The 66233-nt window shown below is 42.7% G+C and overlaps 1 protein-coding gene, 1 long non-coding RNA gene and 1 other non-coding gene across 3 annotated transcripts; 1 reads left to right on the top strand and 2 right to left on the bottom strand.

Annotated features, from left to right (window-relative positions):
* Positions 1–37038: 37038 nt before the first annotated feature.
* Positions 37039–37125, bottom strand: LOC122660620. The gene has a single exon (XR_006332731.1). It is a non-coding gene; the product is annotated as a small nucleolar RNA snoR128 (small nucleolar RNA).
* Positions 37126–37575: 450 nt separating this feature from the next.
* LOC122657542 (glutaredoxin-C4-like) lies at positions 37576–65998 on the top strand. Its single transcript, XM_043852277.1, has 4 exons — positions 37576–37782; positions 41762–41835; positions 65691–65789; positions 65927–65998. Exons 1-4 carry the CDS (start codon positions 37628–37630, stop codon positions 65995–65997), a joined length of 399 nt encoding a protein of 132 aa, XP_043708212.1. The 5' UTR covers positions 37576–37627; the 3' UTR covers position 65998.
* LOC122657543 lies at positions 55880–61764 on the bottom strand. Its single transcript, XR_006332321.1, has 3 exons — positions 61576–61764; positions 58188–58192; positions 55880–55895 (listed from the first exon to the last, which is right to left on the bottom strand). It is a non-coding gene; the product is annotated as an uncharacterized LOC122657543 (long non-coding RNA).
* Positions 65999–66233: the final 235 nt, after the last annotated feature.

Below are 66233 nucleotides of genomic sequence, written 5' to 3'. Positions count from 1 at the left end.
TTCGCATCAAGGCTCATCACGTCGCGACCACTCGCCATCACGTCAAAACTCATGGTAGGAGGAAACATCAAGGAGGGGTCGAGAGCGAGTTCGCGGTGAATGTGCAACCAGGCGTGACGGACAGTCACTAGAGGAGGAGCTAGATAAAAGACTCCGAGAATTGGAAGAGAAGTTGGAAGGGCTGAAGAAGCAGGCGAAAGGCGAAACACACTCCATACCAGGCCAACATCCATTCTCGGCAGAAATTATGGGCGCATCTCTCCCCTTCAGATTCAGGTTACCTACCTTTGAGCTTTATAGCAGTACCACAGATTTCAATGACCACATCAACTACTTCAAGGGGATGATGACCCTATATGGGGGATCGGACGTGGTCTTCTGTCAAGCATTCCCAGCATCCCTCAAGGGTGCAGCCACCTCGTGGTTCTCGATGCTTAGGCCTCAATCGATAAGTTCATTCGCGGAACTCTGCTAGCAGTTTGTCACCTGCTTCCAAAGCAGCGTCAAGCAGAAGAAGACTACGGTCAATTTGTTGAACATGGTACAGAACCTTGGGGAATCCCTCAAGGAATATGTCACTAGGTTCACGAAGGAGTCCCTGAAGGTTCGAGACCTAGACGACCAGACCTAGCACACAGCCCTGGCTGGGGGCATCAGAGACCTAGACTTGATCAAGGACCTAGCACGACATGAGACCAAGACGATGAAGGAGCGTCTGGAGAGATGCAATGAGTTTGCCAACATGGCCGAGGTACTACAAGCTCGAAAGAAGGTGATCGAGGCCAAACCTCAGGACAACAAGAGATCGGCACAGGATGATCGTAAAGAGACCAAAAGATTGAGGACCGAGGGTCGAACGGGAAAAAGGTGACCGCCAGCCAGAGAAGATTGAGTGCCGCCAGAGAGAACTGATCGAGCTGGAAGCCCCAACTACACTCCCCTGAATACCACAAGGTCACAGATCCTCATGCAGATCCAAGATCCAGGCTTGCTCAACTGGTTACAACCCATGCTTGCAAGACTTGAGAAGCGGAATCCAAACAAGTACTGCCTCTTCCACAACGACACAATACATGACACAGAAGACTGCATATAATTGAAGAGGGAGATAGAACAACTTGTAAAGGCAGGGAGCCTAAACAGATTTGTGAGAGGAAGATGAGAGGGTCGTTCAGGCCAAGGAGGTAAGGACCATAACCAAGAACGAGAGGAGCCACGGCGCGAAGAAAGGGGAACAGATTGGGGTCGAGAGAGAGAGAGAGAGAGAGAGACCGCTCAAAGGAAAGGAAGGACGGAGTGGGACCAAGCAACTCCAGAGGAAACCCGATCCTTACCATACTGGGAGGACCAGGGCAGGAGTCCACAAGAAAGGCCAAAGCCCATGCTAGTTTTGTGGGAGTAGCAGAGATGCTGACCAAAGTAGCCAAGATTGAGACGGTCATCTCCTTCTCGGATGCTGACCTAGAAGGATTGAGCCTGCCACATGAAGATGCCCTAGTAGTGCAGGTGGACATAGCAAATCCAGTTGTGTACAGGATGCTGGTGGACACTAGAGCATCTGTGGACGTGCTCTCACTGGAAGCTTACAGGCAGTTCGGATTTAGGGACAACCAACTCAAGCCAGAACTAACCCATCTCCACGGGTTCTCAGGCGCCACCGCCTCCATCAGAGGGATAATGGAATTACCCATCACCATCGAAGAGCACCTTCGGTAAACCATGATCATGGTTAAGTTCATGGTTGTGGGGTCCATAGTGTCCTTCAATGGCATTCTAGGATGACCATCCCTAACCGCTCTCAATGGAATAGTCTCGCCAATCCACCTGAAGGTGAAGTTCCCAACAGAGAATGGAGTAGGCAAGATCAGAGGAGACCAGAAGAAGGCCAGGGAGTGCTATGCGATATTCGCCAAAAAGAACAATGGCAACGCTCGGGGGGATGGCATTGTGTGTAGAAAACCTCATCAACGATCAGAGAGATGAGCTAACGGAATAAAGAGGAAGGCCGGTGGAGGACCTCGTCCCGTATCCTCTTAGCGAGGATGACCCCACCAAGGTAGTATAGGTTGGATCGTTGGTAGGTGAAGAACCAAAAAACAACATTGGGTGATTCCTCAAGGAGAACTCAGATGTCTTTGCATGGTCAGTCTCGGACACGCCAGGCATACCTCAACATATAGCCGAACACAGATTGCACATGGACGCAACCAGGAAGCCGGTACAATAACAGCAGAGGAATTTTGCCCTTGACCGACAAGCTGCAATCAAAGAAGAAGTCAAGAAGTTGAGCATCTCAGGGTTCATCAGAGAGGAGAAGTTCCTGACCTGGCTCGCTAATATGGTAATGGTACCAAAGCCAAATGGAAAATGGAGGATGTGCGTCAACGACACTAATCTGAACAAAGCATGCCCAAAAGATGAATATCCCCTGCCAAGGATCAACTTGTTGATCGATGCCACCACATGCCATGAGATGCTGAGCTTCATGGACGCGTACTCCAGCTACAACCAGATCCTCATGAATAAGGAAGATGAGTCCTACACCGTATTCTGGACGGACAAGGAGAACTACTGTTATCGAGTCATGCCATTTTTGGCTAAAGAACGTAAGGGTGACCTATCAAAGAATGGTCAACAGGATGTTCAAGGAACAAATCGGGCACAATATGGAGGTGTACGTGGATGACATGCTCGTGAAAAGTGTCAAGGCTGAGCAGCACCTAGCTGACCTAGAGGAAGTGTTCGGGGTATTGAGGAAGAACCAGATGAGGCTAAACCCCACCAAGTGCGCCTTTGGCATGATGTCTAGGAAGTTCCTAGGCTTCATGGTCTCAGTACGTGGGATAGAGGCCAATCTGTTAAAGATCAGGGCCATCCAGGAGATGGCGCCACCCCGAACGGTCAGGGAGGTACAGAGGCTGAATGGAAGGATCATGGCCCTATCAAGGTTCATATCGCGGACTGGGGACAAGTGTCTATCGTTCTTCAAGACATTGAAGAACCTTCGGAATCCTAAAGACTTCACGTGGATGGAGGAGTGTCGAAGAGCCTTCAAGGAACTGAAAAGGTATCTGGAGAGTCCACCACTGCTGGGATGACCGGAACCTAACGAGGAGCTATAAATCTACTTGGCCGCCACCCCAGTTACGGTAAGCACAATGTTACTGAAGAAGGAAGGTAAACAGCAGAGACCTATCTACTACGTCAGTCACGTCTTGATCGATGCAGAAACCAGGTACATTCGGATTGAAAAGCTAGCCTACGCACTCGTGATCGCAGCAAGGAAGCTGAGGCCATACTTTCAGGCCCATACAGTTGTGGTGCTCACGGACCTACCACTAAAGAAGGTGTTGCATAAACCAAATATATCAGGACGATTGATCACCTGGGCGATGGAGTTAAGTGAGCATGACATCAAGTTCCAACCCCGAATGACCATCAAAGGTCAGGCCCTAGCAGACTTTGTCACCGAGTGCAACCTCTAGGAGGTCAAGCCAGAAGAAGCGGAACCTGATGAGCATGATCGAAGATCGTGGGAGATGTTCGTGGACGGTTTGAGTAACGCGGCAGGAAGCAGGGCTGGGTTCATACTCGCCAGCCCCAAAGGTTTTCGGATCCAGTACGCCCTCTGATTCACCTTCCAGGCCTCCAACAATGAGGCAGAGTACGAGGCACTAATTGCCAAACTGCGAGTGGCTAAGGCCATCCAGGTCATTCACCTAGCCATCAGAAGCGACTCCCAACTCGTCGTAAACCAGGTGAACGGGGAGTATGAGGCGAAAGATGAACATATGGCAACCTACTTAGCACGTGCTCGAGAGTTGATCGTGGAGTTCATAAAGTTTGAGATGGTTCGAGTCCCGAGGATCAAGAACGCTGCAGCAGACGCCTTATCAAGGCTAGCAAATGATGAGCTTCGAAACTTGGCTAGTGCCGTGTACATTGAAATACTTCATGAGCCAACATACCAGGAGAAATAAGTCAATGAGATCGAGGAGGGGCCAAGCTGGATGGACCCAATAGCCAACTACCTGCAGAATGACATACTACCAGAAGAAAAGGTCAAGGCCAGGAAAGTAGGGATGCGGGCAGCAAAGTACACAGTCATCGATGGAGTGCTATACAAGAGAGCGGTTACAGCCCCACTACTCAGGTGTCTAGGACCCAAGGGCGCCAAATATGCCTTGGCAGAAGTTCACGAAGGAATATGCGAAAGTCACATGGGTGGGCGAGCTCTAGCCTATAAGGTCCTCCGCCAAGGGTTATATTGACCCCGGATGTAGGAGGAGGCCATAGAGTATGTCAGAGCCTGTGAGCAATGTCAGTTGTTTGCCTCAGTGCCACGCCAGCCAGCCACCAAATTGACCTCCATCCTCAACCCCATCCCGTTCGCCATGTGGGGCATGGACATCCTTGGCGACTTCACCCTGGCGTCCGGGAACAGAAAGTACTTGGTGATCACCATCGATTACTTCACCAAGTGGGCTGAGGCTGAGCCGTTAGCAAAAATAACGGAAAAAGAAATGCAAAATTTTGTTCGAGATAAGGTAATCTACAGGTTCGGGGTGCCCAAGATCGTCGTCATGGATAATGGGAAATAGTTCAATAATCCCAAGTTCAAGGCTTTCTGTCAGTCATCCAACATTGACTATCGGCCTATCTCTGTGGCTTACCCATAGGCCAATGGTTAGGTGGAGGTGACAAATGGAACACTGCTCGAGGGAATCAAGAAAAGGTTAGAGCGAGCAAAAGGAAAGTGGGTCGAGGAGCTTCCTAGCGTCCTGTGGGCATATCGAACAACAGTGAGGACCCCCACAGGGGAGAGCCTATTCCGGCTTGCATATGGTAATGAGGCCCTGGCACCAGTAGAAGTCCTAGCCATGTCCCATAGGGTCTTGCACTTCAACGAACGCACATATGATGATGGACTCCGGGCGAACTTGGACCTTTTGAACGAGGTAATGTGGCATACCAGTAGCGAACGGCCAAGTACTACAATGCAAGGGTCAAGGAGAGGCTATTCCACCAGGGAGACCTAGTCCTAAGGAGGGCTCAAGCGTCACAAGCCAGGAAAGAAGGAAAGCTATCCGTAAATTGGGAAGGACCCTACATAATTTCCAAGCAGATACGACGAGGGACATACCGTTTGAAAACTCTAGGGGGCAAGAAGATAGATCGAGCATGGAACTCAGAGCACCTAAAGAAGTACTACCAGTAGGACATATGGCTTTCAGCCGCAGGCAGTTATAGTTACAGTAGTCGTTTAACGTTCTTTTTAGGATTCAAAGTACCGTTTTTTAAGTTTTAAAGATTTCAAGGTAATAGAAGTTGTTCTTGGCTACATCTATGTGTCTCTCCGGTCGAGCTTCCTCAAACACCAAGGCCGTCGACCACTAGGCTATATGCCACCAAGGCCATCGGCCACAAGGCAAAATGCCACCAAGGCCATCGGCCATGAGGCAGAATGCCAACCAAGGCCATCGGCCACAAGGCAGAATGCCAACCAAGGCCATTGGCCATGAGGCAGAATGCCAACCAAGGTCACCGGCCATGAGGTGGAATGCCACCAAGGCCTATTGGCCACTAGACAACGAAGAGCAACATACAAAGGGGCGAGGATCCAACCACCGAAATTTAAAAAAGAAGGAGATAATATAGAAGAGGCGAGCAATAATAGTAGTATGGGTTATGAGTTCAATATCCAAAAAACACCAAAGAAGTAAAAGAGTACGACTCAAAAGGTCAAGCGGGAACCATGCCCTCCTCAGGGGGAGCCACAGGGGAAGGAGCCACATCCTCCTTTGAGAGAACAACCCCCTCCTCAGGAGGAGCCACGACCTCCTCTGGAGGAGCGACAACAACCTCGTCCACAGTGATCGGCAGCGCATAGCTCAAAAACTTAGAGAAGTCATAACCAGGAAACTCCTTAAGGAAATACATCACGGTGTCGTTTATGCCCATATCATAAACCTTGTCGTTATACTCATAAAATAGGTCCAACATGGCTCAAGACTTTCGAAACTCCGCCACGGCCTGCTCACGAGCCTGGACTAGGTCAGCCTCGTGCTCCTGCCTCAAAACAAGCATCTCCTCCTCAAGTCCCTAGACCTTAGCCACTAAGTCCAAGCTCTGGGTCTCCAGCGCCACCCCTAGAGAAGATAAGGTAGCTATCTCCTCCGACATCCTCCTCTCTTGAACAGTGCTCTCATCACAGGAGACCTTCCGCTCCAATAGGTCCCTATCCAAACCCTGCAGCTGCCGGCCGTGTTGAACCCTTTGGAAGGTGTACTTCTCAAAGCGAAGCATCACCTCAGTAGCACGGTACTGGACCTGTGAATTGGATCACAATCAGCAAAACTCCAATAGGCAAACACAAAAATGAAATTAATTACTATGCAGAGAGGCATAGACTCACAGAAGCAATATCGTATAAAGGGACCTCAATAGGTCTGAGTCGGTCATGACTTGTAGATCCTTATGATCCATGGGAAATCGGCCCTTATCCAACCACTCTCGGGCGATGTTGGAACCAATTATAATTGAAGCACCCTCCTGGAGATCCTAAGGAAGGACCAAGGGAGACGAGGTAGGCGGATCGGCATCAACACCTGAAGAGGAGACCGCCCCCTTACCCTTCGAGGAGGGCGGAACAGAAGCAATAGGGACATTTGGCGGAGGAGGAGCAGTAAGAGTCGGCCGAGAAAGCTTGAAGACCACGGACCCCCTCCCGTCGCTAGAGGGACCAAGGTCCCCCTTCCTCTTGGTGCCCAAGGCCAAAACTTGAGGAGGAGGAAGTGGGGGTGACTCAGCGTCTCCTACCCTAGCAGTAGTGGTATCCAGACCCGAACACACCGCCTGGGCAGCCGTAATTCAAGCCGCTCCCCTTCTAGTGGCGAAGGCGCAAAAGCACGCAGGATCAGGTTGTAGGTCCACTGACATCAACAGACAAAGGAGAAGATCAAGTCAACAAAAGGGAAATCCAAAGTACAAGCACAGATATAAGGATAAGAGTGAGGAGCATACCAGGACTCAACTTCCAAAGAAATAGGAAGGCCTCCGAGTCCAACTGGAGAACATCAAACCTGCTGCCTCCTAGACACCGAGCTAAAGACTCACTCTCGAAGTCATTCAGCTCAAGAGAATGGTTCACACCCTTTAGGTCAATGGCCTCCCAGTGGGTCCATAGTAGGCATTGGGGGACCTTGGCAAAGAAGAACTAATCCCTCCAACGCTTCACCGAATTGGTGAGCCCCTCAAAGAAGTAAAAATCAGCAAAGGAACCCTTGAGAGGGCGACGATGAAAGTGGTACCACTCATCATCTCCCTTCCTCAACGTGTAGAAATGCAAAAATAGAGGAACGGTGGCAGCCCGACCCAGCCGAGCGAAGTATACATAAAAGCCTAAGATAACCCTCCAAGAATTGGGTAGCACCTGCCTAGGGGTGAGGTGCCAATGGTCTAAGACCAACTCGATAAATGGGAGGATGGGAAAGCGAAGACCATAAGAAAAAGAAATCTCGTAAAAGCACACTTCATCCGCTAAGTGGGAGAAGGTGCGATCCCCTCCCGGGGACACAGAGGATAACCTCGAAAGGTACGTGGTACGACCGACGGAAGGTCGCCAAGTTCGAAGTAGTCAGATACTCGAATACTGTCCCATCCTACTGTTAGGGTCCGTGACCAGGGGTGCCACCCCAGGACCATCCCTATCGGGCCGACCAGCTGGACCAGGGCTATCGGTGGCTTCCTCCCCATCACTAAGGATAGGCCAAGGAGAAGGCAATGGAGGGGGAGAATCCGTGTCCGATGCGGATGACAACGAGCTCGAAGTCAGCCCACCAACATCATTGCCCTCATGTATAGTATTAGGCTCTAAATCACTCGACATAATCACGAAAAAAAAGTACTTACTTGGATGACGCCCCTCGACTCCAAGCAAAGCACTTCGACAATAAAACTGAAAACATTCAGCCAGGAAAGAATTTTTAGAGCCTAATTAAAAAGGTGCGCACAGCTGACAACAACAACAAAATAAGAGAAACGTACCAAGAAGGTCGAGGTCCGAGGTCGAAGTCCACGACGGATTGAGATCGAGGCTCAGCATGAAGATGTGCCTGTAACAGAAGACTAATTTGAGTCAAAAAAAAAAAAAAAAGAGAAAATGGCCACGGCCAAGGGGCCATGGGCGACTGGCCGCGGGCGACAGGCCACGGGCGAGTAAGAAAGAAAAAAGAAAAAAGAAAAAATTGCCACGTCTGAGGGGCCATGGGCGACCTACCACGGGCGAGTAAAAAAAAAGGGCCATGACCAAGGGACCATGGGTGACTGGCCACGGGCGACAGGGCACGGGCGAGTAAGAAAAAAAAAATAGAAAAAGGGCCACGGCCAAGGGCGAGTAAGAAAAAAGAAAAATGGCCACGACCAAGGGGCCATGGACGATTAGCCACGGGCGACAGGCCACGGGCGAGTAAGAAAAAAAAAATGGAAAACTGCCACCGCCGAGGGGCCATGGGTGACTGCCGCGGGCGACAGGCCATAGGCAAGTAAAAAAAAAAAATAAGGGTCCATGGCCAAGGGGCCATTGGCGACGAGGCCATGGACGACAGGATACAAAAAAAAAATTATTGTACCTGAGCGGCACATGGGCGACTCAAGAGACATGAGCAAATGGGCGATGGCGACCATGGGCAACCGGGCGACGGATGATGCAAGACCGTGGGAGACGGACTACGCGAGAGGACGAGTGAACGCGAGCGAGCACAGATCGAGTGATCAAGGTCGAGTGATCGAGGCAGGGCGAACCGACACAAGTGTGACCACTTTGCTCACTAAAACCCAAACGAAAACACTTGAGGGGCAAGTGAAAGGGAGTGAGCTCAAAAGAAGAGAGAGACAAGGGAAAGAAAAGAGTGTGAAATGAGAAATGAGTAGAGAAGGAGAGAGATAAAGAAGAGAAATAGAAAACTCAAAAGAAAAAAAATGTAGTAGGGCGGGCTTGAACCCTTCACCTCCCCCACTCACTAGGAAAAAAACAAGGAATCTACCATGAAGACCAAGACCCATCAGATGGTCAAGAAATACTTATCATGGAGCTCCCCTAAGGAAGACTTATTCACCAACTAAGAAGCTACTCTCTTGAATACTTCGTTCCAAGAGAGTGGGGGGCATGTGATAAACCATAAATACTCGCGAGCCAACCCCGATCCGCCATGTGGCATGGCATGAAGGAGGGGTAACCCAGACCCGGCTACATCAAGATTCATCCTTGGCCTAAGAGGAAGAGACCCAGTAGGTCACTTAAGGACCAAGATCACTACACAGGTCAGCATGACGTCACCACAATGATCTACACCATCCTATCGGCAAAGGAACCTTATCCCAAAGTAGGTGAACCTCACCCACGCACGACCCTCAAGGATCTTATCCAACACACGAGGGAAACACATGTCCATCTACTAGGGAACACCTTCCCTATCCGGACTCTACCTCCCAAGAGGAGGTGATCTACTACGTGATGGACTCTACTACTAAGGAGACCTATCACTGACTACTTGGACTCTCCACACCGCCATACCTAGGTATTCTACTCCATTAAATCATCTTGAATTCCAATTATTCATCTGTTGCTCAAAGGGATCTAACTTAGGCATCAGAGAGTCCTAGGCCGGAGCCACACCGATTCTCCCTTGTCCCTGACGTCCTTTTGTAAGTTACAGCACCCAAAGGACCCACCGGCGATTTCTTAACACAACAAGACCAAATTGAAACTCAGCGTTCCGCTTCATCTTCAAATCCCTCTCTACAATATCGCCTGTGTTGGAAGAAGATCGTGGTTCTTCATCTTCAATATCCCTCTGCAATATCGTTAGTGCTGGAAGAAAAGCATGGTTCTTCATCTTCAACCTCCCTCTGCAATATCTCGTTGGAGATTTCTAGGGTTTGGAAATCAGATAGTCAGATCTATCGCTCTCTCTCTCTCTCTCTCTCTCTCTCTCTCTCTCTCTCTCTCTCTTTCTCTCTCTCTCGCTCTTTCTCTCTCTCTCTTTATAAGAGTGTGGAGCAGTGTAAGAATGAGGTGGATAATTTGAAGAAGAGGTATAAGGTTGAGCAGCATCGAATGATTACTGGTGGTATGACGGTTAGTCAGTGGCCTTGGTTTAAGAAGATGGAGCAGATTGTTGGGAATTCTTCCTCGTTTAGGGCTCTGTCCGATGAAGACAAATCTATGGGGGCCTCTTATAGTATGCTTCGACAGAACAAAGGTATTTGTTCTTTTCAATTGGAAAATTTCCCTTGAGGTTGGATTTTCCAGTGGCATTATTTTGTTTTGATATGCAACTTATGGGTAGTTGCATTTTTTTTTTGACTAATTTCCTGTAAGTTTATGGGGAAATTGGTTCTAGCTCTATATTCTATTCCTGATTGACTAATTTGTTTTCCGTACTCTCTCTATACTATTGGTGTTTCTAATTGAATTAGCTCCAAAATGAGTTAGGTTGTGTTAATTGCACCAACTCCTTCAACCTTATTGAGTTTAGGTCACATAGTCATCTTCTTGTTCCTAGTTTACTAATGGTGTTCTATACAATTATTTTGGTGGTGGCCCTATTGGTAAAGAAAATATACGAATTAACAAGGTTGTGTGAGTCCTATCAGGTGGTTTACCTAAAGAGGAAGGAAAAGACTTAGTGATGTTGATTTACAATACATGAACTTTCTTCTCTACTGTCTTTTTGATCCAGCAATTGCCCACTTCTACTATCTTTTGATAATTATTGGAGATGGATCTTGGCTTAGTTTCTTTTAGTTTTAGCATTATTGTATGTAGGTGATAAGCCCAAAATCCTACAACCAGCGTGGTGTGGCTGGAATGGAGCAAGACACCCTGCTCAGTCATGGTGGTTTAGGGTTCTACTCGTGCCCTGGTACTTTGAGGACTTCTCAAAGATAGCAGACAGACAAATGAAATTGACAATGGACTAGAATTGCACTTTAGATTACTTTTTGTGAACGATCTATAGTGCAAATCATAAGGGTGTATAAAGAGAAAACAAGAAAAACCTTCAGTTCATACCATCATGAAAGGAAAAGAAAACAGTACAAGGAAAATATAGATAAGTAAAATGCAGGTTTGTTGTGTGATTGATTGATGCCTTTTCCTTGCTCCTCCTGCTTATTTATATGGTAAGGATAACCGTAAGAAACGGTTTACTTGATTATCGGCCATAACCACACCATGTTCAGGCTAACACACCTTCCCAGCCCAAACTGCTAAAAACCACCGATGGAAATAACCATCCACTGTCTTGGCCGATGAATCCTCCTTTAATCGAAAGGCGCCATGATGTCTCGGTCAACCCACTTGGTCGGGGTGCCCTGTGGCCGAGTGCCTTCTCTTGACCGTGAGGTAGTGGAGCGAAATCTGGGTGTACACAATGCCCCTCACGAGTCGGGAGGTCAATTTAAGGAGCCTTCGAGACTCGTGCTTGTCCCAATTTTGCTGAAAATATCTTCTGTTGCGTCGTAGTCAGAGGTGACTATAACTGTCAAAAAAACCGATAATGCGGACACGTGGCTCAATCGCGTTCTAGCGCTCGCGCCTTTTGGGTTATGCTCGCCGTTTCCCAAGGGGATCATTATTCCTCCTTTGAGTTTCAAAAAGAAACGAAACCCTTCTTAAACCCCTCGGCATTCCTGGTTGCGCAACACCCTTCATCTTTCCTCTCATCCTCTCCACATCCTTAGACCATCACGCTTTCCAGCCTAATCCTTTGCAGCTTGTGGGAAGATGGCTCCGGAGGAAGACACCGACTACGCCCAAACAGCTGCTGACAAGCTTCAAGCTAAATGTGCCAGCCTACACCCTGCTGTGAACCTGGAAGTGCTCATTCCGCATTTTGACCACTTTATGCTGGGTCCAATCTTCGAAGATCCCTCAGCCACTCAGTTCCTAAAGAATTTCCCTTCTCACCCAAATGAACGCCTTCTATTCCGTCAGGGTATCCCGACCACCCTGAAATACAAACCTGCCGCCGTGAAACGACATTGGAATGGCAGGTACACCGAATGGAACGATTGGGTAAAAAGAATGTCTTCCATTCATTTTCCCTGCGACGCTGATTTTCTCCATGCTGCTCTCCACTTTTGGTCCCATTCGACCAATTGCTTCTATTTCAGTTTCGGGATGATGGGCCCAACTCTTCTAGACGTGGGGGCACTCTTGGGCCTGAAATCTACCAGAGAAGAAATGAACAGCAGTTCTGATTGCTCCAGCGTAGACTGGTATTTGAACCTCACGAAGAATGCCAGCTACACTACCTTTCTCACTCAGTTCCAGAAGTAAAGCGGCCCAGTGAAGAAACAAGAGTATGTTATCTTTTTGCTGTCATGGATCTGTCGCTGCCTCTGTACTCGGGCCGATAAGATCACCAAGGCTTACCTCGGCCTAGTAAATACCCTGGCCGCTGGCCGACTTGTAAATCTTGCTACGTTTGTTCTCTCCTCTCTATATAGAGGATGTAATGACCTTATTGAGTCTGGCTTTGTGCACGGCGGAGGCCCTCTTTGGGTCCTGCAGTTGTGGCTAAGTGCCTATTTCCCAGAGTTCAGCCCTACCCCGCTGGCCAATGAGTCTCCGGCCGTTGGTTTTAACTTACTCTGTCCGTCGCTGTTGCATTCTCCCACAGAGTGCTTTCATCTCTTCTTTCATCTCAAAGAGACTCACCCTTCATCCTCTTTTACCCCATTTCACTCATCTAAGAGTTTACCTAACTAGCTTGGTGAAGCCATTGCTGACCCAACCGCTCACGGGGATCTTTGGGGCTCCTATCTGACATGTTGAGACCTCCATTACGGGGTGTTCCTCGAGCATAACAAGAACAACATGTGTATCATGGAGCCATACAATCCTCAGTTTCTAGCTCGTCAATTCGATCTTACACAAGCCATTCCAGTCCCCTGTTACTTAGTTTCTGAAGGTGGCCCTGACTAGCATCTCTTAAAGGATTATGATAGCATCGTAGATGTGACCCTCCTGAGCGGCATGGCCCTTTCCGATTTTTGGCCATGCTATTTCTCTTCTTTGCCTGCTACTATCGAAAGTTTTGATGCCTGGTGGACCCAGTACTACTTCCGGTCCAGCGATGATGAGGTCGATGCTTGGGAGGACCGCCAATCTTCCACCTCTAGCCAAGTTGATTCCAAGAGTTCAGGACTCCGTCGAAGTTGAAGAAACGGCCGGCAATAAGTGAAGGTAGCGCCCCAAGCTATTTCAATATGAATCCTTTCCTTTTCTAACTATCTAAACCTCTGTCGAGTGGTCTCTTCTTGCAAATGTAATGACTGTGACCATGGACTCCGAAGGTGAAGAAGAGGTGGATAAAAAAGGAAAAGGAAAAGTAAATGAAAAGAAGCAGCTGGCCCCCAAATGGCTTCACCAGGAAATGTCCAAAACCAAGAAGGCTGACAGTGAAGAAGTCGTTGACAGTGAGGACCAAGTCCCACTGATGATTGTGATGACACGTCGCTCGCTACTCAGGCTTGACCCTCGGCCGAGTCAGACGAATGTGAAAAAATTGCAAGATGAAGAGGCCGACAAAGCCATCTTATCCAAGCTCTCTCGGTCGAGTTCAAGCAAGTCTACTTCCTCAACCCTCAAGTCTGGTACGCAGAAGGATCCTCTTGTGCCAGTTGCCCCACTCTCACCTCCAGTCAAGCAGAGCTCCAGCACTGCCTCCCCTGTGAAGTCTGTTGGGGAGAAAAGTCCGCTTGCCCCTAGAGAGCTTTCTTTGCCAGCCGCTTCTCACTCCTCTCCAATCAGGATAGATCTTGGGTCTTCGGGCGGATAGTTCTTACCCGACAGATCTATCATGGGTCTTTGGGCAGACAATTCTTATCTGGTAGATCCGTCATAGGTCTTCGGGCAAATAGTTCTCACCCTTCGACCCTCTTAGCTGTCCCTCCTGGTGCCACATGTCATGGATCTATTGGGTGGCCATTATATGGTATAACAGAACCCAACTTTTATGATATCCATTCTGATCTCCAATACCCATTTCTTTGCATTACTTAACCTTAGGGTACCTCCATGGTACCTCATCTTTATTTATGCTCCCCTACATCCTTCGTATGGCCTTCTGGAATTCACTAGAATCTTTCCTCTCCTCCTTGAATATATGTACCTTATAATGGGAGATTTTAATGGGATATTATCCCCTACAGAAAAGTTTGGGGGAACTCCTTTCCTGAACCACACCTATTCCAACTTCTATCTTCTCTTTTTTGTTCCCAATCTCATGAGGCTATTAAGATCCAAGGCTCCTCCTTTACATGGTCCAATAAATAAAAACCTCCCAAACTTATCATGGAATGCCTTGACTGAATTATTGCCTCTCGCTCTTGGCACAATTTTTTTTTCTGAAAGCATCTCTTCAAAAGCTTCCTTCGATTGGTTCTTACTACAATCCAATCTACGTCAATACTAACCCAACTAGGAAGACATTCAAAAAACTTTTCCACTTTCAATATGTAAGGACCCATCATCCGAACTTTAACTCATTTGGTTCGTCCGAATGGAAAGGACTGGATCCTGGGAATCTCCAAACCAAACTGGAGACTTTGGGAGATCCCTCTCTCATTGGAATAAATCAGTATTTGGCCATGTTCGATCCCTAAGGTTAAGGGTGTCAATCAGGCTGTTCAGTTCGATTTTTCAGTTTCGGTGTGAGTTTTAGGTAAACCAAAACCGAACCAATAAGGACTTTTATGTTTCAGCTCAATTTCGATTCGGTTCGGGTTAGACTCTGGTTCGGTTCAGTTTGTGATATCAGTTTCAATTTGATTCAGTTCGATTTGAAACCCGGGTATAGGCTAGTTTTGGATGCGGATTGGTTAGAGTTTGTTTGGGAGTTGATTTTAGTGTTCGGTTATGTTCGATTCGGTTTGGCTTCAAAAATCCAGACAAGCCTACATCAAAGATGGAGACATGAATACAAGGTATTATCATTCTATGGCCAGGACAAATTGGAGGAAACGTTCCATACCACTCGACCCTCTTGGGATCAGAATCTCGGACCCCCAGAGGATGGCTAGTATATTCTCAAACCATATGGCCCAGACTTTTAAGACTTCCCACCCCTTGGACTCAAGTTTCATTGAATGTCTTTTTGAAAATAGCTTGAATACCCATATGGCGGACTACCTTTCCTCTATCCCCTCAGAGGAGGAAATTAAGAATGCAACCTTTTCTATCGGTGCATTTAAAGCCCCGGATTCTGATGGTTTTCCAGCTTGTTTCTACCATAAATACTGGAATGTGATTAATTCTGACATTGTGAGTATGGTCCAACATTTATTTGAATCCTTTTTCATTATCCCATGGTTGCAACCATACCCTTATGATAATCCCAGGTGCACTGAGAGGGGGGTGAATCAGTGCCTTAAAAAATTCTTCCAAACTCAATCTCGTAGCTATAACAATCACACACAAAGATTGGCCGGAGCAATCCCATAATTACCAATCACACATGCACGTCCACCTCGCAACCATTGTGTGGCCAGGTCTATCAGACAATGCACCACCACTCTGCAGTAAACACACTCCAAGAATATGAAAACAAATATAACAAGCACACAGTACACCAAATATACGTGGTTCGGCCGAGCTGCCTACATCCACGGAGGAATACCCGTAAGGGTTTCGAATTTCCTCAAATACACAACTCGAATTTGACTACTACAATAGCCCAGGTGCTACAACACCTACTTTTGACTCCGTAACAACGAAATCTAGGATTATAACCCCAATCCAATCAAGCCCCAACTTGAATGGAAATACAATATGAATATAAAAATTCAATTACAAGTCCCTCCCAATAACATGAACAAAAAATTAGGATTCTTTCAACATGAATCAAACCCTAAATATCAAAGAGGACTTGTGAAACAAAATATTACCTCTCCCTGAGTAATCCCCTGACTAACCCACTACTTGAAGCCTTCCTAATGTCGTGCACGTTCTCCAATGTTCAAAGCAACATCTTCGATTGTTCAATCAAGGTTTCTCTCAGTTTTTGACATTTCTAACATTTTTCTGCAGTTTCTCACATTTCCACTATGTTCTCCTTGAAAAATTATGCAATTTAAAAAAAAGCGGAGACTAATTTGGACTCCGGATGAGAGAGATATTGCCTTCCAAAGTTAGATGATCCAAAATGGCAAGTGGAGGGTGGAAATGTAATATTTAAAGATATTTGTGACAATCGACAATGCACGACTTGTGTATCAAGATTTGCCAAGAAATTACTTTCCAAAAAGTATGAGAGTTCTCCGAGCATGGACATCTCAAACTCTTTCTTCATGCACTCTGCAAACTGTTTACACACTTCATCATTGTGCTCTCTAAAAATGATATCATCTACATATACTACCACAATCAATTGACTACTACTTTCTGTCATCACATACAGGTTGTTAGCAACCATACCCTTTCGCAGTCCCAAATGATGCAAATAAGTATCAAGTCTGGAGTACCAAGCTCTTGGAGCTTGCTTCAATCCATAAAGAGCTTTCTTTAGTCTACAAACCATCTATGGATCCTCCCCAAGCTGAAAACCATCTGGTTGCTCTATATATACTTCCTCTTCAAGATTACCATTCAAGAAAGCTGACTTCACGTCCATTTGATATACCTTGAATCCCTTGTATACCTCCAAAGCTAGGAACATCCGAATGGATTTCATCCTTGCTACCAGTGCAAAAGTCTCATCAAAATCTATTCCTTCCACCTGAGCATAGCCCTTGCACACAAGTCTGGCTTTGTTTCTCATCACTTGGCCATCTTCATTTAACTTGTTCCTGAAGACCCACTTGGTGCCAATAATGTTCTTGTCTACTGGTCTGGGAACTAACTCCCATGTGTTGTTCTTCTCAATCTGATCCAGCTCTTCATTCATGGCTTTAACCTAATGTTCACCTTTGCTTGCTTCATAAACGGACTTGGGTTCCACCTATGACAATAGAGAATATGTAATGGCCTTCATCTTTCTTGTCTGCATACCCGCTTTAGGATCTCCGATGACTTGATTTGGGGGATGCACTTTTTGTCACTTTTCAAAACTAGGTCTTCCATCTCTCTCTGTCCATGGTGACGTGTTCCCATTTCCATTCCGAAATTGGAAGTGATTGTAAAAGTCCATAGGGTCGATGTCTCTCCGCCTTAACCTTCTGACAGGTGAGACACTTTGACACAAACATCGCCATGTCGGCCTTCATTCCTATCCACCAAAAATGTAATTTCAAATCCTTGTACATCTTGGTGCTGCTAGGATGTACAGAATACGGAGAACAATGGGCTTCGTTCAAAATTTCTTTCCTCAACCGCTCATCATTGGGTATACACAACCTACCTCTGAATCGAAGTGTACCATCCCTAGACAAGGTAAAATCTGATTCCTCTTGCATCTCTCCCTGAATGCCATCTATCAGCTTCTGTAGTTCCACATCGGTGGGTTGAGCTTCCTTGATTATCTCCACCAATGAGGACTGTACTAACAAGGCGGCTAGTGACATAGTGGTACTTTCAACTAATAATTCCAACTCCATCCTTCTGGCTTCCTCTATAAGCCGCTCGTTAACTCTCAACACTGCCAGAGCAAAGGTTTATGATTTCCTACTGAGTGCGTCAGCTACCACATTCGCCTTTGCTGGGTGGTACTGGATGGTACAGTCATAGTCCTTCATCAGCTCTAACCATCGCCTCTGCCTCATATTCAACTCCTTTTGAGTGAAGAAATACTTTAAGTTCTTGTGGTCACTAAAGATCTCGCTCTTCTCGGCATACAAGTAGTGACGCCAAATTTTCAAAGCAAATACCACAACCGCCAACTCCAAGTCATGGGTAGGGTAGTTCTTCTCGTAGTCCTTCAGTTGTCTCGAAGCATAAGCAACCACCTTACCATTCTGCATTAGTATACATCCAAGTCCCAATCTAGATGCATCACTATAAATAGTCATGCCATCACTACCCGATGGGAGTGTCAGAACTGGGGCGCTGACCAACCTCTTCTTCAACTCTTGGAAGCTCTTCTCGCATTCCTTTGACCATTCATACTTCACTCCCTTCCGAGTCAGTCTAATCATCGGTGTAGATATGCGAGAAAAATTCTCAATGAATCTCCTGTAATAACCGACTAATCCAAGGAAACTTTAAATTTCTCCCACATTCTTTGGTGATTCCCAATCCAGTACTGCCCGTACTTTACCTGCATCCACTTCTATACCCTTCTCAGAGACGATGTGACCTAAGAATGCCACTTGATGTAGCCAGAATTCGCACTTACTAAACTTGGCGTACAATTGCTTCTCTCTAAGCCTCTGTAAAACTAGCCTGAGATGAATGGCATGCTCTTCCCTACTCTTGGAGTAGATCAAAATGTCGTCGATGAACACAATGACAAACTTGTCAAGCACATCTTGGAAGACTCTATTCATTAACTCCATGAAGGCAGTTGGGGCATTTGTCAACCCAAAAGACATAACTAGGAATTCATAATGCCCATACCTAGACCGAAAAGCAGTCTTGCTGATGTCACTATCCCTGATCTTGAGTTGGTGGTAACCATATCTTAAATCAATCTTAGAAAAGACTTTTGCTCCCTGTAGCTGATCAAAAAGCTCATCTATTCTTGGTAGTGGATACCGGTTCTTGATGGTTAGCTTATTAAGCTCCCGGTAATTGATGCGCATCCGCATACTACCGTCCTTCTTCTTAACAAAGAGGACCGGTGCTCCCCATGGAGACACACTGGGTCGGATAAAACCCTTCTTCAAAAGATCTTGCAACTGGGTCTGTAATTCCTTCAACTCCGTAGGAGCCATCCTATATGGTGCCTGGGACACTGGTGCCGCACCCGGGATCAAGTCAATCATGAATTTCATTTCTCGATCTAGGGGTAACTCTGTCAGATCTTCTGGAAATACATCCAGGTATTCTCTTACTACATCAATCTCAATCAAAGGCTTGGCCTTGGCTTCTGTATCCATAACCAAGGTAAGATAGCCCGGATAACCTGAATCCATCAATCTTCGTGCTCGGAGGGCAGAGATAATTAGCCTCTTTTCTCTTTTCTGGTCCCCTACAAATATAAATTTCCTCCCTCCCCTAGGCTTGAAGACAATTTGTTTCTTGGCACACACCACATTTGCTTGGTATTCTGCTAACCAATCCATCCCAAGGATGACATCGAAGTCGGTCATGTCGAGTTCGATGAGGTGTGCTATCATCTTTCTACTACATACTTCCACCATACAAGGTTCATAAACTACATCCAACTACACCACATTGCCTGTAGGTGTACTAACAGCTAACCCTTGAGTCAGGTCTTTTGCAGTAATGTGCATCTTCTTTGCGAAAGTGGGGGATACAAACAAATGAGATGCTCCAGAATCAAATAACACATGTGCAGTGGAATTAGCAATAGTTAAAGCACCTGACACATGGCTCGAATTAATTTCATAATATGCATGCATGATTATGGTAATGCCAATGTACAATTTGACAAGATAGATATCATACCTGTTACCACTCCTGGTGTGCTCTCTGTGTCAGCGTTGGTGACAGCGAATACATGCTCTGGTATCCTATTGCCTTGGTAAGGCTGAATAGCACGGTCAGCTGAACGGGGTAGAGGCGGCCATGAAGATGATAGCTGTGACACCTCAGGCTTCTTCTGCTGACAGTACTTGGAGATGTGCCCATACTGGCGGCAGGTGAAGCACCGGATGCGAACATTTACTAGTTACGAGGATCCGGCGGACTGGATAGTACATGTGGGCTGGGGTGCCTCAGGCTTCACGTACTGAAATGGTACAGGGTTGACATAATATGGCCGAGGATATTTGCTAGGCCCTTGAGTGCTTTGCAAGGATGCAGTCCACTTTCCAGTATTAGACTGCGGGTGAGAAGTTTCATTCTGTCGATCCTCGATGGACTTCGCCATTTGAACCACTTCGGCGTACCACTGGAGGTTATGACTCAACACTATGGCCCCAACAGTGTTCCTCAGGCCTCTCTCAAATCTGCTCGCCTTCCCTTGCTCATCTCTAAGGTAAGGAGGAGCGAAGTGGTGTAGTTCCTCATACTTCTATTGGTACTCTTGTACTGACTTCGACCCCTGAACAAGTGACATAAACTCAGCTTCCTTCTTTTCTCAAAAGTTCCTAGGGAAGTAGTTCTCATAGAAGGCGATCTTGAATTGGTCCCAAGGGAGGTTGGGATGAAGAGCCATGAGATTGGGTCGAGTACTTTTCCACCAAGCCTCGGCGTCTCCCTCAAGTTGAAAATTGGCACAAGCTATTCTTTGCTCATCCATGCAGCCCAGGAAATCAAAGATCTTTTCCATTTGTTGAACCCACTTAGAGGGAAGGAGCAAATCATTGTTGAGTTTGGCAAAGGTGCGAGGTTTGAGCTTTTGGAATCACTTAACTATTGGAATCATCGGATTCACAAAAGGTAGAGCCTGCTGCCCTAGGGTAGGTGGGTGATATACCAAGGGAGGTGGTATAGCAACCCCTGCGTGAACCACAGGTGATGGAGGAGCAGCTCGAACTTGAGGTGCTTGACCGACAGTGGCAGTCTGAAATTGGGTCCCAATCTGGGCCAAGAGTCGCTCTTGACGCTGCTCCGATTGTGTCATCAAAGTCTCCATATACTGCCTTTGTTCCTCGCGGAAGTCCCTAAGGATATCCCCCACAAGGGTGGTGACCTAGTGAACCGATAGCCTCGACCATAGGGGAGGAGGAATAGATGAGATGGACACCCCTGCGGTGTGCTACTAGGGCCGGGGTGGAAGAGCTGCCGGAGGTGGTATGGGAGGAGGTAGATCGGCTGGGTTCATACCCTCGACTAGTTCTTGCCCCAGATTGGTGGCACTCTCGGAGTTACTCCAAGTTAGAACCATTTTGATGCCCTTGAGGAGAAAATTGTGAATCGTTAGAATCATGTGCAATAGGGATGACAATTAAGTATAATCACAGTAATTAAGATAAATCTCAAAAAAATTTAGTCCAAGCGTGACCACGTTTACTTCCTACTGTTAGGAGAATCATTATACACATCAAGTAATGTAACATGGTATGGGTGCAAATATGGGATTTATTAACATAGGAATGCCCTAATGATGTGGGGGCGGGTCCCACTTTCAAGCCCCACATAAGCCCATGTTAAAAGGCCTAAAAATCCACATAGGAAGATGGGTTATGGTCACACCGGAAGATGGGATCTTCCTGTGTCTCTGAGATCTCATCTTCCTGTAAATTACCGAGAGGGAGCGGAAGATGGGGTGGGCTACATAGGAAGATGGGATCTTCCTATGTCCTGGGTTTTCATCTTCCTATAAATTACCGAGAGGAAGTGGAAGATGGGGTGGGCTACACAGGAAGATGGGATCTTCCTGTGTCCTGGGTTTTCATCTTCCTGTGTCGAATTTTGCTTTAAAACCCCTTACGGGTTTCATTTTCTTCATTTCAAAACCAAACCCCACTTTGAGAGGAGGCTTCCAAGGAGCTAAGAGGAGGATTTCCAATCTCCACCAAGGCTTGCAAGGGTCATTGTCATTGAAATCTCTCTCTCACATCCATTTAAAGGTGAGTTCTTTCAAGTTTCAAAAATCTCTTTCCCTCTTTTACTGTTGTTCACTGGATTTGCCTAAAATCCATTCCTCCTATTGTGATTAGAACACCTTACCATCTCCATGCTTATTTCTCCTTGTTAATTTCTACATCTAGTGTTACAATTATACTTCACACACACCCAAATGGATTGTTCTCCACTGCTATGATCTATCCCTCTTTTCTAGGGTTTGAAATTTGGGGATTTGCCATTGCCTATAGATTATGTTCTACAATTAGTTGTTTTTCGCTTCTTCTCTTTTTGTTTTTTTTTTTTCTGTTGTGTTTTGTTTCTTGTCATGTACACAATGTGCATCATGCTATAAGGGTTTTATACATTATCTTCTTCCTTTTATGTTCAAAATACTGGTTTTCGAATTGTGCTTGTAAGGTGTTTGTGAATTTGTCCAAGTGGACTTGTATGTGCTTAAAGTACTTATTGATGGGCCATGTAGCTAGGAATTCACTTCCTTTTGGTAGTGCTATGCGCCACCACACTCTCTCTTGGGCTCATTATATAATTTTTTTTAGGAAAAGACCCCCCCACATTCTTGTATTTCAACTTATGAATAGGTATGCATGTAATCAATTGTTTATGCTCTATTTATTTTGATTCACATGGTTCTTAGGTTAAGCTCCACTAAATTATAATGATTTCATTACAATGCCACCATCTTCTATAGTGTTACTTTCCTTCAACCCATCTATTTATGGTGATTTTAAAAAAAAAATATTATTATTATTTTTTTCTTCTTGTGATGTGTAGGTTCTAGTCATGCCTCCAAAAACTAGAGGACGGGGTAGCGGTGGGGACCAAGGCCAAGTAGAGGGCAGAGGGAGAGGAAGAGGGAGAGCGAGAGCTCAAGCTCAAGAAGGGGGAAGAGGAAGGGGTAGAGGTGCAAATGTACCACCTCCTTTTAATAACCATCTATTTCGGTCATGTGAGAATGAGGCTAAGTGGCATCAATACCAAGCCACGTCAGTATTATGCGAGAGAGATGTTTTCTCGGACGACCTCTCATCCTTCAAGATCCATGAGCGCTTCCAATTTTAGGGGTGGCTTCCTATGCTGATGTTCCATGATGAGGTGTTCCCTGCATTGGTGAGGTATTTCTATTGTAACCTCACCTCCGAAGAGCTTGATGATGGTACCCTACGCCTCACGAGCAAGGCTAAGGGTATGGAGTTCTCCTTCACAGGTTGTGGTGGAGGATGGGCCCGCTTTACAGGTACTCATAACGCCGAGGCTTCTTCTTCCCATGTGGCTGAGCCTAGTCTTGGTTTCCTTGTTGGACAAATGACCACTATTACCTCACGCCTGGATGCGCTCCAGGGCCAGTTGTCAGAGTTCGAGACTATGTACCGCGACATGGATGCTCGTGTGGTTCGCATGGAGCGTCGTACGAGACGTGCCAGTTCTCCCGATACGCCACCACCGCCAGCGCCACAGTGACATGGACAGCAGTTCCAGATCCACTTCTTTTTGTTGCCTTTGGCCTTAGACCCTTCAAACAAACAATTTAAAGTTTCTTAATTTATAACGTAATCTCTTCTTTTCTCTATTTTTGATTCCTGACTGTGAGTCTGGGTACCATCCCAGACATAACATTATCTTGCTATTAGTACGTAATACTTAACTTACTTTATTGCATTGCTTCTTTACTTGTCTTACCACTATTAATGTGTTCTTACAAGCTTTTATTTAACCCTATCATGGAGTAAATCGGATTGATTGGATCACGAGTTAGCTTAAGGTAGAGCATCGCGCTCTGATACCAAGTTGTCACACCCTGATTCCCAAACCATCGAAATCTATGACCGAAGCATACAACTACGCTCCCGCACCTCCATCAGGATCACAGATGCAGTAGTTAAGCTAACTCATCCAAACCACACATGATAATTCAATGATAAAGATGAGATATATATATTTAACCAAAATCAGAGTAGTAGAATCTATGTTATAACTTACTATATAACTGCGGCAGTTTATCCAAGTTTAACATTTCAACTCATCTAAACATTGGCTGATACCGACCATTCCCATAAGGACTTATGTATTACATAATAGTTAGATAATACATCGCTCATGACGAAAAATCAAAATAATAGTAGCGTGATCAATGTAGCAAAATATAATGTATCCAAAAGGGGCCACCAGCCCAAGTAACCAAATAACACTACTCTCCTAAGTAGCACGACTCACAATAGCAGTCAGGTCCATGCTCCCCTACCTCAAGGGCCCACCAATCCTCGCCACTGCCACCCTGAGGGACCACGCACTCAGAGGCAATCGGCTCCTCCACACCTGCATCACAATTAAAAAAAAAAGGGTTTTCCACAAGGAATGAGCTCCTTTGACCCCAATGAGCAAATCGAATCATGCAATTGGTTACTACATGCATGGATGACAATATTCATGATAAAATAAACAATAACAATGTGCACCTTACTCTGATTCTAAGCCAGGTATAGTGCTACTGCAACACCCTAGGTAGCATCCCCAACCCTCCATCACTCTCATTTGGATGGCCTATCCGGCGATGTCAAACCCGAGTTGCGTGGGGAGCTTGCCGGTCCCGGTCCTCAATCGGACTCGCCGGTCCCAGTACCTCAACCGAAATCACTGGTTTACCTAGCAAACCCCCAAGGTTAACCCCACTGCCATGGTTCCGGTCCTCCATCGGAATCGCCGATCCCAGTCCTTAATCGGAATCACTGGTTTCCCCGTGGGGGATCATCCAACACGTAAACCCCTGTTGGCAAGGGTCGTAGCACTGGGTACGCAATTCCTAGCCACAACACCTACTGTCTAGTGGTGTACGTACACTATAACATATGGATTCCATCATTGTCAAATTGCATAACATTATCATTCACAATATACATCACCATATTCTCAGTCAAATATCACATCATAACAGTAATTGAAAGTAAAGTGCAACCTAGTGTCTACACTCAACATGGAAGAGTTTCCATCATTAAACAATAGATTTTTCAATAAGTATACATACATGTACGTGTATGACGATCATATAATGAAATGCAAGTAGGTTTGGGTATCCGATTTCCTTACCTTGGGATCCGGGCCGAATATGCGTTAAGAGGGGTCTGGCGTCCTAGAACGCGGTACGGCCTCCGTGCTTGGGTGCCTTAAGATTACACTAAAATGCATGAATTGCCCGCACATAGGTGTTCAAAACAGGAGGGGGGTCGATAAGGTTTCAAAAACCCAAAATAGGACACAGGAAGATGGACTTCCTCAGACAGGAAGATGAACTTCCTGCACCCATCTTCCTGTGTCATCTTCCAGTATTTTCCCGAGAGGAAACGACAGATGGAGGCCTCCAGACTGGAAGATGGTCACCTGGGCTCCATCTTCCTATGTGCCCGATGGCATCTTCCGGTGTCTATCTGAGTCTCAAATGCCATTTTAGTTTTGTGATTTTTGCCTCTTAATCCAAAATGGTTCATACCAATGTCTCTTTATGATCTATTGGTCAAGAGGGACCCCACAAGCTAGGGTTTCATATATTTCAATCACATGGATCTACAAACCCAAGGGTTTGATGGATCATCATATGTAATAGGGGTTTTTGGTACATGGAGGTGTACAAGAGGGGAAGATATGCTAAATCGAACCTCCATGAGTTGTTTGACACACAACCATGTAGGTATAGCTCAAGGTCTCAAAGGAAAACCTTAAATCACAAGTTCTTAGGTTAGGGTTTGCCTAAATGGTCTTAGGTTAACATTGATGGAAGCAAAGAGGCCATTATAGTTCATTTAGCATAAGAATGGAAGCATTAATGTCCTCCATTGATGGCACTCCCCATTGGTAGGTAGAGCTCCATTAATGGGAGGGCATTACTCTTCCATGATCCCTTCCAAGGACAACAAAAAGAGGGAGAAATTGAGATGGAGGAGAGTGTACCTTCAATGGTGAGGTGAGGTGAAAGGGTGCTCCTCCCACCTTCTTCCTCTTCTTCTCCTCTTTCTTCTTCTTCTCTCCTTCTCTTCCTCTCAAATTCGTTTTAGGTTTCCTCTTGGTGAAGTGAATAGTAAATCCTTGGATTCCTATTTACTTTACCCATTTTTGCCTTAGGGTGTGTTTGGGGTAGGTCTAAGTACTTAGGTCTATTTACCTAGGGCTTGTTTGGATAGGTCTTACCCTTAGTCCCCCTTTGGGTTATTGGATTTAGAGTTCACTTAGGCCCATGGGCCAGACTTTATTCCTCGGTAGGGTGATCTTACAGTCCTAAGCCCACTTGATGTTTGTATAATAATAGAACATGTGGGTAACGACTTACCCCCAGTCGTCCCAAAGTGGTACATTGAATCGGGTCGGGCCTTGTGGGTCCGCCTGTGGAGGGAACGCCAAGAACACTCCCTTGTTGACAAACTCTCCCCTGTCTTTGTCGATGAACCTCTCCTCGATGACCTCCCCCGAATCAAGGTTAATGATCTTGTGAGACGGCTTGAGTATCATTGCCCATAGTTTCCTGGAGTACTCTGCCGCCGATTCAATATAATTTAAACCAAGCCGATTAAACCGGGCTTTAAGTCGGGGTTTGGGCACAAATTTAATAGCACCAGCCTAGACATACAAAAGAAATCATTAAAGTATGTATAGGAGGATCCCATGCTAGGCCCCCAAGGTTAAAATCAAGTTTCAACCAAGACAGCACGAGCAGACTCACGAACGGTTGCAGTAGAGGTGAGTCTGTCCCTGACTTCGTTTAGGCCAAAAGGTAAAAGCAAAGCGAGCGGATCCATGGATGGAACTTCCCACTTGGATCCGATCGTGCATCCGTTCAAATTCAGAGACATACCAGAGAGCGAGCGGACCCATGGGCGGATGTGCTTCCTTAGTCCGGCCCTGCATCCGGTTGATCCCTGAGACATGCCCGAGAGTGAACTGCCCTTGGGCGGATGCAACAGACTTGAATCCGTTCATTCATCCATCCAGGCCAATTCACAGGGATTACACTGGGCGGACTCACGGACGGTACCACGAATGGTGGATCTGGTCGTGCGTCCGCCGGCAGTCTCTTTTGAGATTTCAAAGGGTTTCTTCTCTAGCTTGAAGCTTGGAGTACCTCAGCACCTTAGGGTCATGGAGGGGGTGCCTAAGCCTCCCTAGGGTCATTAGAACCTAGGCTCACCTCATGGATCCAAGATCCAACAAGGGTTTGGTCTCAATTTGGTCCAAAGGTAAGGTTTCAAGGTTCAAACCAAAGGTTCACCAACAATGGCTGAAATTGCAGCACTTAGGGACCATTTCTAGAGCTAGGTTAGCACCATTAGAGCTCCCAATTAGGGTCAAGCATCACCTTGAGTCCCAAATGGAACCCTAGGCTAGCTCAAGCTTAAGATTCCAAAACAATTAAGGAAAATAGAGAGGGAGAAATGGAAATATCACTTACCACCAATAGGGAGGCAAGATCCAAGGCTAGGTGAGCCCCCTTGCTCTTCTCCCTTCAACCATCCCCTCCATCTCTTCTCCTTCACCTTCTTCTTCTCCCTTTGTCCAGTCAGCAAGAGAAGGAGATGTGGGGCAGCCATCCATCTTGGCATGGCTTCCATCCTCTTCCCTTCCCCTCTCATTCCTCTCCTACTTCTACTTCTTCTTCTTACCTCCTCCTCCTCTTTCTCTTGTCTCTTCTCCTCCACGGTTTGCTTGGGAGGGGGAGAGATAAGAGAATAAGGATTCTCTTATCCTTTAAAGGGTAGAAGGGACCTTAGGTCTTGTTTGGTTAGGTATCCCCTAAACATAATTAGTCTTTTGGGTTTAAATGGGTTTTAGTTGGGTCTTAGTGCATGTTTGGTCCAAGTCATAGACCCTTAGGTCCATTTAGTTAGTTAGGGTCTATTTGGGTTGTACCCTAAGTCTATAGGACTTAATTGTCCTCTAGGGTCTGTTTGGTTTAGGTTTAGGGTATAAAACCCATCATTCCTTTAAGTTAGGCTTTGTGGGCCCACTTTCATGGCCCACTTAACCAATCAATGGTAAGGGTAGTGGTCCACAAGGCCCAAGGGTCTAATTAGGATGTCTGGGACACGGGGGTGTGGGTCCTACAGGAAATTTTTTCAAAAGGGCAGGTAACAGCACAGGTAGATCCTCGAGCGGATTTAGTTTGAGTGAGTCCGTTCATGACTCCAGTGCTGCTGTTAGGGCCCAAACTTCAAGGAAAGTTACGGGGCTTTGACCCACACTTCCAGGACTTCAAGGGGGTAGTTATAATAATATTTTAAGTTCAAGGTCATTAATGTTGACCATTGCCACCTAGGCATTACCCTGTGGGCAAGGTCTAAGTTGCCCCAGGATATAGGGGTATATTTCAGGCGCGGGTGTAACACCTCTCCTTACAACACCATCCTTGATCGTATCGGTTTAAACGTCCTTCACGTCATAATCTCCATGCCTCACCTCAAGATGAAATTCCCCACTCTGGGGGGCATCGGAGAATGTGCCGGAGACTAGATGACCTCAAGAAAGTGCTATGCAACCTCCCTTCGAGGAAAGTCCAAACTCAGCGAGGCATTGCCCATCTCTATTAAAGATTTACGTGACGACACCAGAGCCGATAGGGCAGAGCCAGTGGAGGAATTGTCCAAGATAGACCTCGTAGAAAATGATCCCTCCCGGTAGCTTCAAATTGGATCGCATCTCGGAGGGTCCGAGAGGCAGAAAATGATCACTTTCCTTCGGGAAAATTCAGACGTTTTCATTTGGTGCGCATCTGACATGCCCAGTATTGCTCGTAACATCATCAAGCATAAAATGAGCGTAGACCCAACGCGAAAACCTGTCAGGCAAAAGGCCTGAAGCTTTGGCCTTGAGAGACAAGAGCACATCAAAGAGGAAGTTCAGAAACTCCTATCCTCTGGCTTCATTGAAGAAGTGGCTTATCCCGAGTGGCTAGCCAATGTGGTTATGGTGCCGAAGGCCGGAGGTAAATGGAGGATCTGTATCAACTACACAAATTTGAATAAAGCTTGTCCCAAGGATATGTACCCCCTCCCACGTATCAACCAGTTAATAGACTCCACAGCCGGACACAAAATGCTCAGCTTCATGGATGCATACTCCAGCTACAATCAAATTAAGATGCACAAGGCAGACATCCCCAAGACATCCTTTCGCACCAGCGACAATCAATTTTGTTATAAAGTGATGCCATTTGGGTTGAAGAACGTCGGTGCCACTTACCAATGACTTGTTAACATGATCTTCAAGGATCTAATCGGGCGCAACATGGAGGTTTATGTTGATGATATGCTCGTCAAGAGTCTACACGCCTATGACCATGTCAAAGATCTCGAAGAGGCATTTCAAATCCTCCGTCGATACAACATGACACTCAACCCGGCGAAGTGTGCTTTCGGAGTCACCTCCGATAAATTCCTTGGCTTCATGGTTTCCACCCGAGGCATCGAAGCTAACCCGGCTAAAATCGATGCCATCCAGAACATGGTCTCCCCTCGAACGGTCAAGGAGGTTCAGGAGTTGATAGGGCAAGTCACCATTCTGGGATGATTCACGTCCCGCTCGGCAAATAAATGTCAACTCTTCTTTCGTACTCTCAAACATTCTAAGCAATTCCTTTGGATCCAGGAGTGTGAGGAAGCATTCCTTCAACTCAAAGCATACTTATCTTCGCCACCAATATTGGCAAGACCTGAGCCTGGTGACAAGTTGCAGTTATACTTAGCCGTCTCAGCAGTAGCTGTCAGCGCAGTTTTAATTCGAGAGGAGCACAAAGTCTAGAAGCCAATCTACTATGTCAGTCGCATCCTCCTCGACGTCGAAACTTGATACATGCAAATCAAGAAGGCGGCTTTCGCGCTCATCATGGCCGCCAGAAAGTTGCAACCATATTTTCAGTCATATTCAATTAAGGTACAAACCTCTTTGCCCCTCAAGCGTATCCTCCAAAACCCTCCTCTCTCAGGCCGCCTTGTCAATTGGGTTATTGAGCTCGATGAATTTGATATTCAATATCAACCAAGAACAGCTATCAAAGCACAGGCCCTCACCGATTTCGTGGTTGAATCTACAATCCCATCAGAATCGGACTCATCGGATATTCCTCATGCGGCCTGGACTCTGTTTGTGGATGGCTCATCTAGCCCAGATGGCAGTGGAGCAGGACTAATCCTTACCAGTCCTCATAATTTCCAAATTGAATATGCACTACGGTTTTTGTTCTCGGCATCCAATAATGAAGCTGAGGATGAAGCCCTACTGGGCGGTATGCGTTTGGCCAAAGCAGTCCTAGCCACTCATCTCTCTGTACGCAGCGATTCCCAACTTATAGTCCATCAGGTCAATGGAGACTGAGCGGCAAAGGATCCGCTTATGGCTGCCTATCTCCGGGAGGTGCAATCTAGGGCAGCTGATTTTAAAGTGTTTACCCTTTGCCAGATTCCTCGGTCGAAAAATGCTAGTGCTGATTTGTTGTCTAAAGTCACCGCCTCCAACTTCACCGAACTTGGCCGAATGGTATACCTTGAAACTTTGGCCTACCCTAGCATCTGGTTCAGTCCCACCATTCTCCCAATACAGGATGAGCCATGTTGGATGGATCCAATTGTAGCCTACCTAACTAATGACACGATTCCGATATCTAAGCAGGATGCAAGGAAGCTCTGTGTTCGCTCTGCACGTTTCACCATCATCAACGATGTTCTCTACCGGAAGGGTAGAACCCTTCCATGCCTACGCTGTCTCCGCCCGATAGAAGCTGATTATGTTCTCCAAGAAATACATGAAGGTATTTGTGGCCAGCATCTAGGCAGCAGAGGCCTCGCCCAGAAGGTCTTGTGTCATGGATACTACTAGCCACAACTGCTACAATCGGCTCTCGACTTCGTTCGTCGTTGTCCCAAGTGCCAATTATTCACTCCTGTCACTCATCAGCCAGCAACGCCTCTCTCCTCTTTGTCCATCCCCTTACCCTTTGCAATGTGGGGGATGGACATCCTTGGTCCTTTTTCGATGGCCTCTCGGCAACGCAAGTTTGTGGTAGTGGCAATTGACTACTTCACGAAGTGGGTTGAAGTTGAACCTTTAGCCACAATCGCTGAAAAGCAGATGGAAGCTTTCTTTCACAATTTTATCATCTATCAGTTTGGCATCCCAATGATCTTAATCACGAATGATGGCAAACAATTCGCCAATCCCAAATTTGATGCCTTCTGCAACTCCTATGGCATTCAGCATCGCCATACTTCAGTAGGGTACCCTCAAACAAATGGACAAACTGAGGTCACTAACCGTATCCTATTGGATGGGCTCAAGAAAAAGTTGGATGATGCTAAGGGACTCTGGGCCAATGAACTATTAAGCATCCTCTGGGCTTATCACACTATTGTGCGCACCACCACCGGTGAAACCCCCTTTTTACTGGCCTATGGTTCTGAAACCGTTATCCCGGTGGAAATTGGTATGCCCTCCTTCCGTGTTCAGTACTTCAATGAGAACATTAACAGTGAAGATCTTCGCTCGAACCTTGACCTCCTTTTCGAACTATGTTGTATGTTCAACTTAGTAACAAGAGCTCTCTTCCCTTCCTTGAATTATAATCTGTTTTATTCGGCACATGACTCTTCTCTTTAAAACAGATGTGTAATCATGCTACGGTATCTAAACCGAGCATTATCTATCGAGGATCCTAATCCTTGATCATGAATCTTACTACGGTATCTAAACCGAGCATTATCTGTCGAGGATCATAATCCTCGATCATGAATCTTACTATGATATCTAAATCGGGCATTATTTATCAAGGGCTATAATCTTCGATCTTAAATCTTGTTGCAAACACTAAGTACTAAGGGCCACAAGATCCCAAATCACAAATTGTACACCCATGCGCATCTCTTCAAAACCATAAGGCATTTTTTTTAAGAATATAAGTTAGTCACACACAAAGGATCTTATATTACACTTAACCAAATTCCCACACAAAAAGCTTCAAAAAAAAAAAAGGAGGGACTAACGAGGGGGAAAGAGGGTGTCAAGCACGGTGATCATCATCACTCTTGGCCCAGGGTGAGAGGTAGTTGCCACGGTATCTCCCCATCACCCTCCTCGACACCCTGCTGCACCTCACCTTCTTCTCCTTCATCTTCGTCTTCTTCTTCCTCTTCGTTGGAAGACACGATCACCTCAAACTTGTGCGGGCACTTTTTCCAGTCAATTTTGGCTGCTTCCTTGGGATATCTCTTTATCACCCAATCTCTTACACCACGGGTTCCAGACATAAAGCTCGGTATCCCCTCCTCAATCATCATATCCTTAAACTCCTTCAAGGCCTTAAATTCCTCGATAATTTTCTTCTTGGCACCCTCTAGTGCACCTTTTAACTGATCTCTTTCTTTCTCTACTGCCCACTTCTCCTCATAGGCCTTATCAGCTCTTTTCCTCTGCCCCTCCACTTCCTTCTCCAGCAGTTTTATTTTTTCCTTCAAAGTCCCATTCTCTTTCTTCAACGCTTCCAAGTTGCTGTGTGATTCGCTCAACAACTGCGTCCCCTTCTCCATTAGCACTACGGCCTCGGTCGCATGCAAAAACGCCTGCAACGATAAAAGACAAGTATTAGACACTTCCTTACGTAATCATCAATACTTTTTATTCATTTTTTTCCTACACTACTTACCCTGGCAAGCGCAACGTATGTTGACGCAGCTAGATGCCTATTTGACATCTCCTCGATTTTTCTTTGATCCACTGGCGACCTCCCCCCATATAAGTATTCCTTGGGAGCATTCGGGCCAACTAGACAACTGTCGTTGACCCTTAAGTTCCATGGGGGCATATAGGAGATGTCTCCCCTGTTCTGGCGGGGCGTGTGTCCCCAGACACTGACAGTCGAATCCCTTGGAGTTTCATCACCCTTTAGAAACATTTGAGTCTTACCAGCTGCCTCCTCGATTGTTGGGACAATTGATAACGGGCTCTTCTGCCCCTCTTTTCCTTTTCTTTTTCCCTTGCTCGTTTCGCCTTCTCCTCTTTTTCTCTTTCTTTTCTCCACCCTTTCCGCTTCTTTTCTCCTCTTAGCCTCCTCCTTCTTCTCGACATTCTTTCGATTGAACTCCTCCGAGTTGATAACCACTGCAACAACATTACATTAGGGATTACTACCACCCTCAAAAGAAAATATTCTCATTACTTACAGAACATTATAAAAATGGCTCACCAGAGCTTAAACCATAATAAACAAGAAACGATCTCCAGGCGGCTGTAGCGCACTTGAGAATTCTCGTGCCTTGTCAACTTCCCATATATCTCTGAGTCCTCGATACTCATATCCAGTAACTTGTTGGCAATTTTTGGCATGGTCTCTGACCATTTTGTATTGAAGGGAAAACCTGTGCTAGACCTTACAAAGAACTTATTTTTCCAATCTAGAAACTTGGACGCATGCTTGTCCACTACTTTAATAGCTTTCCTTGCACGAAAATAAAACCACCCCTCCCCTTGAGGGATGGGGGCAAGAAGGAAAAAGTTGTTGAATAACTCCAACGTCAGACTCCCCTTCAAATGTTTTACACATGCTACAAACGCCCCCACACTCTTGTACGAGTTAGGTGCCAACTAAGTGGGCACTACTCCATAGTGTGCGAATATCTTTGGATATAGCTCATATACGGGCAATCAAAAACTACTTGTGAAATGATTCTCGTAGAAACACGCTTCACCTTCTATCCTAAAACATGCCCGCTCTCCGTCTAAGGGTAACCTAAGCTGGTATGTGTCCGGGATGCTACAAACTACCTTAATCCGCTCTAGATCGAATGCCTTTAGGGTTGACCTTTCTTTCATGGCATCGACCTGGGGCGGTATGTCCGCCCTCGCAGCCGTATCAGCCAAACCTTCATAGTAATCCAGCCCCATATTTGTTTCCTCGGATTGTACATCTGCCTCCTCATTCACGGACCGCGTGAGAGACTCACTAGTCATATTCTCCGAGGATTGTTCCGAGGATGTTGCCCTCACTTCCACGGTTTGCTTACCAGACATATTCTCAGAATAGGAAACCAAGGATTCAACAAAAAATAAAACAACAACGAAGTTAGATTGGACAGGACACTTACTGATTACAAATCCTCTCCTGATGGTTTCACTCTCCAAGCAATCGGTCGCCCCACACCACTTCCTCTCTGAGCGTTCTCCTGATAGCTATGGATAATGAATGAGACCCTGCAACCCATCCCTCTCATCTTTTATAGACTTTGAAGCCCTCAATAAAATGATCACTCTTCCCCATGCACTCGCCATTAAAACCCCTTACCGCTTCAACTGTCACTTCATTAAATTTGAAATTCAAATTCTTGATAAAAACTCTTTGGAGCGATGTGTCAACATCATTATTAGAGCCAAATAAATAGGCATTCATTATTTTTTTTCTGAGAAACTTTGATAAACGAACATTACCCACCAAACATACAAGTGCTCAGCACGTTTTTTTCGGCGAAACTCCATTATCATTACTCAAAACATTACTTACCCAAATATGTCGGATGTTTTTAGTCATGGCCTTCGGAGCCGAGCATTGGCTGCCGGGCATGAAAACGCTTGGCCCATCTCATGGCCTTCGGAGCCGAGCATTGCCTGCCGGGCATGAAAATGCTCAACCCATCTCATGGCCTTCAAAGACGAGCATTACCTGCCGGGCATGAAAACGCTCGGCCCATCTCATAGCGTTAGGACCGAACTTGTGCTCGACATATTTCGACCATACGAATATGGAGTAAACTTCCCTTTTTGTCATAAACAAACTCATATTTTTCTTCTGCCATGTATTTTTTCTTACTCTTCATACTCCCCTACCCTTATTTTTAATAAGTCTGGGGAGTGGGGGGCATCTGATATATAAGAAAATATACCTATATAGGTGTCAACATATCCTTGCAGCTTTACTGACAGTACACTGTTGTGTGGGCCACCCCTCATTAATAAGCTAGTTGCGTTGTATCTCCTAGTCCCTTCTTATGACAGCTCGACATGACCGACCTTGTCTAAAGTTGGCTATGTCAGCGACTGTCTACCCAGACAAACTCAGACTATATAAGGCATAGTGTCCGCAGAGGTAAATCTATCTTTTTACTACTTTTACCGTTACTCACTCATATTAACAGTTGCCTAAGCCCTGACTTAATCTTCGGAGCTACATCGGATTAAACCCCGGACAATCCGAGCATCTATCTTTTGCCTTACAGATCATCCAGGTCAGCCCGAACAGGAAAACACGGCAACAAAACTGAATCTAAAAGGAAACTTCACCTGATTAGTTGGGATAAGTTTTGTTCTCCAACTACTAATGGAGGACTTGGCCTTAGAAAAGCGTTGATCCACAACCAGGCATTGATCCTTAAGTTGGGATGGCGACTACTAAATGAAGATTGCTCTACATGGGCAAAGGTGCTTAAAGCTAGGTATTTTCCCCATTCTTCCATCTTTGACCTAAAAACCTTAAAAAGAAAAAGTATATCGACCTGGAACATCATATGCTCTATGCTACCAGCCCTCAAATCTATGGTCTGGAGGAAAATTGGTACTGGTATTAATACCAACTGCTGGCATGACCCTTGGATTCCATTAATTTTTGGATGCTCATTACCATGTTCTTTGACACCTACACATTCCATCCAATTGGTAGGGAATCTTACTTCTTCCTTTAATTGGAATACAAATTTACTCTCTCAATTATTTCCTTCTTTATTTATTGATGAAATTTTAAAGACACCCATTTCAGATAATGATGATCAATGGATATCCACCCTCTATAGTTTTGGGAGGCTTTCCGCCCAAGTAGCTACAAAATTCATTTCTAGTTCACGTCCTAACCCCATCCCTACAAGATGGTGGCGCTTTTTCTAAAAAATGAAGATACATCCGAGGTTTAAAATATTCTTTTAGTGTGTTTTAAATGCGGGAATACCTATCAGCTGAGCTCTTGAAATGGGCGGTGATCGATCTTGCATGTGTTTTCTGCGGTTCTTGTGATGAGTCCATATGACATCTTTTTCTTTCATGTGATTGGACTAAGCATATTTGGGCATCTTGCCCTCTCGAATTAAGAACAAAGCTTCTATCTAGCCCCTCTCTAGCTCATCTGTGTGTCTCCCTATATCAATTCCGAGTATTGGATAAATAATCTCCTGTTTGGTTCTTTTCAATTTTTTATTTTATTTGACATGTAAGAAACAATATAGTTCATGGCTGAAAGCTGACCCTACTTTCATACTACAGTCTGTAACTAAGTGGCTCCGAAATTTGAATATTTAACCCCCATCCCCCTTATCCCATAATCCTTTTGATTTAACTTTTCTATCTACCTTATCCCATAATCCTTTTGATTTAATTTTTCTATCTAATTATATTTTTCTCAATTTGCTCCTTACCTTAATATACAATGGCTTGTTTTAACATGTGCAGACATTTTTGACCCGAAGCTAAACCTAACCGATTGGGCTGTTTCTATTTTGATAGATGACCAATTCTAACTTCTGTATGATCTTATTCTATTTTAGACAAGGTGGAGGCTGAACTCATAGGGCTCTTGGAGGGATGGGATGGAAGGCAGCCAGAACATCAAATATCACACTTCAAGAAGTCTGCTGTAGTAATATAGAACTGTACAATTATCTTCATCCATCTGACAACACCACAATCCCCTGGAACGTTGTCCCTAGTTATTTATATTTAGTAGACTTAACCGCTAATTTCTCACTAGGTAAGTTTATTTTGTACCCTGATGACATATATATCTGACCTTCTTTGAAATCTAGCTCTCAAAGCCATTGAAGATAAGTTCAACAACTCCTTAAAGGCTAATTTTATACATAATTCTGATACCTAATACATTTCATTTTTATCTATCAAATAAAAAAAAAAAAAAAAAAAAAATCATAAAACCTATCCTATGTGTGTAGGGAAAAAAATTCCTTTGTATTTTTCCTACAATACATTGATGTAAGATTACCAAGATGTGTCAGTGTAGACCGTACATCAATTGTATCTCATACAAACAATGTGCTTTTATTTCAATGGCACAGATTTAATTATTCTCATCTAACGGACCTACGAAATTAGCTTTACGAATTCGGGAAACTTCGATCCTATCATATACAAGAATGTTTGTAACCTATACATCGGACAAGTAAAATTCATCCCACCATCGGCCCCTGAAACTCAAGAACGAAGGACGCTTCACTGGATACATTCTTCTTACCATATCACTCAGAGTCTCAGATTAAGCCACTGATATTTAAATGAAATTAAAAGATGAAATCTAAAACCTGCCTGTAGATAAACCAGAACAACAAAAATACAAAAATAAAAAAAATAAAAAAAATATCGTGTTGCTCAGGTAACCGCTCAGGATTGAGCATCACATCAGCATCCAAATGAATGCTTTCGATCAATTCTTCTAACACTCATCATCGCAACACAATAGCAAAAATTGAAATTTTTTGGAAAAAAACCATAGAAGAAAACTTCTGCTGCAGAAGATGAAGAGAAATTGCAGAGAGACTCAGAAGTCAGAACCATGTTTTAACCTCGGCAAGGAAAATCAGCCGTCACAAGGATTTGATGATCTAATGGATCCTCATCGTGCTTAAATCAGATGCAAATCCAGAAACTATAAAAAGATGAGAAAATTAACGAAAGAATTGAAAATTGACAAAACCCTACTGCCAAAATGCGGAGAGCTAATGCAGCATTTCCAATATATAAACAAAAGTTTGACGAAATTGCCCTTACTTAATTTTCAAAATTACTTCCCATGACAATATGAGCGGGCCGAATTGAACTGGTTGGACCAGGTTCGAAGGATTTGCCCGATGGTCAGGTGGGTGAAGGCGTGGAGCGGATTTTAATACAGGGAGTCAGGGAGGATGAGACAGAATTGGGGTTTTGGGAGGGAGAAAGTGGAGAAGCTCTTCTACAATGGCGGGGAGAATTAGTAGTGGTGTTGCCTTGTTATCGATTTTGGTGGCTTCTATCTGTACATCATCTGTCTCTGCTTCTACGCCTGTGTCAACCTTTGTGAAGAAAACCATTTCTTCCCATAACATTGTCGTTTTCTCCAAGTCTTACTGCCCGTAATCTCTCTCTCTCTCCCTCTCTTTCTTTATATCTATCTATTGCTTCCTTTTTATCTGTTTTTTGTACGTAGTTCTTCTAGACATATTGAATGTCCACCTTGAAATATTGATTTTTCGGTTTAATTCTTTAAGCACTCTAATTGGATCTCTTCCTCACTGTTTCTGTATTTGTATGTGTTTATGCTAATATATATGATAATGATTAGTTTTTGGTGTTTACTTCTGTAAGAATCTGGGTTTAAGCACTCCAATCGGATCTCTCTCTCTATGGGTGTGTGTATTTGTTTTTGTTTGTATTTCTCCAGATGTTAGCTGTTTATGTTGAATAATCATTTTGAATTTTGTTTTGTTCTTTTCTTTTTTTTTTGGTTTTCCGGGTGGGTAGGGCATTAAAGTCTATAAGTAATCTGGGTTTTTGTGGTAGTATCTTTTCATTGGTTTTGAATTTTAGGAATCCAATTGGACTTGGATCTAATTATTGAAGAACCCTAAAAGAGACGGAAAGCTTGTGTGGTCTTCAAATGGTTGTTTTTGTTCCCCTTAGTTGAGGGCAATTGTTAGCTTTATACTAATGGAGAGGGCTTGTTGATCCAGCAGATTATTGCTAGGTTTTGTTTGATATTTTAATGTTTATTAACTCTAATCTGGGTGGGAGTTTGGTTTCTGAGTGAAGGGTTTGTTGATCCTTGAACATTCCTGGGTGTCCTGGCTTTACTACAGTGTTTTGTATGCATTCTCTACTCTAAAAAGCATCAGTTGGTATACATTTTCATTCTCAAAATCCTGGAACATGATCAAGAATGCAGCCCATTCTGGAATGGGATATTTCCCATTCTGCGTTTCCATTCTTCAGGTCGAGCTACCTCTCCCAATTTTCGAGGTTAACTGCTCCTCTCCGCTGCGACTTCATTCGTGTCATCGTTGATGGGAAACACGGATAGTAAGCAGACTTCCTCATCCTCGACGTTTCAGATTACACATCTTTCTCAGATTTCCTCGTTGGTCGGCCTTCTCTATCTTCGTCTTCATCTGCTGTCAAAAGTGGAGTCTCTTTTGGGCGGTGTCATTGCTCGATGCTCGAAGTGAAGGTTTGTCCAAAAAATGCAGCAAATTCATTGAATATATGGAGACCCATTTCAGGTGCTGCTTCTATGAAGGCGTGCGTCAATTTTGCGCTTCGTCCATGTCACGGCCATGGTTCTATTTCACATTTTGATTTTGCTTCACCGTTGGCAAAAACCAAAACGTCCGGGAAAAGGAAATCTGTTTAGTGGTTAAAACTTCCGAACCCTTTTCAAATGCTTATGTGATCCTTTTCTTCGAAACAAATCTGTATAGTGTGACAAACTGATTCCTTTCCTTCCTTATGGCTTCCATGGAGTTGCAAATCAATGTTGATTCACCCACTGGTTCATTGCCACCACAAATTGAACCGGAATCAGTATGGCCGTCTTTTGAATTATATAACGGTCGGAAGAAATTTTTTGAGTTAACCACATCTACACGGGATGTTTTCATAAAAATGATCTCCTTTGCTCCAAAAGAGATCTTTTATCAGTTCAGATTCTTAGGAATTAGAACCGAAGAGGTCATGCATTCGAGGATTTGGATTTGGGGAGAAGAACACTGGTGGGGTTAGCTTTTCTGGCTGCTATAGGGCTTATGAGTCTAATATCACAGGCTACAATGAACTGTCATGAGCATCTGCTTCGGTTTTTTAATATTTGGTTTGGAATTTCCTTTGCTATTTCATTCATGGCTGCTCTGCTTAAACAGAGGAACAATATCCAATCTTCCAAGAAAGAAAAGCGTGAAGATTCCCATCAAATTCAAGATCAACGTTGTGGCTCTCATTTTCATAGTTCAAGAATTCGCCGAGATCTCGGTAATATCTTGGTTTTTTCAAAAACTGAGATGAGATTGAAGGCGAAATGGAGAAATACAGTGTTTAGGCCGAGATCTCAGTGGTCTTGGTCATCTCGGTGGGAAACCTTGATATATAGACATTTATTTATGCAAACCTTGGTGTGCAGACAATTATTTATGTTAGAGAGCAAGACAAACACTTATGCTAGAAACCGAACTAGGACAAGCACTTATTTATGCCTAATATCATTTAAGTAATTGATTTTATTTACTTAAGATATTATTCATAAATAAGTATATACCCCCTATTTGAATCCAATAAAAGTAGTTAAAAAATCAAATTCCAAAAGGATAAAAAGTCAACCCCCCAGTTCAAGAACAAAAACTGGATTTTCGGTGGTAGGTGCAATTTTCAATTTTAAATGTTGGGATTTTTCTTAAATCTATAAATTACATAAAACCTAAGCTTTCAAACAAATCCAAGATTGCTTAAATCTGATTTATATTGAAGGAGTTATATTTCAGTAAATCCTTATTTGGTGTGTACGAATGCTGTCAAAATCTTTTTGAATGAAAATATTTTTTTAGACATCAAAACATATGAATATTTTAAGCACTTTTGGTTTTTAGCAATGTTTCAACATATTAAGATTTATGGAGTTTATAGATTTTAGAAAAACCCCAGCATTTAAAAGTTGAAAATTGCACCTATTGCCGAAAATCCAGTTTTTGTTCTTGAAATGGGGGGTTGATTTTTTATCCTTTTGGAATTTGATTTTTTGAACTATTTTTATTGGATTCAAATAGGGGGGTGTTTGCTTATTTATGAATAATATGTTAAACATTTACTTAAATGATATTGACATAAATAAGTGTCTTGTCTTGGTTTCTGGCATTAATAAGTGTCTGTCCTGGTTTTCCACTAAGTCAAACTCCTATGTGGACTTTGTTTTTGCAAAATCTGATAGTGCCATTGTGTTTAAATGACCTAAAATAGACTAAGTATAGAGTTTCAGGCCCAAACTAGGTCTAAAACCCACCGAAACCAGCCTTCGAGTTCAAAAAAAAAAATAAAAAATCACCAACTCGCCGAGATCTTGGCCCAACTCGGTTTTTTGGCTGGGCGAAACCAGTACCGAAACCGAGTTCTTGAACCTTGCTCATTTTTCATCAGCATCAGAAGTCATTACCCATCCATTAAATAGCTCCCATAAATTGTTCGATGAAATGTGGAAAAGAGATTTCATCTCTTTATCAATAATTATTTAAGAGATGAAGCATTTTAAATTAAGAATGCACTTGCTGAATATGTATCCAAACAATGTTCTCATTCTTGGTTAAGAATGCATTCTATATTTTGAGAATGGGAATGCATACCAAACACAGCCTAAGTTGGACAGCTAGAGCCATTCTTCTTAATGAATTTCCCTCTTTTTCTTTTTAATTTGGAAAAGCTTAACGTAAAAGTTTTTGGGGGAATTATAGATCTCTGGATTTCCTTGCCACTCTTTTTTTCTAATAGAAAGAATTTAATCTGATTTTGGTAAGTTTACTTTCAGTTATCATTCGTATGCATCATTTCTTAGTTTGATCCCCTTATGGTTCTGCTTTGCCACTCCCCTTAAGCTGTTATGGTTCAATAGGACGCTAAAGTTATTTAGTAAACTCAGTGTCTCAAAACATGGAATCATGGATCAAATCCGTCCCTGCTGATTCCAATCCGGAGCGGTTTGGATTCGGCTGGAATCAGTCCCAAGAACCCTAGAATCGGCCCTCAGATCTCAAATCTTAGCTACTTTAGGGTTTCTTGGCATGAACAGCCATGTTGAATCAGTTAGAATCTAGATGAATCACAGTCGATTCCGATCTGAATCGGCTGATTCAGTGATCCAATTCCCAAATTTTTTAAACCATGAGTAAACTACTTAATGTGCATCTTGCATCATCTTGTTACTTGTTGCAACTGCTAATTGTATCCATGGGCTACCTGTTGTTTGTTTTGCCGGGATCATGTTTACACCTAGCTAAGGTATTATTGTTATCATGTAAATTCTGGATGGGGTCTTAGATTGTATGTGCTTTTGCTTGCTGTTAATATGGTAATGTGCAGGTACTGTATGAAGGCAAAATCTGTTTTCAAAGAGTTGAACCAGACGCCCCATGTTGTTGAACTAGATCAGAGAGGTGATTTCTCAACCTTCTTGTAGTACTTACTGTTAACTGAGAGGAATAATATGGCTCCTGGTTCCATCCATTAAACATGTTTAATGGTATCACATTGAGATTCTAGTAAATTTAGCTTAATTACTGGGCTAGTAAAATGTATGAGTAACTAGGGGAATTATATAACCATGACAGTGTAACGTGCAAAGAATGTTGCTATTCAGTTCTGTAGCTCTTTCTTGGTCTACCATTTGTTGAGGTCCAAACGAAGTTGCTATGCGGTTATGTAGCTTTGTTTCTTGGTCTAACATATCTAGATTTCTAGACGAAGTTGCTACCCAGTTCTGTAGCTTTGTTCGTGGGTAATTTAAAATAAAAACTTTTTAATTAAATACATAAATCCAACCCAACCCAACCCAACTGATGCATGCAAAGGTGTAAATAAAAACAAAGAGAAAGAGATAGAGATTGATGGAGTACTACGATTTAGAGTGGTTCGACTTCTTGCCTATGTCCACTACCAAGAGCTACTCTCACTCTTGGACTTTCCATTATCTCACGGTCACTTCCAAATGGCAGTGATCAAGCCTTCTCACAATTGCTTTACCTTGGTAGCAATTCAACCTTTACACACGGTTTTTGGGCACATAACCAACCCAATAGTTTTCTGGGTTCACTATTTACAACTCTATTGCTTTTCACTGGTAGCAATCAAACCTACAGAATCATCTCAGTGATTACCACTTGGAGATACCCAATCTCGTACAACAACTCTTACAAAGAAGAGAAGAAATAACTCAAACGGTAAATATGCAAGTTAAAGAACACTAGATTGATTCTTAATTGCTAGAAACCTAAGACAATATTCCCAATTTAAGTCCAAAGTCTTGTGAAGCTCCCACAAGTATCTCTTAAATTGAGGAGGAAGAAACGACAAAAAAGATGACTGTTAGAGCTTCCAATGACTCTTTTTTGAGTGGAGCTGGTCGATTGCCTGGAAGGGCCGGTTGACCACCTTGTTGGAATTAGGCATTAAAATATGACCATTGCACTGATTTTATAGAAGAAAACAGGAGTCAGTCGATCGCCTGGTTGAGCCGGTCAATGGCATCACTTAAAAACCGAAATTCAGCACATTCAGGAATCTTCATCCGGCTTCAGGGCAGTCAGTCGACCACCTTTCTTTTGTGATTGACCGGCTGGTCATCTGGATGACTGTTTTGGCCAGACAGTCTCTTTGACTTTGGCTAGTTGATCGCTTACTATGTCAGTTATCAAGCCTGCCTAATATTACAATGTTAGGTCCATTACTTCCTGTTTGGTCATAGGTTAACTCCCAATTTGTAATGCTCAAACCATTGGTCAAACATGGGTGACTTACGATTAAGTCCAGGGGGTTCTAATGTTGAAAATCTTACAATTTAGGATTATTATTCATATGCAAATATGAAATTATCATAAGATCTTGTGCTGATGTAGAACAACCTTTGACGATGTCCTTTTCCATTCTTGCATCCGAGGTGCTTGATGTTCATGAGGTGGTTCCTTGAAGCTTGATCTTCAACTTGGTGCTTGAACCCTTCATGACTTTTATTGTTCAAGCTTGACTTTAAGATCTTCCATTGAACTTATACTCGATGACTCCTTCCACTTGCTTAGGCTTGCTTTTGACAAATCCTTGATGTTTGGAGAGGATACAGTCCATACGGAATTATCATTTAGGATCTTTCATACACACAAACACAAGTTAGTAATCACCAAAAACATTATACTAATATAATGTTAACAGGATCTTACCTGCACATGGCAATAATTTTGGACCCTTGCTCCCACTAAATTTTGAAGGGAGTATAATGTAGTTCTAGGTAGGGTAAAGCCCTATTAGAAGCCAATTAAACCAGGACCAATTACAAAGAACTAAGGGGCTGCTGGTTCTGCAGTTACAATAGGACAGAAGTGTAGTTTGGGTCAAAATCCTAGGGTTAGGGTAGGGTAATGGGAATATAGTTTATATGATTAAACTAGGCAGGTTTTAGGGAGTGTAATGAACTAGGTTTGATTAAGTTTAGATAAGAATTTAAAATCTCAGAAATTAGGGTTAGGGTTTCGGGTATTAGAAATTAGATTGAATTTAGGGTTTCTAATGGGAGTTTAGGACTGGGGTTGAGGTCGAGTTTAGGGGACAGTAGGAGGGAAGTTCGACCAGATTTTGGGCTGGTTCTGATGGTTAAATTAGGCTGTGGGAATTTTAAGGCTTGTGGAGTTTTAATGGAGGTGAGGGGATTTAGGGTTTTGAACTAGGAATGGGGGCAGCAATCTGGATCGAGTGGAGGGGTTAATGTAATAAGTCTGAAATTTGAGGGGATTTGAATGATAGGAATTGGCTGGACAGAATTTAGAACACTAGGGATTATGGAATTCAAACAGAAACAAAGGGGGAATCGATTGGGGAAAGAAAAGGAATGGAAATAGAATTTAAAATTCAAACTTACAGCAGAACTCAACTGCCAGCAAGTTTGAGCAATGAAGGATGGAACCACCTTCAGAGAGAGATCCTCCCAGTTGTCACGGCGTAAAGTGTCGATTGGATTCCACCAATCCCTTTCCACCTTGGTAGAATCACAACAATGCACACACTCACAAGCATAGTTGTCACGGCGTCACGGCGATCCAAGTCGGTGGAGGGGTGTCACGTCGATATATCGACATGTTGCCCGCCATGGTGTTGCCATGGCGATCATGTCGACCATGGTAGAATTGTAATTAAATCCAAAGTTGAATGACAAACTAGTAGATAAATCAAGATTTATAAGAGCAATGGCAAAATTGTACTTGAATCCAAAGTTGAATGGCAAACTAATAGATAAATCAAAATTTATAAGAGCAATGGCAGAATTGTAATTAATCTGAAGCTGTAAAGTAGTGGCAGAACTGTAATTTAATGGAGTTAAAGAGAAAACTGAATGGGCTAAACAGAATAGCAATAGAGAATATAGGGGGTTTTATATAAATAATATAAGTTGTCCTTGCAATTTTAAAGACTTAATGTCTTCTTCAACCTTGCAATAACACGATAGAAAGAGAGGCAGAGAGGCAGAGAGGCAGTGAACTGGGGTAGTTCCAGCAGAGGAAACTCCTTACGAAGACGATTCTCCCTGCAATTTTTGGAATAAAATCGCAGTACCAAGGTCTGCCGATCCCAATGAGAAATAGCCCCAAAATTCTGATGGCAACCGAATGGTGAGATCTGAAATCAGATCTGGCGGATGTCTTAGTTGCAGGTTACTTTGGCGGAAGCAGTGTGATATGCATCTTCTAGGTTAAAATAGGAGATTTAGGGAAACAGGGGGTGGGTCTAAGGTTGGGGAAGAAACAAAAAATTAAAGAAGAAGAAATCGAAGAGCGAAAGAGAGACAGGACGCCATGGCGTAGGTCGATATGAACATGTCTCCAGCGCCAGGACGACATGGCGGCGCCATGGCGACGATATGGCGACACCATGGCGACGATATGGCGACACCATGACAACTATGCTCACAAGGAGCAAAGGAGCAGCAACAATGGCAGCCAAACAAACACGATTTTTTTTTCATAAAACTTGTGGGGGAGCCTTCCACGATTTGAATATTTATAAAGAGGCTAACAGCCAAATCCTATTACAATCTAACCTCTTCCATCATAAATCGTTGAAGGGAATGACTACTAGCTAAAATTAATAACTTACAATACTGAAAAGACCTAATTAACCCTACTAAACTTAAGTTAAAAGACACTTAGCTAAATAACTTAAATTGACCCAATTGAACCAATTGGATGCAACTAATTTGAACCGGTTCAATTGAAAAACAGAAAAATAAACTAAGTATGGAATAAAAAAAATACTAGGATGCAATCCTAAAGCAATGGCTCCAAACTAAGCCCTAATTCAGGACTTCTTCTTCTCCTTCTTCTTCCTACTTGGTGCTGCATCTACTCTCCCCGACTTAAAAGCATTCATCTCCGATGAATGGCTGGAGATCATGGAATAGTCATTCAAATCAGGGTCAAGTTTCTTAAGATCATCCTCAACAGATGGTTCAAACTTGTAGGCGGACAGCAGCTCTTTGGAGAGTGGGGAAGGCTGGAATTCTGGCTGGATAGCGGCCTCTTGAAGCAGCACATGAATGCCTTTTGTATCATTACCCTCCTCTTCAAAGTAAGCAGCCACATCATCATCATCATCATCATCATCATCAGCAGGATAAGCTTCGAAGCTCTTTTTCTTCATCACCATCGTGGGCTGCTTCCTTTTCAGCCACATTGATGTTCTTCCTCTTGCTTGGGCAGTCCCTAGCAATATGTCCCTTCTCTTGACAATGGAAACAAGTAAAAGGATCATTATGTCCCATAGGAGCTTTGCCCTTATCATCAACACGTGGGGGAGCAACAGGGCGAGAGGTGCTGCCTATAGAGGGACCTTGTCGTGAGGTGCTAGTGTTGATGTGGGCCGGCTTGGAAGTAGAACCCGGCTGTTTGCTTGAAGCTAGTAGCTCCTCTGCTCTCAAAGCGATCTCAAATGTCTGTAACTTCAACCACCCCAATGGCCTTATTTATCTCACTTGTCAAATCCAACCTGAACCAGGAAAGCATCTAGATGCCCTCCTCTTTAATGCCAGTGCGAGAAGAGAGTGCATCGAATTTCTTCATGTACTCAGATACAGTCATGGTCCCTTGGCTTAGGGAGTTGAATTGATCTTGTAACTGAGACCTGAAGTGCCTTGGCAAATACTTCTTACTCAGGTCGTACTTCATTTCTTCCCAAGTGTGGGATGCTGTTCCATTAAAGTTCATCTCCCTTTCAATGGTCCTCCACCACTCACGTGTTGGTCCAACAAGTTTAGTACGGACTAACTTCATCTTCCTCTCTTCAGACAGGTCATACCAGCCAAAATAATCATCTAGGGCTGCAAGCCAGTCATAAAATACCTGAGGGTCATGATCTCCATTGAATTCTTTTAGTTCAAGCTTCACCTTCTGATTATCAGTGTGGCGCCAATTAGGACCTTGATCTCCAGTGAAGTAGGATCTCATATACTCCTCAAAAGTGGGCTGTCAACCTCTATTTCTGTCCCAGTCTTCTCTATCTCTGTCTCTATAACCTCTGTTTCGATCTCTGTATTCCCGAGAAGGTTCACGGGTACCTCTGGTTCTGTCTCGATGATCTCTGTAATGGTCTTCTGTAATCTCTGGGTTCATCTCTGTGAACTCTGTACCCATCTCAGTGTTCTTTGGGTTCATCTTTATGAACTCTGTACCCATCTCTGTGATCTCTGGGCATCTTTATGAACTCTGTATCTGTCTCTAGGATCTCTGTAATCATCTCTGGTATCCCCATCTCTGTCAGGCAGTCTTTGTACCAAAGAATTGAGCTGGTACCTATCTTCATCTATAGGTAAGTTACTGTCTCCGTCAGGGGGAACTCTCTGCTGTTCCAATTGTTGCAATCTAGCCATGATTGCATCAGTGGTAACCTTTTGGGCTTCAGCTGCAGCCCTTTGTTCAGCAGCAAACTTCTGGAACATCTCAATCATTGCAGCCATGGATTCAGCCATGGGCTCTGATACCACTTAATGTAGTTCTAGATTAGGTAAAGCCCTACTAGAAGCCAATTAAACCAGGACCAATAACAAAGAACTAAGGGGTTGCTGGTTCTGCAGTTACAATAGGACAGAAGTGTAGTTTTAGGTCAAAATCCTAGGGTTAGGGTGGGGTAATGGGAATATAGTTTATATGATTAAACTAGGCAGGTTTTAGGGAGTGTAATGAAGTAGGTTTGATTAAGTATAGATAAGAATTTAAAATCTCAGAAATTAGGGTCAGGGTTTTGGGTTTTGGGTTTTAGAAATTAGATTGAATTTAGGGTTTCTAATGGGAGTTTAGGACAGGGGTTGAGGTCGAGTTTAGGGGACAGTAGGAGGGAAGTTCGACCAGATTTTGGGCTGGTTCTGATGGTTAGATTAGGCTGTGGGAAATTTAAGGCTTGTGGAGCATTAATGGAGGTGAGGGGATTTAGGGTTTTGAACTAGGAATGGGGGCAGCAATCTTGATCAAGTGGAGGGGTTAATGTAATAAGTCTGAAATTTGAGGGGATTTGAATGATAGGAATTGGCTGGACAGAATTTAGAACACTAGGGATTATGGAATTCAAACAAAAACAAAGGGGGAATCGATTGGGGAAAGAAAAGGAATGGAAATAGAATTTAAAATTCAAACTTACAGCAGAACTCCACTGCCAGCAAGTTTGAGCAATGAAGGATGGAACCACCTTGAGAGAGAGATCCTCCCAGCCGTCACGGCGTAAAGTATCGACTGGATTCCACCAATCCCTTTCCACCTTTGGTAGAATCACAATGATGCACACACTCACAAGGAGCAAAGGAGCAGCAACAATGGCAGCCAAGCAAACATGATTTTTTTTTCATAAAACTTGTGGGGGAGCCTTCCACGATTTGAATATTTATAAATAGGCTAACAGCCACATCCTATTACAATCTAACCTCTTCCATCATAAATCGTGGAAGGGAATGACTACTATCTAAAATTTATAACTTAAAATACTGAAAAGACCTAATTAACCCTACTAAACTCAAGTTAAAAGACACTTAGCTAAATAACTTAAGTTGATCCAATTGAACCAATTGGATGCAACCAATTTGAACCGGTTCAATTGAAAAACAGAAAATTAAACTAAGTATGGAATAAAAAAAATACTATAATGCAATCCTAAGGCTATGGCTCCAAACTAAGCCCTAATTCAGGACTTCTTCTTCTCCTTCTTCCTACTTGGTGCTGCATCTACTCTCCCCGACTTAAAAGCATTCATCTCCGATGAATGGCTGGAGATCATGGAATAGTTATTCAAATCAGGGTCAAGTTTCTTAAGATCATCCTCAACAGATGGTTCAAACTTGTAGGCGGACAGCAGCTCTTTGGAGAGTGGGGAAGGCTGGAATTCTGGCTGGATAGCGGCCCCTTGAAGCAGCACATGAATGCCTCTTGTATCATTACCCTCCTCTTCAAAGTAAGCAGCCACATCATCATCATCAGGATAAGCTTTGCAGCCCTTTTTCTTCATCACCATCGTGGGCTGCTTCCTTTTCAGCCACATTGATGTTCTTCCTCTTGCTTGGGCAGTCCCTAGCAATATGTCCCTTCTCTTGACAATGGAAAAAAGTAAAAGGATCATTACGTCCCACAGGAGCTTTGCCCTTATCATCAACACGTGGGGGAGCAGCAGGGCGAGAGGTGCTGCCTATAGAGGGACCCTGTCGTGAGGTGCTAGTGTTGATGTGGGCCGGCTTGGAAGTAGAACCCGGCTGTTTGCTTGAAGCTAGTAGCTCCTCTGCTTTCAAGGCCTTCTCAAAGCAATCTCGAATGTCTGTTACTTCAACCACCCCAATGGCCCTATTTATCTCACTTGTCAAACCCATCCTGAACCATGAAAGCATCTAGATGCCCTCTTCTTTAATGCCAGTGCGAGAAGAGAGTGCATCGAATTTTTTCATTTACTCAGATACAGTCATGGTCCATTGGCGTAGGGAGTTGAATTGATCCTGTAACTGAGACCTGAAGTGCCTTGGCAAATGCTTCTTAGGTCGTACTTCATGTCTTCCCAAGTGTGGGATGCTGTTCCATTAAAGTCCATCTCCCTTTCAATGGTTCTCCACCACTCATGTGTTGGTCCAACAAGTTTAGTACGGACTAACTTCATCTTCCTCTCTTCAGACAGGTCATACCAATCAAAATAATCATCTAGGGCTGCAAGCCAGTCATAAAATACCTGAGGGTCATGATCTCCATTGAATTCTTTTAGTTCAAGCTTCACCTTCTGATTATCAGTGTAGCGCCAATTAGGACCTTGATCTCCAGTGAAGTAAGATCTCATATACTCCTCAATAGTGGGCTGTTGACCTCTATTTCTGTCCCAGTCTTCTCTATCTCTGTCTCTATAACCTCTGTTTTGATCTCTGTATTCCCGAGATGGTTCACGGGTACCTTTGGTTCGATCCCGATGATCTCTGTAATGGTCTTCTGTAATCTCTGGGTTCATCTCTGTGAACTTTGTACCCATCTCAGTGATCTCTGGGTTCATCTTTATGAACTCTGTATCCATCTCTATGATCTCTGGGCATCTTTGTGAACTCTGTATCCATCTCTAGAATCTCTGTAATCATCTCTGGTATCCCCATCTCTGTCAGGCAGTCTCTGTACCACAGAATTGAGCTGGTACCTATCTTCATCTGTGGATAAGTTACTGTCTCCGTCAGGGGGAACTCTCTGTTCTTCCAATTGTTGTAATCTAGCTATGATTGCATCAGTGGTAACCTTTAGGGCTTCAGCTGCAGCCCTTTGTTCAGCAGCAAACTTCTGGAACATTTCGATCATTGCAGCCATGGATTCAGCCATGGGCTCTGATACCACTTAATGTAGTTCTAGATTGGGTAAAGCCCTACTAGAAGCCAATTAAACCAGGACCAATAACAAAGAACTAAGGGGTTGCTGGTTCTGCAGTTACAATAGGACAGAAGTGTAGTTTTAGGTCAAAATCCTAGGTTTGATTAAGTATAGATAAGAATTTAAAATCTCAGAAATTAGGGTTAAGGTTTCGGGTTTTAGAAATTAGATTGAATTTAGGGTTTCTAATGGGAGTTTAGGACACGGGTTGAGGTCGAGTTTAGGGGACAGTAGGAGGGAAGTTCGACCAGATTTTGGGCTGGTTCTGATGGTTAGATTAGGCTGTGGGAATTTTAAGGCTTGTGGAGCTTTAATGGAGGTGAGGGGATTTAGGGTTTTGAACTAGGAATGGGGGCAGCAATCTGGATCAAGTGGAGGGGTTAATGTAATAAGTCTGAAATTTGAGGGGATTTGAATGATAGGAATTGGCTGGACAGAATTTAGAACACTAGGGATTATGGAATTCAAACAAAAACAAAGGGGGAATCGATTGGGGAAAGAAAAGGAATGGAAATAGAATTTAAAATTCAAACTTACAGCAGAACTCCACTGCCAGCAAGTTTGAGCAATGAAGGATGGAACCACCTTGAGACAGAGATCCTCCCAGCCGTCACGGCGTAAAGTGTTGACTGGATTCCACTAATCCCTTTCTATCTTGATAGAATCACAATGATGCACACACTCGCAAGGGGCAAAGGAGCAGCAACAATGGCAGCCAAGCAAACATGATTTTTTTTCCATAAAACTTGTGGGGGAGCCTTCCACGATTTGAATATTTATAAATAGACTAACAGCCAAATCCTATTACAATCTAACCTCTTCCATCATAAATCGTGGAAGGGAATGATTACTATCTAAAATTAATAACTTAAAATACTGAAAAGACCTAATTAACCCTACTAAACTTAAGTTAAAAGACACTTAGCTAAATAACTTAAATTGACCCAATTGAACCAATTAGATGCAACCAATTTGAACCGATTCAATTTAAAAATAGATAAATAGACTAATTATGAAATGTAAGAAATATTAGAATGCAATACTAAAGCTCTGGCTCCAAACTAAGCCCTAATATAGGACGACTTCTCCTTCTTCTTCCTACTTGGTGGTGCATCAGAGTATCATGAGAAACCCGGGGCCTATAGGTATTAGGGAAGTTTTTTAGACCATATTGGGAACATTATGCTCATATTCTCTAGGTTCATTGGAATAGCCGACTCCAATACAGTCAAATTTTAAATCAATATCCCATGGATTAATGTGACACAACAACGGCCACAACTCATAGAGGAGGGTGACTCAATCTTAGTCATCTAATGTAGTCTTCAGACATGGAAGTCCTACATACAACAACAACAACAACAACAACAACAACAAAGTAGAGAAAACTAAGATCTACTCAAAAAGGGAAGGGAAAAGAGGGATGGGGAAAGAGATGAGAAATGAAAAAGGAAAAAAAGACAAATAAAAGATGATAAGTAAATAGCAAAATGAAAGATGAATGATGAAAGATAGTAACAGGCAAGAGGCACAATCTAGCACGCCGGGAGAATAAGATCTGCGACACGGACCCTTGCCCTCCAATAGCCTCTGTCCGAGGTCATACTTGGTACAAGACCTAGACTATGCATGTCACTCCTCACCACTTCTTATATGGTCATTTTAGGTCTGCCCCTAGCTCTTTTAGCTCCTTCAATTGGATTCATATCACTATTCCTTACTGGGGCGATCTTAGGCCTCCGTTGGATAGGCCATACCACCTTAAACTACCCTCTCAGAGGTTGTCATTGACCGGGGCAACTCTCAAGTCCGCTCTTATATGTTCAGTCCATACTTTATCCTTCCTTGTTTTATCTCCTAGTCCTTAATTTTTAACACTCTCCCTATCATGTATCATATCTCTTAACATCCTCCAAATAACTCTATCTGCGGTCATACTAGGATCGAGCCCTACCACATGCATATCCTTTCTTACCACTTCTCCAATAATCATTTTAGGCCTGCCCCTACCTCTTTTAGCTCCGTCAAACTGAATCTGGTCACTCTTCCTTACTTGTTGCATCCATAGGTCTTCGTTGGACATGACCATACCACCTCAAGCGGCTCTCACGGAGCTTGTCATGGATTGGTGCAACTCCCAATTCGGTTCTAATACAATCATTCCATACTCTTATCTCTCTTGGTGTTGCCCCACATCCACCTTAACATCCTCATCTTCACTACACTCATCTAATCCGTATTACTCTTCTTAACCGCCCAACATTCCGCCCCATAAGTCATGGCTGGTCTTATTACTGTCTTGTAGAATTTCCCCTTAAGCTTAATAGGCATGCGTTTGTCATATAGCACTCTCGGTGCACCTCTCCACTTCATCCATCCTACTTTAATTATGTGGGAAACATCATCCTCTATATCACCCTCTTCAGGTATCTAAAGCATTCACTTTGTGGTAGCTCTCGCTCCTCAAGTTTCACCACTTCATCACCTGTAATGACCCGAACCCAGATAGGGTAAAAGGTACACTGCCCTCACGGATGCTGATCAAATGATCTTCTATATACCTTTATTTATTATCACAACTTCCATATAACATAACATACACAGCGGAAGACTTACTAATTGGAGTTGGATATACTTCATAATTCTAAAGAGTATTTACAAACAAACAGTAATATTGGTGGCAGATAATTGCATTCAGTATCAAAAGTTATTATATTTCTGTTACATTTCTCTTACTTCTTGAACATATCCTATACATTCTTACAAACACAAAAGTATACTAGCAACCCTTATCGGCTACTCAGTCCTGTCTCTCAAGTTTATGCACCTGACACACAAACATCTATTTGTATCTGGTTTATTATATACACACTCTCCTATCGTCTAAAAGCCTAGTGAGGAGAACATGCTAATAATCGTACGTGTACATGTGTGTACATATTTAATACTGTTGGGTTAAGTCAAGTCAATAGTGTACTACCGAATGTGCACATAAATGTTGTGTTAAATTAGGCCTTACATCGTCTTAGATAGACCTCATGACCATGAGGACATGCTCTATCATTAATTCTCTTTACCAGGCCACATGATCCGTACATCATGCTCTAAAATTAAATGGTTTGCACTAGACCACATGATTCGTCTTCATACTCTAGAATTACCAACGTATAACATTTTGTACCAGACCACATGATCTGTATATTATGCTCTAGAATTAAATGGTTTGCACTAAACCACATGACCCATACGCCATTCTCTAGAATTACCATGACATTATACCTCATCCAATACATAATACCTCATCCAGTACATAACCCCTTGCTGGAAATGGATGGTAGACACAGGGTATTGTTATTGCATTAAATTTCATTCTCTTTCTTTCTCTTTCCATTTCATGCCATAAACGTCACCATCATAATCTTATTTCATGCTTATACATCATCAACATCAAGTCATTACATACATATACATCATTATCATCTCTTCATTTCATACATTGCATCACATATCATTCTCATAACCATTCTCATACTAGAACACTAGCATAAACATTAACATTATCTACAAGCTCATCAATGCATTACAATCCAAAGAACACATCGTAACAACACTCTCATAGGCATTATCAATACCTGACATATACATATACTTTACATACATGTAACTAAACAGTACATAAATCACATATATACAATATCCATCATTCCCTCACCTTTGTTTCCTATCGATTTGATTACCTCTACGTTCAGTAGATAATTAAGTATGTGTAAGCACCCTCAAGAATTCAATCTACACTTCGAAAGTTTGAGTAGTTCTTTCAAACTTCGCTTCTGTGCTCAACTTCCTCTTCAATCTCTTCTTTCACCATTGTTTCCTTTCGATTTGATTACCTCTACGTTCAGTAGATAATTAAGTATGTGTAAGCACCCATCAAGAATTCAATCTACACTTCGAAAGTTCGAATAGTTCTCTCAAACTTTGCTTCTCTGCTCAACTTCCTCTTCAATCTCTTCTCTCAATTTAGGTTTTAAGCAATATAAATCCCTTAACCCCTATGTAAACAGTAAGCAAACTAATCAATTAACCCATCAAATAAATAAAAACTATGCTAGAGGAGAAGAAGAAACTAAGCTTACCTATATTTCCTTTTCTTCTTTACTTCTTTTTTCTTCTTTCTTTCTTTTCTCTAACTCAAGAACTCAGCAGTCTTAAGAATTTCCAGCAATTATATGACTGTCCCAACCTTGCCACCACCTACTTAAGCATGCACATGGTGGCTGCCTCTTAGGCCACCATGTGATGCACTAGTGTGCTTAGTCAAATCAGGTCCATGGCTACCTCCTCCTTCCAGCCATGTGGCTGGGTTCCTATTGCCACCACCACCTTGGTCATGCAAATGGTTAGACTTGGTCAATCAAAGTGGCTGACCCTGGATTACACCTCACCCTTATGCCATGTGGCTACTAACCATGCCACCATCTCATCTTCTTTGTGCACCATGTGGCAGCCCTGAAGTAGGACACATGGTCCAATCATGCTATGCCACCTCTAATCCCTCATTAATCCCCCTAATAATAGGTGTTGCAAATCAGAACCTTACTAATCACATCAAGAGTTGAGAGAGGAAAGGAGAAGGAAGAAGAAGAGAGAGGGAGAAAGTGTTGCCACAAGAGAGGAGGAGAGCAGCCTGCGATAGAAAATTAGAAGATTCTATCGCAGGCAGCCTCCCTAATATATTAATTGTTCTTTGGTTAGGAGTATACGAAATTACCCCTAACCCCTTTGATGCAGGAGAATCAAGGACTGGGCCGACCCAACTGGTACACTACCTTGGACCGACCCAAACCCAATTGAGCCTGGTCCAATTTGATTTTTGGATCTAGTAGGAATTTAGGAATTTATCTTATTTGGGGAAATAATGTGTTTTTTTTAGTTTATTTTATTTTCTCTTTATTTTAGAAGTTAGTTAGGATATTTGATTTCAAATTGTTTTAGTTTCCCTCTTTGGATAAGTTTTAGTTACAGGGTGAGTTTTAATTTTTTAGCAGTCTTTTTATTTTCTTTATATATGTTGTAATCCCCCATCATTGAGATATGGAAGAATGAATTGAGTTTATGAGTTTGTGCGTGTGCACTTCCCCCTCTCCTTCTTCTCACGGCTTCTTCTCTTCCCCCCTTGTAATTCTAAAATTTTGATTTCTTTCTAATTTCTCTCTTTCCCTATTCTGTCCCCCATTATTTAGGATGCTGCCTTGCGTGAGAGATTTTAGAGATAGGTTGTTAGTTTCCTATAATTTTGGATTATATCTAGTCCTTTCGTGGGGGCTTAGTAGTTTTAAGCTAGTTTCTTTATTATATTTATTTATGTAATGGGTAGTTTCTATTTATTGGACTCTTCAATTTCTCTTTATATATGATGTAATTCCCCATCATTGAAATTATGGAATGGAAGAATGAATTGAAAAATGACATTGTGCGTGTGCACCCCCCTCCTTTTCTGAAATTCTGATTTCTTTCAACTTCTTCCCTTACCCGGTCGCCCATTATCTGGTATCAGAGCCGAAGGATCCCATGATCCCATCTTGCTTCTTCCCTTGTGATCTCTCTTGCTCCTTCCCTTGTGATCTCTCTTTCCCATTCTATTCTTCTTCCTTCGTTTTCTTCCCGATTCTCTCTTTCCTGTTACTGTTCTGTGGTATAGTGAAAAAAAAAAATCGATTCAAAACCCTGCCACACCTTATCCCTTTGTTCCCCCACACCGTGAAACCCTAACCCATCTCGTCCCTTCCCGTTGTAACCTCCCCGACACCCCTCTATTCTGTTTTCCGCCAACAACCCAATTAGTTTCTGTTACAAAAAAAAAATAAAAAAAATGCATATTACCCTCCATCTCCCCCTCCTCACCTTCGCCCCACTGAAACCCCAACCCACAGCCACCCCTTCTTTTCCTATCCCTTCTTCCTCGCTGCAACAGCAAAAAAATAAAAATAAAAAACAATAAAAAAAAAACCCTGAATCCCATCGTTTCTTTTTCCCCTTCTGCAAACCATTCAAACTACCCTTCTTGTTTGTCCTAGCACCAACTCCACCACCTTTCTCCCTCTTAAATTTCCATCGAAAAAAAGAGTTTCAGAGAAGAGAGAAAGTAAGAGGCGGAGAACTCCAGCCGCTGGTTGTCCGTTGGAGGAAGACAGCCTCAACACGTCTTCCTTTTTTTTTTTGTAGACCCTCATCACGTCTTCCATCCTTCCTCTGTTGCACAGCTCACCGCAGCTTCTTTCGGTGTTCAGTTACAACCCGTAGAAGACAATTACCCCTTATTCTTCCTTGTTATTTTGTTACTTTATTCTTTAGTTTATTTAGGTCTTATTTCCAGATTTACCCCTCTCTATATAATTCTGTTTTGTTCTTCTTTCCTTTATCGATTCTTCTTCTTTGATTTTTTTTTAATCTTCCCATTATACCCCTCTAATGCTCCTTTCCCTTCTATTCATATTCTACTTTTTTAGTAGTTTCCAAGTTTACCCCTCCCCACCCTCCGTTACACCACACTTCTTTTCTTCTCTTTAATTTGCAGTCTAATAAATTACAATTCTGCCATTGTTATCTTTAAATCCACTAACCCCAATGAGTTCTAAACAGTGGGTTAGTGAACAGTTGGCCAGAGCATTTCAACTAAAAGAAGTAGCCCTAAGAATCATTGAAGCACACATTGAATGTTTGAAGGTTAAGTTAAAGCCCCATTGATCAGATTTCGACCCAGGCAGTTGAAAATAACAAGAAATCAATGGTTCGATCAAAGAATTAAAGCTCCATGATCAGATATTGACCCAGGCAGTTGAAAATCACAATGAAATCAACGGTCCAATCGAAGAATTGAAATTCCATGATCAGGTTCCAATCCAGGCAATGCCGTTAGCCGATGAACATCAAGAAATCGTTATGGATCAGACTTCAATTCAAGCGATGCCATTGGCCGATGAACGTCAAGAAATCGTGGCAGTTGATTGCGTAGTTGATCCATTTGCTTACGTGCTTTCCCATGGTTACTTCAATCAAGAATTTTGGCTTGTGGATTTTATACAAGTTGGACGTGAACTGATAATTGACATCGACCGTACGATTTTGATTCTCTCGTTCTACAAAACTCGTGGACAAGTTTTTCTGAACTCCGGAAGAATTGATGCAGGAGAATCATGGACTGGGCTGACCCAACTGGTGCACTACCTTGGACCGACCCAAACCCAATTGAATTGGGTGACAATTTGATTTTTGGATCTAGTAGGAATTTAGGAATTTATCTTATTTGGGGAAATAATGTGTTTTTTTTAGTTTATTTTATTTTCTCTTTATTTTAGAAGTTAGTTGGGATCTTTGATTTCAAATTGTTTTAGTTTCCCTCTTTGGATAAGTTTTAGTTACAGGTTTAATTTTTTAGGAGTCTTTTTATTTTCTTTATATATGATGTAATCCCCCATCATTGAGATATGGAAGAATGAATTGAGTTTATGAGTTTGTGCGTGTGCACTTCCCCCCCTCCTTCTCACGGCCTCTTCTCTTCTCCCCTTGCAATTCTAAAATTCTGATTTCTTTCTAATTTCTCTCTTTTCCTATTCTGTCCCCCATTACCCTTATTACAACCTTATAAACCAAGGACAGAAAGAATGAAAAATACCAGGAAACCCCAAAAACCCAAGTTATAAGACTAAAATACCTCTAGTTTTCAACACTCCCCCTCAAGTTGGAGCATATAGGTCTCCCATGCGTAGCTTGTTACAACAGGTGAGAAAAATAGGAGCAAAAAGTGACTTGGTGAACATATCTGCTAGCTGATTTGAAGATGAAACAAAAGGGGTTTCAACAAGTTTTTTTTGTAAAACAACATCTCGAACAAAGTGGCAGTCGACTTCAATATGTTTGGTCCGTTTATGACAATGTTCGAAAACTCGGGTCTTGGGGCCAACTTGGACCCTTGAAAAACTGAGTCGAGTCGAGATCTCGTCGAAATCTTGCCGAGTTGGTGCACTTTTTTTTTTCTCGACTCGAAGCCTCATCTCGGTGGGTTTTAGACCTAGTTTGGGTCTGAAACTTGGTATTCAGCCTATTTTAGGCCATTTAAACACAATGACACTGTTAGATTTTGCAAAAACAAAGTCCAAATAGGAGTTTCAGTTAGTGGGAAAGCAGGACAGACGCTCACTTATGCTAGAAACCAGGACAGACACAGGACAAACACACTTATTTATGCCTAATATCTTAAGTAAATGAAAAGTAAATGAAATACAAATACAAAAGCATTTACTTAAAAATACCCCCTATTTGAATCCAATAAAAATATTTAAACATCAAATTCCAAAAGGAAAAAAAGTCAACCCCCCAGTTTAAGAACAAAAATTGGATTTTCGGTGGTAGGTGCAATTTTCAACTTTTTAATGCTAGGGTTTTTCTCAAATCTAAAAATTTCATAAATCTTATTATGGTAAAACATTGCTAAAAACCAAAAGTGCGGTAAAATATGCATTTGTTTTGATGTCCAAAAAAATATTTTCATTCAGAGCGATTTTGACAGCATTCGCGCACACAGAATTAAGTTTGACCCGTACATAACTCCTTCAATATAAATCAGATTTAAGCAATCTTGGATTTGTTGGAAAGCTTTCAAATTTGATTTATATTGAAAGAGTTATGTACCGGTTAAACTTAATTCGGTGTGCGCAAATGCTGTCAAAATAGCTCTGAATGAAAATAGTTTTTTGGACATCAAAACAAATGAATATTTTACCGCACTTTTGATTTTTAGCAATGTTTTACCATAATAAGATTTATGAAATTTTTAGATTTGAGAAAAACCTCAGCATTAGAAAGTTGAAAATTGCACCTACCGTCGAAAATCCAGTTTTTGTTCTTGAATTGGGGGGTTGACTTTTTTTCCTTTTGGAATTTGATTTTTTAACTATTTTTATTGGATTCAAATAGTGGGGTATTTGCTTATTTATGAATAATATCTTAAGTAAATAAAATAATTCATTTACTTAAATGATATTAGGCATAAATAAGTGTCTGTCTTGGTTCCTGGCATAGATAGGTGTCTGCAATTCTGTATACCAAGACTTTCCAGCAAGATCTCGAGATCTGACACTCATATAAAGGACCTAGATGGGCATTTTTCTATGTCAAACCGAGATCTCGAAGAAATATTGTACTTTTATGACTCGACCCCCATCTCGTCTCGGGATTTCGAAAAACCGAGAAACTTGGCGAGATCTCGAACTATGGTTCATGATAGATGGGATTGCTAGCACTGTATATAGCTGCCTGGTTACCACAATCAAGGTTCGAAAACTCGGGTCTCGGTGCCAACTCGGACCCTTGGAAAACCGAGTCGAGTTGAGATCTCGGCAAGATGTCGCCGAGTTGGTGCACTTTTTTTTTTTTCCGACCCGAAGCCTCGTCTCGGTGGGTTTTAGACCTAGTTTTGGTCTGAAACTTGGTATTCAACCTATTTTAGGCCATTTAAACACAATGACACTATCAGATTTTGCAAAAACAAAGTCCAAATAGGAGTTTCACTTAGTGGGAAAGCAGGACAGACACAGGACAAACACACTTATTTCATTTACTTAAGATATTATTCATAAATAAGCAAATATCCCCCTATTTGAATCCAATAAAAATAGTTAAAAAATCAAATTCCAAAAGGAAAAAAAGTCAACCCCCCAGTTCAAGAACAAAAATTGGATTTTCGGCGATAGGTGCAATTTTCAACTTTCTAATGCTGGGGTTTTTCTCAAATCTAAAAATTTCATATATCTTAATATGGTAAAACATTGCTAAAAACCAAAAGTGCGGTAAAATATTCATTTGTTTTTATGTCCAAAAATATATTTTCATTCAGAGCGATTTTGACAGCATTCGCGTACACCGAATTAAGCTTGACCGGTACATAACTCCTTCAATATAAATCAGATTTAAGCAATCTTGGACTTGTTGGAAAGCTTTCAAAACAAAGTTTTCCAACAAGTCCAAGATTGCTAAAATCTTATTTATATTGAAGGAGTTATGTACCGGTCAAACTTAATTCGGTGTACGCGAATGTCACAAAATCGCTCCAATGAAAAATATATTTTTGGACATAAAAACAAATGAATATTTTACCGCACTTTTGGTTTTTAGCAATGTTTTACCATATTAAGATATATGAAATTTGAGAAAAACCCCAGCATTAGAAAGTTGAAAATTGCACCTACCGCCGAAAATCCAGTTTTTGTTCTTGAAGTGGGGGGTTGACTTTTTTTCCTTTTGGAATTTTATTTTTTAACTATTTTTATTGGATTCAAATAGGGGGTATTTGCTTATTTATGAATAATATCTTAAGTAAATGAAATACAAAATCATTTACTTAAATGATATTAGGCATAAATAAGTGTCTATCTTGGTTCCTGGCATAGATAGGTGTTTGTATACCAAGATTTTCCAGCAAGATCTCGAGATCTGGCACTCATATAAAGGACCTAGATGGGCATTTTCCTATGTCAAACCGAGATCTCGACCGAGATCCGAGATCTCTAGATCTCGGCGAGATATTGACATTTTGAGACTCGTAGGCAGTCTCGTCTCGGGATTTCGAAAAACCGAGAAACTTGGTGAGATCTCGCGAGTTCTCGAAGTATGACCATAATATATCTTCATAGGCACCGACACAGATAAACCCATCTCAAGAAGAAGAGACCTGAGTCGCATCAACTCTGCAGTAGTATGAGCCATAGCTCTGTATTCCGCTTCAACGCTCAACTTGGCAATTGTAGTCTATTTCTTACTACGCCACGTAACTAGATTACCCCCAACAAAAGTGCAATAACCTATAGTCGAGCGACGATCATTGGCCGACCCAGCCCAGTCAACATTTGAAAAAGCAACAAGATCCATATGCCTACGAGGACGATAAATCAACCCTTTACCAGGGGCACCCTTCAAATAGAGAAGAACACGAACAACTCCATCCCAATGAGCCTTCTCAGGAGACTGCATAAGCTAACTAAGGATACCATGACAAAGGAAATATCTAGTTTGGTAACTGTAAGATAGATCAGCTTGCCAACCAAACTTCGGTACTGGTGTACATCTTTAAGGAGATCACCATCATCTATCAAACTTCTGATGAGCATCCATAGGGACATCCATTGGCTTTGAAGCAAGCATGCCAGTGTCAGATAAAAGGTCCAAAACATATTTCCTTTGAGATAAACTGACGTCTGTCCTACTCCTCACAACTTCAATACCAAGAAAATAGTTAAGATCACCTAGATCCTTGGTTTGAAAATGCTGCTGTAAATATGTTTTCACCTCTGCAATACTAGCCACATCATCACCAGAAATAATAATATCGTCTACATAGACGATCAAGACAACTACCTTACCATCTTGGTGGCGGACAAACATAGAGTGGTCGAAATAACACTGTGAGAAGCCATAAGACACCACCGTAGCACTGAATTTCTCAAACCACGCTTTGGGCGACTGTTTGAGACTATAGATAGCCTTTCGTAACTTAAAACCCGAGTACGATCCTCCCCCTGAGCAACATACCCCGGAGGTTGCTCCATATAAACTTTTGCAAAGCACCGTACATAAAAGCCTTTTTAATGTCAAGCTGATATAATGACCAATCAAAATTCACAGCCAAGGAAATAAGTAAATGCACTGAATTTAGCCAGGCAACAGGAAAGAATGTCTCAAACTAGTCAACCCCATAAGTCTGGGTATACTCCTTGGCAACTAGACAGGCTTTGAGCCGCTCAACAAAACCATCAGGAAGATACTGTAAACCATGCAACACTTGACAAGGTTCTTACCAGGTGGCAAATCAACAGACTCAAGGTGTTATGGGTCAAGAGGGCATCCATTTCAGCATCCATGGCATCCTTCCAGCCAGGAAGACAAAGGGCCTCAGTGTGACTATTAGGCACAGTAGAGGTAGATAACGACAAAGCAAAATTATGAACCAAAGGGGGAAGATGAGATAAGGAAACAAACTTGTCAATAGGGTACGCAACATTAGACTTTTAGGTACAGGAACAGGTACCTTTTCCCAGAGCAACTGGTAAGTTATCCGGCAAGGAAGTAAGCGGAGCTTCACCTGAGGAGGACACAAGTGGAGGGGGCGAAACCACCGAAACAGTCGGAATCTCACTCGGTGCTGGTGTCTTGTCCCGTTGCTGATACTCCTGTAAAGGAGGGGGAAACGAGACTAAGGTAGGAACAGGAGGTGGCACAATAGGATGCCACTTGTCCTCAGAGCACAATGAAAAGCTTTTTGCTGCTCTTCTTCTCCATTGAAGATTTTTGTCTTGTGTTTGATCAAGGCTGGTGGGATTGGTATTTGATCCAATTGACACCTTGCGGTGTGAAGCCCGGGTAGTTCGTTCAAGCTCTCTTTGTTCTTTTGAAGCCCTACTTTCAAATTCAATTCAAGTTTTGATTTTTATTCAAGATCTACAATCAAACAAGCTGCTGCCAAGGAAATTCTGCAACAACAGTGAATTTGAATCATCCCCATCCTCAAGAATTCTTCTTCTAATCCTCTCACAGCCCAATCCTAAATTCCCCCTTTTTGTTTTCAATTTTCCCAAGATCTAAATTCTGCCCAGACCTAACCAGCCATCAAAACCCTTCCATATTTGGATCGAATTCTCCCCTCCCCCATTGGGAAATTCGATCCAAGTCTGGTCCACTTTTGACCTCTCCCAACTCTAGATTCCATCGTCTTCTCCTTTTCAAAAACCCAAAACCCAAAACCTAATCCACTGTTATTTCATTCCAGCACATTTCCAACCACTAAAACTTAACGCAACCTTCACTAATAAACTCCCCTACACAAACTGGACCTAACCCTACCATCAAACCCTAGGTCCCATCAAACCCTAACCCTAATTTCACAATTTTCACCTATTTTGACCTAGCAGAATTACCTAGTTCATAGCAGATCCTGGTCATTGGCTTCTAGTTTGTTTCCTACCAATCTAGAACTACATTACAACCATCCATAGATTGGATTTTTAGTGGTATATCATTAACCAACAACTAACAACATACTCCTAGTACAACTATGAAAGAAGAGAAGAAACAACTAAGCAAAGAAGGAAACACATCCAACGATAGAGGGACTCCCTTACATGATCACTACCCCATGGTTTAACAAGGAGAAAGGACCATGCCTTCAGGACTACGTCTCTACATATCGCAAGCTTCTAAAGTATCTGTTTGCTATGGGTTTTGATATTTATCACTCAATTGATTCCTCGATTCATCAGAACTTGAGGCCGAGTTTTTTCAAGCTAGGGAGAGTTGATGCAGTGTAGCGCTAGTCCAGACAGACCCCTATAGTGCCACCTGGGTTTGGTTATAACCAGCCCAAACCAGAGCATCTTTCTGGCCATCGGTTTAGGCCGTTCAGGCCCATGTCTGGGCTTATGTGATGGAGTTATTTAGGCCCATAGGTCCAGGTTCTGCCCCAAATATCCATTGATCAGCAGTTTAAGGGAGATTCTTATCAGATATTGTGGGGCCCAGCTTGGACTATGCATGGAGGCTTTGCTAACTTTGTAAAAGACTTTTGAGAGATATTCTGTGGGGGGCAGGGACCACTTGTGTGGAGGAGAGTTGCTGTTGAGATCTTTTAGTTAAATATTTACTTTTATTTTGATTGTCTTCTATTTCCTTGTAACTATTAGTTAATTAAGTTGTTTCTAATTCAGTTTTTAGTTTTAAAAAGTACCATTTATTTCATTGTACTAGAATCTTTGGAGTTACTTTTTCTGTCCATCTCTCCCACGCACAGAGAGTTTTCCATGTCACTGCTTGCTTTATTTTATAAATAGAAGAAAGGGAGGACACCTCCATACGATTTTGAGGATGAAGAAAAAAAAATAGTTTTGTGCTGGAATGCTGAGTGTCATTGCTGTGTGAGGTAGTTACGGTGATAGACCGTGGGTGAGAGACATATTCCTATCCCCTCTTCTTCTTCCCTCCTTTCTCTTGATCTCGTTTGTTTCTATTTTGTTGATTCTGTAACCTGTATTACTGGGAGGAGAACCAAAATCTCTTTTCCCTGGTATTTGAGTTGCTGTTGATGTTCTAAAATCCGATCCATTTAGTCTAAGAAGGCTGGTGATTGGAGAGTGGAATTCACCTGCGGCTTTGCTGGAGGGTTTCCCTGTTTCAGTCAACAACTCTAGATCAGATCTATAGTATCTGATCTTCTTCCCTTTGGTTGAAAGAGGTGGTTACTGTTGGGCAGATTTCCTTATCACTTAGAGCCCCTTTTGGTTCCATATGCTGACTTGTATTTCTTATGGTAGATGGCTATCGGTGAATGTCCAGGGTTACTTTAACAGTTTCTGTTTGACCCAATCTTCCTAATCTCTGCTACATCAGATGAGGACAAGGACCTGTCTGAAACTGTTTGCAAATACTCAAATTTTTTTTACCACGGATGCTTTGTTTAGGAGGTTATTTAATATATTTGGACACTGCCAGATCACAGTATTTAGTCATTGGATCACTCTGAAGTCTTGAGTCCAGATTCTTCTCATTATTATCACCTTCAACTAGAAATCCAGATTGATCTCACATACTGATCTGGATATCTGTTCAAGGTCAAATGTTACAGTCAGATGAAGGAACCAAAGCTAAAAATTTCATGGACATCCAACGGTGGAATAGGATCTACTTGCTGTTTTTGGAATTAATTCATAGATCAAGATCCCACCATTGGATGTCCATGAAATTTTGGTCTTTGGTTCCTTCATCTGACTGTAACATTTGATCAGAATCTTGTTTACATATAATCAGTGAACTTTGAGTTCTAATTGTTGTCTAGATCTGGAATAAATGGTGATCTGCAATCCTATTTGTTGAGTGAGAATTTGTAACCTGCTGAAATAGTAAACCTACTCTACATTATTGTGTGTGTTTTTTAACCATATTTAGGATCCTTTATTTTTAGAGATGGATAATTATGATTTTCCTCCAGTTTCGGGCTTAAATAATCTTTTGACCACCGAAATGGTCAAACGAATCCAACCACCAAAACATACAGGGTTTTGGCCAGGTTTTGGTCAAAACTCGAAATTTCAAACGATGACTGAGGTATACATTGGCTGATTCACTAGTCGGGGTAGGGTATGGTGAGAGGTCTTTTATACCTTGGGCCTCCTATTATTGGACTGGTTGCAGGGTTGGAGTTTGCTATTCAACCTGTACGCATTTTTTTTCTTCCTGGTATACATTTTGCTAAACAGTTATGTTTTGTATGTTTACTTTGGCATTCCTTTTATTGTCATCTATTGAAATGAAATTTCATGAAAGTAGTTTGTGTTCCACAGATGATGGTTTGGATATCCAAGATGTCCTGAGCAAGATGGTTGGTAGGCGTACTGTACCTCAGGTCTTCATTAATGGAAAGCACATAGGCGGTTCAGATGGTTACTTTCTCAACCCTGGGCTTTAAGATTTATTTTCATCCTCGTTTTGATGCTAAATTGTTCAAAGGAAATATTTTCTAGGTAGCAAACTTTTTTAAGGAATTTAGCTAAAAACTAATTGATCCCTCTGATTTCAGATACTGTTGAAGCATATCATAGTGGAAAATTAGCCAGGCTTTTAGGCATTGCAGAGGACGACGATCTTTGAGCATAGCATATTAGCCCCAGAAAAACTCAATTCGATGCTCATCTTTAACTCTTTCCCTAACTCTGCATCCTCCAAATCTGGTTGATTACCATAAGGTGTTGTCTTGAAGATTTGGAATCATTTGTCTGTGTTTTGTTTGTAGATTTATGGCACTCTTTTGTTTTTGACATATTCCTTAACCATAAGCACATTTTTTGCATACTCATTTCAAGTTTTTTATTTAAAATCTTTGACGT

The sequence above is a fragment of the Telopea speciosissima genome, chromosome 4 (assembly GCF_018873765.1).
Source record: "Telopea speciosissima isolate NSW1024214 ecotype Mountain lineage chromosome 4, Tspe_v1, whole genome shotgun sequence".
Lineage (NCBI taxonomy): Eukaryota > Viridiplantae > Streptophyta > Magnoliopsida > Proteales > Proteaceae > Telopea > Telopea speciosissima.
The sequence above is the reverse complement of the archived record's forward strand: the minus strand, read 5'-3'. Positions and strand labels throughout refer to the sequence as shown.

What these genes read in the sequence shown, in the direction of transcription:
- LOC122657542 (XM_043852277.1), top strand. Translation starts at nt 37,628, where the DNA reads ATGGCGGGGAGAATTAGTAGTGGTGTTGCCTTGTTATCGATTTTGGTG. An exon ending in TTCTCCAAGTCTTACTGCCC is followed by an intron (nt 37,783 to 41,761) that starts GTAATCTCTCTC and finishes GGTAATGTGCAG; the next exon opens with GTACTGTATGAAGGCAAAAT. An exon ending in TGTTGAACTAGATCAGAGAG is followed by an intron (nt 41,836 to 65,690) that starts GTGATTTCTCAA and finishes TGTGTTCCACAG; the next exon opens with ATGATGGTTTGGATATCCAA.